This window comes from Bubalus kerabau, chromosome 4 (assembly GCF_029407905.1).
Source record: "Bubalus kerabau isolate K-KA32 ecotype Philippines breed swamp buffalo chromosome 4, PCC_UOA_SB_1v2, whole genome shotgun sequence".
Classification (NCBI taxonomy): domain Eukaryota; kingdom Metazoa; phylum Chordata; class Mammalia; order Artiodactyla; family Bovidae; genus Bubalus; species Bubalus kerabau.
In genome coordinates, this window is record NC_073627.1 from 78,813,960 (window position 1) to 78,886,048 (window position 72,089).

The 72,089-nt window shown below is 36.8% G+C and overlaps 2 protein-coding genes across 2 annotated transcripts; one reads left to right on the forward strand and one right to left on the reverse strand.

Annotated features, from left to right (window-relative positions):
• Positions 1 to 12,600: 12,600 nt before the first annotated feature.
• On the reverse strand, positions 12,601 to 17,934 carry LOC129650913 (transforming acidic coiled-coil-containing protein 3-like). The gene is given in 3 exon segments (XM_055579694.1): positions 12,601 to 12,642; positions 16,053 to 17,293; positions 17,296 to 17,934. Coding segments are annotated over 3 exon segments (1,881 nt in total). The 5' UTR covers positions 17,894 to 17,934.
• A 34,141-nt stretch (positions 17,935 to 52,075) lies between these two features.
• Positions 52,076 to 52,929, forward strand: LOC129649875 (calcium-binding protein 1-like). The gene is given in 2 exon segments (XM_055577819.1): positions 52,076 to 52,181; positions 52,184 to 52,929. Coding segments are annotated over 2 exon segments (717 nt in total). The 3' UTR covers positions 52,795 to 52,929.
• The last annotated feature ends 19,160 nt before the right edge of the window (positions 52,930 to 72,089 follow it).

Here is a 72,089-nt window from a genome sequence, read left to right on the forward strand (position 1 = left end):
AAAGTTGTTCCCAGATGGATGTCTGTACTGTATGTAGCCAGTGGATCCTACATGGGCAATGGGTAAAGTCTTGCAGACGCTGTAGTTTCTCGTACAAATCCCACCCAAGGACAGAGGCACTTCTTCCAGCTAAAAAGGTATGTGTATATGCTTCACAACTGACTCCTTATCCTAGAGCTGACCTTCACAGCCTCACCCAAAGTAAATCCCCTCCCCAAGAACAGCTGCGCTCAACAACTGATCACCTCTCTCACTCTCTCATAAGTCTTATGGCCAGAGCATTCTAAGTAAACTTCCTTCAGGCACACTTCTGTCTGAGTGTTTCCTAGGAATACAAACTATGGCAATCTGCTTTCTAAAAAAGAAAAATGCTTGCAGTACATATTCATATTTAGTATATATTCACTTTGAAGTTCAAAATAATTATCTTCTGCACACATAACTAAAAATGAAGTATACTATCTTCATAATTAGACTCTAATAATATCAATAAAACTCTCTTTAAATAGTTATAACCTCATTCTATAACTGAGGACGTGAATATGCCATATGCTCAGTTGTGTTCAACTCTTTTATGACCCCACAGACCGTAGCCAGCCAGGCTCCTCTGTCCATTGCATTTCCTGGCTAGAATCCTGGAGTGGGTTGTCGTTTTCTCCTTAAGGCGATCTTCCTTAAGGGGATCAAACTTGTATCTCCTTTGTCTCCTGCATTGGCAGGTGGAGTCTTTACCATTGAGCCATCTTGGAATCCCTGAATATGCCATACTGTTTCCTATATCTGCACCCTTATATGTAGTTTTATCTGTCTTCTTCTACCTACCCTTTAATGGTTTAGCTAACTTACACTTGTCTATTAAATATCAGTTTCAGTGTCTCCTCTTTAAAGTATTTCCCTAACTTTTATTCTGACTTATATATGTTGTATGAATTGGAAATTACTGTAAATGCTTTTGTAACAGTATTTTAAACATTACAGTATTAACAGATACAGTGGTTATCCTAGTGTGTTGTACATTCCTTGAGGCAAAGACCAAATTAGAGAGGGCAAAAAAGTAATTATATGCTTGTGGGCTCTGGAATCGAAATGTCTTTAATCCTTTTGGAGGAATAAGAGATTTAACAGTGTAACTCTATAGTCACATGAAATAAATCTGTACTTCTAGGACCTAGCTCAGTGCCTCCCAAGCAAATGATTATCATTGAATAAATAAATAGATGAATAACTAAATGAATGATTGGCTGATTAAAGAAAGACTAAAAACAAAAGGGTGAATAAATGATATTTCCAATTATGAGCATATTCCATAAGACTGATATGTTTATAAAATCATTTTACTTTAAGCTTTATATTAGATGTTTTGGTTAGGTATTATTATTGTCATTTACTAGTTGAGAAAAATAAATTTCATGGATTAAACTAGTTTTCCAAAAGTTACAGCTATTAAAGGATAACTAAGTCAGACACGACTGACTGAACTGAAGTCCTAAATAATATTTCAAATCTAGTTATTTTATAGATAGATAAATGTGTGTGTGTGTATTTTTTTAAATGGCATTGAATGTATTGTGGTATGCATGATAAGAGATGCAAGTGACATGGATCTTGGTGTGGCAAAGGAAATAGAAAGAATGAGATGACTCTAGATTTTGAAGGAAGACTCAGTCAGCAAGATCTCTTAGCTAGTTAGCTAAGCAGAGAGAAAGCTATGGGACTAATCAATGACTTTTCAGCCTGGGTGAATTGGAGAATGGTGGTTCAATTCTCAGAACTATAAGAACCAAGGTTTGGAGTTAGAGGGGAAATAAAAAATTACTTGTAGAGTGCTGATGTGAGGCCTTTTCAGGACTTTTCAATGGAAGTTCACTGCAGAAGTTCTGGGGAGATGACAAGAAAAATAACATTGATATTATTAATATATTAATGTTAGAAGTTTAGAAATGCATATTTGGGGAGTTTTATTGACCATTTTAATTTAGAAGGCTTCAAATTTATAAGGAAGACTTTGTGTTGGTTTCAAATCAAATACAGTCAATGCAATGAAAGAAAATCAGGTTGGAGCCATAATTATGACTGTGGGTTCTTTAACAATAGGAAACACATGTGCCGTGCATCTGTACTTCAAAAACCTATAATGTATGAGTGAATTTTAGTGTAAATATTTTTGTAATCTAACAAAAGAATAAGTTGTTTTTATCATCTATTACCTTTTGGTATTCTCCAGAATCATTCTTCATTTGACCTGGATCAAAACCCTTATTATGTTGGAATTGCAACATATAAAGCAAAAACAACTTTTCAAAGAAGAAAAACATACTATTCACAAAATAAATAAGAATAATTTGCATTTTTCTTTTCCCTCTTGGCTTCCTCATAAATTTATATTCTAATACTAATAAAGCATAGAATCAGGATATTCTGCTTTCCTTTTTGAAAAGATTACCTTGTTAAAGTTCACTTCAGCCTTGGGGTTCACTGTTACAGTAAATGTAACAATGCTATACTCACAGTACATGTAACTAACAAGGTATAGTTCATTTCATTCACATGAATTCTTTATACACAAACTATACATAGGAATAGAATTTGTCAGCTCTTCAATGTGTATAGCCACGTGACAGGCTCTGGAAGGAAAAAGTTAATAAAACTTGTTTCCCACAAAAATAACATAACTGTCCAAATGTAAACATTTTGAAATACAGTTGTTTTTCAGCAAGTAACAGCAGTTCATTTCTACCACATAATGACCTGAAATTATATTTACTAGTAAGGTTGATTACAGATGGCTTCAAGAATTCCAAGCATGATCAACAGCAGAATCCAGTGATGACTGATGGTAGTCATGCCCATGACCATCATATGCAACCCTTCCACGCCTACTGAGCTTTGCCAGTGGGGCCAGGGTGTTTTATAGGAATCATACCTGACTCTTCTGATTATATTTTAGTTGGTTACATTTTTCTCTACATTCTTACACATAGGCAGATTTATTGAGATAGTATTGCTTATAGATGAAGAAAACATGTTGGTTTCCAACAGACCCAGGTTTTCCATTCATCAGCTTCAGAACTTTGGACTCCTTTACCTTTATCAGTGCAAATTTCCTAATAATAAAATAGTAGTTGTAAATTATCTGCCTTACAGGGTTGTGATGATTAGATGTAATTTCCCCTAGAAAGCATTTAACTCATGTCTTGGCTCATAGCAGGGGACAAACAAATGTTAATTATTTTTTATTAATGCAATTACAATTACTATTAGAAAGTGTGTTTTATTCAAGTAAAAATTATACTTTTTAAAACTCAAATGAAAATTTATGAAAAAATACAAATGAAAATCCCAAAGTTTTTGTTTTTTTTTAAATAAGCTTTCTTGATGTTTGAAAAATTAAAATATCTAATAATCCAAAAATTACTTTGTTATATTGCCAGTTTGAAATAAGTTCTGTGGCTAATAGAGTATATTAAAATACTTAAAATATAATTCCATGAAATATAAATCATATTTAAACACTCAAAAATAATTTATTTCTTTAAGCTTTTAAGAAATCTACCTTCATTTACAATGCTTCATTGCTTTGCATTGTTCATTATAATAATTTTACTGCACAAATGAATATTAATTGAGGAGGCCTATTAAAAATATTCAACATTTCTCTAAAGTAATGACTTACTAGGGTAAATGTTACATCTATTGTTTTGTTATTTTTATATTTACTTCGTTGACAAAAAATATAATTATCTTTCTTTGATAGCACTGCAGATACAAGGCCTTTTTTTTTTTATCTGAACATTAGGCTGTCTTTGAAAAAATATCTCTACTAAATAAAATAAATTTTGCTTCTAAAACTTGTGTATTTGTGACATAGGATTCTAAAAGGCAAAAATAACTGTGAGGGTTATTCATGCCTGGAGAATCCCAGGGATGGGGGAGCCTGATGGGCTGCCGTCTATGGGGCCCCATAGAGTCGAACACTACTGAAGTGACTTAGCAGCAGCAGCAGCATAGCATATCAACATACAAGTATCTTTTCATTTTTACTTCTTAACCATCTTAGAAAAAACACAGAGTAATTATAAAAATATTAAAGGCATTGACCATAACAGAAATAGTAGATTGTACATTTAAGGAAGAACAAGGCATATTAAGTTTTTGGCTAAGAGGTATTCTAGGGCTTCCCTGGTGGCTCAGCTGTAAAGAATCTGCCTGCCAATGAAGGAGACCAGGGTTCATCCTAGGTCAGGAAGATCTTCTGGAAAAGGAAATGGCAACACAGTCCAGTATTCTTGCCTGGAGAATCCCATGGACAGAGGAGCCTCCTGGGCTACAATCCATGGGCCACAGAGTCAGATACAACTTAGCAACTAAACATGAACATCAAAGGGGAATTCCAGCACATTTGCCCATTTATTAGCTGCAAACACTCGGTCCTGAGCTTTGTGTGGCAGAGAATAGTTAAGAAAGCAGAGAGTAAGTTTAAAAAAAGAGACTGAGTTTAAGATCAGCTAGCAATCTAAGGGCCATAACACAGAGTGATTGAGTAAGCGTTAGCTGATGGTACAGTACGAGCTATTAAAATACCTGTGGCGGATTCATTTTGATATTTGGCAAAACCATACAATTGTGTAAAGTTTAAAAATAAAATAAAATAAAAAAAAATAGAACTTAAAAAAATAAAAATAAATAAAATTAATGTTTCAGCATACGTGCCTACTGCTACTCTTAAAACAAAGTGAACTTTTTATTGATCATCCAAACACATACAAGTTTGGGATTATTTTTAGAGTAGTCACATATTGCTGGGATAATCCTATTTTTTTTCTCCTTAGATATTTTTAATTTTATTATCCAGAAAGTTCTGAGTTAACTGATTTTGGATATCTTTGAGATAATTTTAAGGTATTGTGCTGCTGAAGTTATCAGATTTCCATGATGTTCCTTTATAGGCATTACCTTTCCTGCTTCACCAGTCCTTTTGGAATCACTACCATGATAGGGATTTGGTTTAACGGTATTACCTTATGGTATCATGATGTCCCTCTGAAGGTATACTTACATTAATTTAGCAAGCCAAGTGAGTGCTGTTAGACAAAATAGTAAACTTGATTTTACTAAAGAGATGCATATTATATCACTCCTAGGATTTGTCAGCATCCATCTTGGGTGACTCCATATTTGATTACATGCAAAATATACCCATGGGTTCGCAAAGAGTACAACAGCACTGAGCGACTGAACAAAAACAACAAAAATATCCCCAATTTTAAGGTCCTTATTGTTGTCTTTGGCCTTCTTGCTTTTGTTGCCCTTATTATACTCTCATTCACTCTCACATTATGAACCAGTTATCTTCTGGAACTTGGCCATCTCATTGACCCAAACAATCTTGACTCAGGTTCTTTTTTTTTTTTTTTTTTGCTTTTTCTAGTGTTTTGTCCGATCTTTCTATTTAATCTTCAAAAACTTCATGATGATCTTTGCAGATACCACACTTCCATAGTTGTTTTTTTTTTCATCTTATAGGATCTTATCTTTTTTTTTTTTTTTTCCATCTTATAAGGAGTAAAGAGGAGGATTTATTTGCACTATGGTGGTTTTCATGTTTTGTTTCCGCAGAGGTCTGATAACTTTGTCAGACATAATAAATTATCCACTGATTTCTGGTGATCATATTTCTCCTTGATTCTTCTCCCTTGACCAAAAGTTTCAAATTTCCTCTAGCTAGTTCTAGAGATTACCAGTGTGGGTTTTTAGGCATCAGTTGTTTCAGTCAGACATAGATTCTTTCCTTCTGTTGTCTTGATAACAGCAAACTGATTTTTTCACTCTATTTCCCTTGCTATAACATCTGATTGCTCAACACTTGCACACTCTTTATTGTACCTCAGAAGCTCCACCTGCTTGGCCAATAGTCAAATTGCAATAACTGGTCCTGACTAATTGTGTATATCTGCAAGGAAAATATTCTTAAACTCTGTAGCAAGCCGGAGGTCTTGCTGGAGTCCTAGAGGTCATACAACCGGTTTGTCCTTCATTTCAAACTCCTCCACCGAGGTCTCTGCTCTCTCTTAGTAGGTTTTTCCTGGTACTACTATCTCTGCAGCTACCTCCAATAAGCTCGCCTTTTTTTGATGAGCTACACCTGAGCAAGACTTGGTGCTGCAGAATTGCCAGGTGAATTTCCCAGCTTGCCCTGCGGCTCCCCAAGGCTGTTAGTTCCGCCCAGCCCGCGCGCCTCACAGCATTGAAAGGCCGAGCGTGCAGGTCTGGCTGGTTTGTGGTTCAAATAGACCACTCTGAGAAACCAATGAAAACAAGCGATTTGTTTGATTTTGTTTTGTTTTTCTTGCTATGTTTTGGGAAGACACATCAGCCTAAATTGCAAGAGTGGAAAGGGGAAGCGAACTGAGAGTCCTGAGATTGGAGTCCTGCTCTCTAATTTAGGTAAGGTCGCACGTAATAAAACAGAAGTTTCACACGTTATGACAGTGAGGATCGCTAACCTTTTAATTGGGGGTGGGGGGGCAGGTATTGATTTATATGACTGGATGTTTTTCAGTATAACTGTTTAACTATATATATATATACACACACACACAAAAAAAAAACATATATATATATATATGTGTGTGTGTGTGTTTTAAAAATTCCTTGTATACCTTGTGCAAAATCATAGGTTTCTGAAAACATTGATATTTTGTCAAGTATAACAGTGCAGTTCTTGTGTTAAATTAAAATTGGTCATTTTTCATGGTTTGTGATAGTGATCTGTTTTCCAGTGTTAAAACAGACTCTGAAGACATTGCCTATCCAAAACTAAAGTAATGCTGAGTGACAGTTTGATTAGTCTTACTTATGTTGGAAAAGAAGAAAGGAATATTATTTGGGGCAGGAGTAATTAAGCTTCACTTAGTGTTCCTGTTCAATGTCTGTGAACAAGTTTTAGTGTTATTAGAAGAACAAAAGAAGGGTACTAGGTAGAGTAATGCCACCTCTCATTTTGTGACTGTTGTAGATGGAAAAACATAGCTTGAGCCTCAAATTCTGGAGACTATTCCTATATGTGTTTAGCGTTCTATTGGAATGAAACACATCTCAGTGACCCACATCTGGGAAGAATTTCATAACCTACACTTTGATGCTGGGATAGGTTTAAGTCTGGTCCACAGTCAAACAGTAATGTTCTTACTCTGTGCATTTTCCAAATCAGCTCACTTTCTTTACTTATATTTTCCCAACTTTATCCATTTTGTTTTTTTAATATATGTCTGTTTTTAATGATAAATGACAGATGTTGTCAGATGATAATTTTTTTGAAAGATCTATATAATGTATCCTTTCTCCAGTAAGTACATAGAGTGAGAGTTTATTAAGATCCTTCATGTTTTTCAAAAGAAATAAACAATCTTAAGCATTAAATAACATAAATATGTATTGCTATCCAAGTGGCAATTTAATACATATATTTTATTCATTAACACAAAAGCTAACAGTTGTAACTTCTGTACCTCCTAAATGATTATGTAGCTTACCTTTTTTTTTTTTGCAAAGGGTTAGTTTCTAATTACATATAAATAGAATAAACCCACATTTTATTGTTCAACCTGGAATCAAAATTTTAGACTAAAAAAGGGGGAGAAATTCCTACAGTTTCAGATATCTGGAAAACTAGCATAACCCTACATATTAAAAAGGTCTATATAGATATTTGTGTTCAAGTACAGTATATCCTCATTATACTAAGGATTTTCCATGATTGTCTTATATAAAATAACATTTCCCAAAGCTTCACACTATTTTCCTTTATGCTTTTTATTCCATTTATTTGTCATATTGCAGTACAGCTGACCCACAAAGCTCTATTCTAAGTGTTTTACATGTATCAATTTATTTAATATGCTCTACAACATTGGGCTATTATTATCGGTGATTTGTATCTATGTTATTTCCACACATTGTGTCTTGAAAATACCATGTTCTTGACTTCAGCGTCTGGAGCCTTCTCTTAGTGAGTCCCTGTAGAGCAAAATATGAATCTAAATAATCCCATAAATAGCATAAAATTGAAGGTAAAATCACATGGAAAATCCAGAGTGACTCTAAAGAGAATCCATTCATGATAAAGCAGGAAGGAAATAAGTGCAAGAAAGCTTAAAAATGTATTTATAAGAAACAGGCAGAGAAACCCCTGAGACTTCTGTTGTGCTAGTCTTCTATGTGTATTGTATGCATTTTTTTTTTTTTTTTTTTTTAATTTTATTTTATTTTTAAACTTTACATAACTGTATTAGATTTGCCAAATATCAAAATGAATCCGCCACAGGTATACATGTGTTCCCCATCCTGAACCCTCCTCCCTCCTCCCTCCCCATTCCATCCCTCTGGGTCGTCCCAGTGCACCAGCCCCAAGCATCCAGTATCGTGCATCGAACCTGGACTGGCAACTCATTTCATACATGATGTTACACATGTTTCAATGCCATTCTCCCAAATCTTCCCACCCTCTCCCTCTCCCACAGAGTCCATAAGACTGTTCTATACATCAGTGTCTCTTTTGCTGTCTCGTACACAGGGTTATTGTTACCATCTTTCTAAATTCCATATATATGCGTTAGTATACTGTATTGGTGTTTTTCTTTCTGGCTTACTTCACTCTGTATAATAGGCTCCAGTTTCATCCACCTCATTAGAACTGATTCAAATGTATTCTTTTTAATGGCTGAATAATACTCCATTGTGTATATGTACCACAGCTTTCTTATCCATTCATCTGCTGATGGACATCTAGGTTGCTTCCATGTCCTGGCTATTATAAACAGTGCTGCGATGAACATTGGGGTACTCGTGTCTCTTTCCCTTCTGGTTTTCTCAGTGTGTATGCCCAGCAGTGGGATTGCTGGATCATAAGGCATGTCTATTTCCAGTTTTTTAAGGAATCTCCACACTGTTCTCCATAGTGGCTGCACTAGTTTGCATTCCCACCAACAGTGTAAGAGGGTTCCCTTTTCTCCACACCCTCTCCAGCATTTATTACTTGTAGACTTTTGGATCGCAGCCATTCTGACTGGTGTGAAATGGTACCTCATAGTGCTTTTGATTTGCATTTCTCTGATAATGAGTGATATTGTATGCATTTTTTAGCAGAGACAAAGGGATGAGTAGGGAGGGGTTCTGGAATAAATCATAATTTTTATTTTATCTGTCATAAGTTCTGCTTTTGTAAGATTTGAATGTATATAATAGAATCCTGCATGTGCAATTCATAAATTAATGTGGCCTATCAAGGCAGGGTATGTTTAAAATCTAGCAATTAGGTGACAAGACAAAGTAGTTTTGAGGCCGTTAGCAAGGAAGTCATTGTAAAACATGGCCATGTCTGGGTATTCTCTCATAATTCAGTCAGTAACCTTTCTCTCTATGGCTTTCACAGATCTATTCCAGTGAGGCCATAGTTTTGTGCAACGGTATTTTCTATCCTGGATCTTAGAAGGCTTGAAGCAGCTGAAATTCTGGGGCCTATGTCCACGAACCCTTATACCACCACAGCCTAACCATCATCTGTGGTGTCTGGGCATTTGAGGTTAGAAGAAGGAGAGAGGTATCTATAGAGCAAGAGGAAGAGGTCATGGGCAGCGCTACTATCAACATGGCCATCAGATGCAGCTTTCCAAATAGTCTAGCTCTCAGATCCTCTTTCCTAATAACTTGCCCATATATTGTTGGTGGTCAGAAATGACTTTAAAAACAGGCCACTCTCAGAATCATAGAAAAAAGGCTAAAACTCCATCTTCTCTGAGAAATACACTGCCAAGAGTGAATTTTAATAGAAGAATGTCTCTCAAATCCCTTTCTGTTTTAATGTTACATGATTGGCTTGTGGTTATGCATGGATCCTGACATAGTATGTGATGGTTGCTAGTAAGGGAGTGTGAAGGAAAGGAAGCATCCAAGAAGAAAAGTTTCCTTATTTTGCAATGTTGAACTTGGTCTTAGCAGATCTTTGTGATAGTGGATAGAAAGAACAAGTGAAGACTTCCGTAGCTGGTCGTGAATCTTAGGTGAATTAATCTTAAACTGTCTGAGCCTTAGTTTTCCCATTTGTAAAATAGGACTAATAATAACGACACTTACCTTCTAAGGTTGCTTGAAGATTAAAAAATAAAGTATTTTTAAGATGCCTATAATATTACCCTGTAATTAAACATTGAAACAATATTATTATTATTAATAGTAGCATATTATCTCAAAAGTAGAGTCAGTTTTGATACTATAATATGGTTATGGTATTCTACACATAAATTAACACTTGATACCATGATGAATTAGATAATTCTCAAAATAAGTTTTTATATAATGAATCTTACTTTTTTCATCAATGGCAGATGCTACCTCATTAAAAGCCTAAAGTTATTTTATTTCTGATAATTTGAAACAGAACACTGTTATGAGCAGCTGTCCTTTTAAGTTTTTCTTATAACATTTCTAAAAAAGTGTTATTTTATATAAAGAATTTCAAAATATTAATCAGTTATAAGATTTTAGCTATTCTTTTTGTGTTCTTTGTGGCCCAGTTTCCAGGTATGTAGTATGAAGTTCATGCATCATTTACAATTTATTGGACATATTTGTTGTTAAAAATTTGAAAATATATATTTCCTTTTAAAAATCATATGCTGGGTATGTTTTAACTGTTTATGTGGTTATGTAAGTTTGTAACCCTTTTTAATATCATCTTTAAGCTTTATCCTTGTGACAGAAATAACAATTCTTATTCTCAATCTGCAAATTTAGTCCACAAAGCTGGAATAGACTATTGGGTATTTGTTGCCATAACAAAATAACATAACTTAGACATTGAAAAACAACAACTACTATCCTTAAATTTCTTGGAGCAAACACAGAAGAATGTGATGAAGCATTCACATGATCAGTTTACTCTTTCTTCTGATGCAACTGAGAAGAGTCATTATTGTTGTTATAATTTGAGTGTATTGTGCTTCCTCTGAGATACTCTACTAGTGCGAAGAACTTGGCTATGTCCCAGTATTTGACTGGCTACTGCCTTAACTATCTTCAGTATCTCCTGCAAAGGACCAAGGGAACACAGGACTGTATCTTAGTTCAACAGGTTACAGAATATCTGTAAAAACATCTTTTGATTCAAAGTATGATCCAACATGGTAGATTATTACACATATTGTTTTCTAAAATCATAATTCAAAAAAAAATCTCTTTGGATTCCTCTGGATAAGATTAAATAGATGGACTTCCATAAATCATCACAGGAACGATCTAACCAACTACTGTACAGCTGGTAAAAATAAATATCTGCTTATTAGCAGGTCAAAACTAAATCTCCAAAATTTGGCTGTAATATCTCACAAATATTACTGTACTGAATGTCAGAACCAGTGTTATACTAAGTCCTCTCATCTTAGGATAAACATATCCTTTCTACCAAGTTCTGTCCCTATTGTCCAATCTACCAGAAATGGTTCTAGTAATGAAAATGAAGTAGAAATCATGTCTGCTAATATTTTCTTTAATTGAAAATTGTTGGTCAATCAACAGAACACTTTTCTTCTCCTTTGTAGGTGGAATTCATTACAGGAAAATCTCCATATCCAAATAACGAGTGTAATACCAATGCTGTATAGGTATTATCATATTTTCTCATATGTGTACATGGGAAATGTTTTGATCATGAAATAACACCATTATCTAGGCATCTCCTGGAAGAGTTTATTTTAAATGTTATAATTCAACTTTTGAGATTTTTAATGTAATATTTTATTTAAATGAGTATCAGCCATTATAATAACTGTAGTACATTTAAAGATTTTTTTTCTAGTTACCACCAAATAAAATGCAGAAGACAACAATTGCATGGAATATATTAATAACTTAAGGAAGTTTTTTATTTTTGTTGTCTTATTTATTTACTCTTTTCTTTATAACTGCTGTAAGATACATATGAAATTTACCACCGTAACCATTTTAAACAATTCTATGGCATTAAGTAAATTCACATTGCTATATAAACATCACCAACATCTATCTCCACAAGCTTCCCTCAGCAGCAACTCTGTAACCTGGTGAATAGTAATGTCCCAGCCCTTGACAACCACCATTCTGTATTGTCTGTAAGTCTGACTGCTCCCAGAATCTCATATTAAAGGAATCATACATTATTTGTACTTTAGTGATTGTCTTATTTCACTTAGAATAATGTCTTCACAGGTCATCAGTGTTGTAGCATGTGTCAAAATCCTCTTCCTTTTTAAGACTAAATAATTTTATGTGCATACAGATTTGTTTATCTAGTCCATTAGATATTAGAGTCATTGTGTGTTTCTGGTAGGAATGTAAAAGGGAAGCTTTTCTATTTAAAAAAAGGAAAAAACAAAAAACAACCTTAAGTTGTGATCTAGAGTGGGACTTAAGTTCATATTGTGCATTTCAATACGCATTGGTTTTCTATTGCTAAGTGACAAATTATTATAAGTTTAGTAGCTTATTGCAATATAAGTTTATTATTTCATGTTTCTCTGTGTCAGGAATCTAAGCACAACTTAGCTTCATGTCTTAAAAAGGCTGAAATCAACATCTGAGTGAAGGTCCTCTTCCAAGTTCACTGGTTTCCTTTAAAATAAAACCATATAAAAAACTTATATAAAGAAACTGTACTCACAGAAGATATTGCTGATCTCAGGATATACAAGATGTACCAGTGTCTCAAAAATCAAACAGGAAAAGGCTTTTATTTTATACAGAAGGAAAAAAATAGGACTAGCCAGAACTTTGTGGGAGAGGGAGAGAGGTTATGGCAAAAACAGGATGATTTAACAGAAAATGCTTCTCCCAGAAGTTGGTTCAATTAAAGACAGAAGAATGTAGTAAAAGGTTAAGGTGATTTGTAATGAAAGTGGTATGTGGAAGCGAGTAATATTTTGTGAAGTTTAATTTATTAATTTATTTTTTTAATTTTATTTTATTTTTAAACTTTACATAACTGTATTAGTTTTGCCAAATATCAAAATGAATCTGCCACAGGTATACATGTGTTCCCCATCCTGAACCCTCCTCCCTCCTCCCTCCCCATTCCATCCCTCTGGCTCGTCCCAGTGCACCAGCCCCAAGCATCCAGTATCGTGCATCGAACCTGGACTGGCAACTCATTTCATACATGATATTTTACATGTTTCAATGCCATTCTCCCAAATCTTCCCACCCTCTCCCTCTCCCACAGAGTCCATAAGACTGTTCTATACATCAGTGTCTCTTTTGCTGTCTTGTATTCAGGGTCATTGTTACCATCTTTCTAAATTCCATATATATGCGTTAGTATACTGTATTGGTGTTTTTCTTTCCGGCTTACTTCACTCTGTATAATAGGCTCCAGTTTCATCCACCTCATTAGAACTGATTCAAATGTATTCTTTTTAATGGCTGAGTAATACTCCATTGTGTATATGTACCACTTCTTTCTTATCCGTTCATCTGCTGATGGACATCTAGGTTGCTTCCATGTCCTGGCTATTATAAACAGTGCTGCGATGAACATTGGGGTACACGTGTCTCTTTCCCTTCTGGTTTCCTCAGTGTGTATGCCCAGCAGTGGGATTGCTGGATCATAAGGCAGTTCTATTTCCAGTTTTTTAAGGAATCGCCACACTGTTCTCCATAGTGGCTGTACTAGTTTGCATTCCCACCAACAGTGTAAGAGGGTTCCCTTTTCTCCACACCCTCTCCAGCATTTATAACTTGTAGACTTTTGGATCGCAGCCATTCTGACTGGTGTGAAAGGGTACCTCATAGTGGTTTTGATTTGCATTTCTCTGATAATGAGTGATGTTGAGCATCTTTTCATGTGTTTGTTAGCCATCTGTATGTCTTCTTTGGAGAAATGTCTATTTAGTTCTTTGGCCCATTTTTTGATTGGGTCATTTATTTTTCTGGAGTTGAGCTGTAGGCGTTGCTTGTATATTCTCGAGATTAGTTGTTTGTCAGTTGCTTCATTTGCTATTATCTTCTCCCATTCTGAAGGCTGTATTTTCACCTTGCTAATAGTTTCCTTTGATGTGCAGAAGCTTTTAAGGTTAATTAGGTCCCATTTGTTTATTTTTGCTTTTATTTCCAATATTCTGGGAGGTGGGTCATAGAGGATCCTGCTGTGATGTATGTCAGAGAGTGTTTTGCCTATGTTCTCCTCTAGGAGTTTTATAGTTTCTGGTCTTACGTTGAGATCTTTAATCCATTTTGAGTTTATTTTTGTGTATGGTGTTAGAAAGTGTTCTAGTTTCATTCTTTTACAAGTGGTTGACCAGATTTCCCAGCACCACTTGTTAAAGAGATTGTCTTTAATCCATTGTATATTCTTGCCTCCTTTGTCAAAGATAAGGTGTCCATATGTGCGTGGATTTATCTCTGGGCTTTCTATTTTGTTCCATTGATCTATATTTCTGTCTTTGTGCCAGTACCATACTGTCTTGATAACTGTGGCTTTGTAGTAGAGCCTGAAGTCAGGTAGGTTGATTCCTCCAGTTCCATTCTTCTTTCTCAAGATCACTTTGGCTATTCGAGGTTTTTTGTTTTTCCATACAAATTGTGAAATTATTTGTTCTAGCTCTGTGAAGAATGCTGTTGGTAACTTGATAGGGATTGCATTGAATCTATAGATTGCTTTGGGTAGTATACTCATTTTCACTATATTGATTCTTCCAATCCATGAACATGGTATATTTCTCCATCTGTTAGTGTCCTCTTTGATTTCTTTCACCAGTGTTTTATAGTTTTCTATATATAGGTCTTTAGTTTCTTTAGGTAGATATATTCCTAAGTATTTTATTCTTTCCATTGCAATGGTGAATGGAATTGTTTCCTTAATTTCTCTTTCTGTTTTCTCATTATTAGTGTATAGGAATGCAAGGGATTTCTGTGTGTTGATTTTATATCCTGCAACTTTACTATAGTCATTGATTAGTTCTAGTAATTTTCTGGTGGAGTCTTTAGGGTTTTCTATGTAGAGGATCATGTCATCTGCACACAGTGAGAACTTTACTTCTTCTTTTCCAATTTGGATTCCTTTTATTTCTTTTTCTGTTCTGATTGCTGTGGCCAAAACTTCCAAAACTATGTTGAATAGTAATGATGAAAGTGGGCAGCCTTGTCTTGTTCCTGACTTTAGAGGAAATGCTTTCAATTTTTCACCATTGAGGATAATGTTTGCTGTGGGTTTGTCATATATAGCTTTTATTATGTTGAGGTATGTTCCTTCTATTCCTGCTTTCTGGAGAGTTTTTATCATAAATGGATGTTGAATTTTGTCAAAGGCTTTCTCTGCATCTATTGAGATAATCATATGGTTTTTATTTTTCAATTTGTTACTGTGGTGTATTACATTGATTGATTTGCGGATATTGAAGAATCCTTGCATCCCTGGGATAAAGCCCACTTGGTCATGGTGTATGATCTTTTTAATGTGTTGTTAGATTCTGATTGCTAGAATTTTGTTAAGGATTTTTGCATCTATGTTCATCAGTGATATTGGCCTGTAGTTTTCTTTTTTGTGGGATCTTTGTCAGGTTTTGGTATTAGGGTGATGGTGGCCTCATAGAATGAGTTTGGAAGTTTACCATCCTCTGCAATTTTCTGGAAGAGTTTGAGCAGGATAGGTGTTAGCTCTTCTCTAAATTTTTGGTAGAATTCAGCTGTGAAGCCGTCTGGACCTGGGCTTTTGTTTGCTGGAAGATTTTTGATTACAGTTTCAATTTCCGTGCTTGTGATGGGTCTGTTAAGATTTTCTATTTCTTCCTTGTCGAGTTTTGGAAAGTTGTACTTTTCTAAGAATTTGTCCATTTCTTCCTCGTTGTCCATTTTATTGGCATATAATTGTTGATAGTAGTCTCTTATGATCCTTTGTATTTCTGTGTTGTCTGTTGTGATCTCTCCATTTTCATTTCTAATTTTATTGATTTGATTTTTCTCCCTTTGTTTCTTGATGAGTCTGGCTAATGGTTTGTCAATTTTATTTATCCTTTCAAAGAACCAGCTTTTGGTTTTGTTGATTTTTCGTCCACGATCCGCTCCACAGGCAGCAGTGCAGCCCCGGGCCCGAGGTCACACAGAGCCGGGCCAGGTATAGGAATGCCCGGGGCTCCAGGGAAGTCCAGGTCAAGCAGCTGGGCCTCCGGGGGGCTTCCAGAGGAAGGCCCGTCCACACTGCGAGCATGGAGACCGAGAGAGAAGCCACCTGCAGTCTGCATGAGCCCGGGGCTCTCCTCGGAGGCCAGAGGGCCCGCACTCGGGACAGGTAGGCCCCGGGGCCTGCCGCTGCTACTGGGTGCCAGCCCCTGGGGACTGTCCTGCAGGAGCGGGTCGAAGTTGAGGTACAGCGACTGCTTCCTCAGGGCTGACTCTTTAAACGAGGATGCCCCAAACTGCTCCAGGTAGTCCTCCTCTGCCCCTGTGCCTAGGACCTCCGCGGAGTCCCGGAACTGCTCCCCATTCAGGTCCAGGGTGGGCTCCGGCGCCCTCTCGGTGGAGGGCGTGAGGTTGATGGGTGCAGTCGGTGGCTCGCTGCTTGGGCTGCTGAGGGGCGCCGACCCCCCCAAAGAGCCTGTGGTTCACCCCTCGCCCGCCGCTCCTGGGGTCCTCGCTGGGGCCTTCGTCCCGGGTGTGTCATCTGAGCATGCCTGCCGGCTCAGAGACAAGGCCTCTGTGGCCTGGCCGCTCTGCGGGTGCTCCGGGGGCCAGGCCTCGCCACTGTCTGCGGCCGGGTTACAGTCTGGGTTGTCTGGCTTGTCCCAGCTCGGGCCGTCGGACTCATGCAGAGCGAGCTCGCAACCCTTGCCCGCCTCCAGGGTGGCCTTTCCGGGCCTTGCCTCTGGTCTCCTTGAGGGGGGCTTGAGACCCAGGGCCTTCCCTCGCTTCTGCAGTGGGGGCGACCTTTTGCTGGTGGCATCAGAGAAGTCGAACTCCAGCTGGACAGGCCTGCTCCTCAGAGAGCCGGTGGCCTGGCCACAGGCCTCCTCCCCCTGAGCACCGGGGTGTGTGGCCCCTGCAGCCTCTCCAGGGCCGGTCAGGGCCGTGTCCTCGTGGCCGGTGGCATCCATGGAGCCCACTAGGGCCACTCCAGGCAGGTCCACGAGGGGTTTTTCTCCAGGGGGGGCACCACAGGGCGAGGCGGGCCTGGCGGGGGGACCAGGGACCCCCTCCGAGTCCCCTCCCGTAGCGCTGAGTGGGTCCTCTGCTGTGTCCTGGGACGCCACCCCAGGGGGCTGTTCTGGAGCTACGGGCCAAGGGGCATGCTCTCCTCTGAGGGCCAAGGGTGGACGTGCTCTTCCCGGGTGTACTCAGGGCTGCCGGGCGCTGGTCCTCGGGAGGCCTCCGGGTTTTCAACACTCTCTGGTATCTGGGAAGAGCTTGAGGGACCCAGGCTGACCAGAGGAGCTGAGGGGGGCCCACCAGGAGGCTGGTCTTCAGAGACTGGTCTCATGTCCTCTAAGGGGGGCTCGGTGTTGACTGGTACTGGCTTCTGGAGAATTCCATGGGTCGTTTTGGTGTCTGTTTCCTTGGTGAACTGTTGATTCTCTTTCTGGGTACAGACTTGATGGCAGTTTTCTAATTCAATGGGGTCACCCAGAACAAAACAGGCTTCGAGCTTGCTGCCCACGCTGGGACTTAAGATCCTGTATGTCTGTGGGTCCCGTAGAGGTGTCTGAAGAGTCACCTTCACAGTTTTGGCTGTGCTCTTCGGTGACACATTCTCTTTCTGTGACAGACGGAGAACGGACGATCTTCCGGTAAGTGCCGGTGGTGAAAGCAGGAAGTCGCAATTTTCTGTACTTTTGTCACCAGTGACACTTTTGTCACTGAAGATATGCAGACTCATTCTGTCGACCGCCGCGCGGAGCCCAGGGTGGGAGGTGCCGAGCTCCATATTTTGTGAAGTTTATAATATTTCCTGCAGAATAGTGTTTGTGAAGTAAGGAAAATATTTAAGAATCTGGGACCAAACCTTAACATATGAGTATGAAACTTTTAAGTATAATAATAAAGTACTATAACTAGTGTAATTTCACTAGAGGATAGAAACTATAAACATAAAGAAAATACATGAAATCTTTTAGGTACTGGACAGTAACTAACTTTGAATATAGACTGGCATTTGGGCTTTACAACACACCAATCATTATAATGATTTGGACTCTAATCTTCTGTAAGAACACAATGATCTATTTTAGGTCATTCTCTTTAAAAATTGTACAGGGATAAATGAGTCACTTTTGTGGTACTCAGATATCATTTGTATTTTTCCAGTAGTCATGTATGGATATGACTTTTCCAGTAGTCATGTATGGATGTGAGAGTTGGACTATAAAGAAAGCTGAGTGCCAAAGCATTGATGCTTTTGAACTGTGGTGTTCGAGAAGACCCTTGAGAGTCCCTTGGACTCAAGGAGATCAAACCAGTCAATCCTAAAGGAGATCAGTCCTGAATATTCATTGAAAGGACTGATGCTGAAGTTGAAGCTCCAATACTTTGGCCATGTGATGTGAAGAGACGACTCACTGGAAAAAAGACCCTGATGCTGGGAAAGATTTAAGGCAGGAGGAGAAGGGGAGTACAGAGGATGATATGGTTGGATGGCATCACTGACTCGATGGACATAAGTTTGAGCAATCTCCAGGAGTTGGTGATGGGCAAGGAGGCCTGGTGTGCTGCAGTCCATGTGGTTGCAAAGAGTAGGACATGACTGAACGACTGAACTGGACTCAAATGAGTCAATGATTTTGCAAGTTTCCCATGATATAATCTAAGTTTCTTCATCTCTTCCCCACACATAATTAGATATGGGTTAATTTTAGAAATAACTATGAAGTGGTAAATACTTTCATTGGAACACTATCTGATTAACTTGCTTTTTCAGCAACACTTAATAATAAAGTACATTAATTAAGGTTCTGTTATCTGTATTCTCAATACACATGTAAATGGTAACATTTTGTTATATTATTTTTACAATATGGCATTTATCAAACATGTACACTCTAATTTCTTCACAAATTAAAATTGACACATCCTGCATGTGTTTATTAGATAATTTTAGTACACTGTTTTTTTCATCATGGTGAAACAAAAATATTTCTTATTTTGATGTTTGAAGCCAAAATGGGAAATTATTATTTCTAGAATTTAAGAGGCTTCTCTTAGTGCTAAAACAATGAGGAGTTCTTTAATGTCATCAATGAAAATGTTTCAGATAACAGAAGTCATGAAATTATAGGCAACCATCTGAATCATGTATTTTCACATGCTCTTGAATGTTAAAGTTTTAATGTACCTCTGAAAAGCAGAGGTATTGTCTTGATAAGGGCTATGATATGGTAGGATTTACTTCTGAACCAAATTGTGGCAGTTTGGAAAGGAGATAATCCTATTCTAATTTGCTTCATATAGTTATTTTCCTTAGGCTAGCATGTTGAATTCTGAAAAGATAAACATTTCTCAGCAGATGTAAATGGGAAAGATATTGTACAGGTTCGCTTGGAATATGATTTCAAATTGTAAACTTTTAGAATGAAGAAAATGGATATAACTTTGTGTTGGGAAACCAAGAGACATAATCTTTAGAGTTCATCACAAGCAAAAGGAAAACACTTCCTTGATGCCCAAACCTTTTGAATTCCAATTTTGTTCAATACCAATGTAGCCTTCAGGGAAGATAGTTTATTACCTGATATTTTATTCTTTAGGGATAGGGTCATTATTCGACCTACTTAAGGCAGAAAGCAAAGAGGAACTAAAGAGCCTTTTGATGAAGGTAAACGAGGAGAGTGAAAAAGCTGGCTTAAAACTCAACATTCAAAAAACTAAAATCATGGCATCCAGTCCCATCATTTACTGGCAAATTGTTAGGGACACAATGGAAACAGTGTCAGACTTTATTTTCTTGGGCTCCAAAATCACTGCAGATGGTGACTGCAGCCATGAAATTAAAAGATGTGTGGTCCTTGGAAGAAAAGCTATGACAAACCTAGACAGCATATTAAAAAGCAAAGATATTACTTTACCAACAAAGGTCTGTCTAGTCAAAGCTATGGTTTTTCCAGTAGTCATGTATAGATGTGAGATTTAGACCATAAAGAAAAATTGATGCTTTGAAAAATTGATGCTTTTGAACTGTGGAGATGAAGACTCTTGAGAGTCCCTTGGACTGCAAGGAGATCAAACCAGTCAATGCTGAAGGAATCAGTCTTGAATATTCATTGGAAGGACTGATGCTGAAGCTGAAGTTCCAATACTTTGGTCTCTTGATGCAAAGAGCCACCTCATTAGAAAAGACCCCGATGTTGGAAAAGATTGAAGGCAGGAGGAGAAAGACAAAGGATGAGATGGTTGGATGGCATCACTGACTCAATGGACATGAGTTTGAGCATGCTCCAGGAGTTAGTGAAAGACAGGCAAGCCTGGTGTGCTGCAGTCCATGGAGTCACAAAGAGTCAGACATGATTGAGCAACTGAACAACAACAACAACTCATGGCCAATGAAACACAAAGGGAAATCTAATAGGACACTTTGAAGATATCCTTTGCCAAACTCTGACACAGACAGATGTTGGATAATTCTTCACTGGCATCATTCCTTTTCCTTTATTCTACCTTGTAGCTGATAAGTTGTCTGGAATCAAAACAAATATCTTGTGATCATGAGTTGAAAATCTTAATGATGAAAAAGATCAACAGCTATTATGGTTGAGTTGGAATCTGAAGAGAGCCTAGTTTCTTCACAGGCCTATTGTGATTAACTTGGAGACAATCAACCTTTAGACCTCTTCCTAAATAATATTTATATTGGTTATGCTTCTATTGACTAGGCTTCTATTGCTTGCAGTTGAAACTGTCTTACTGGTACAAAAGTTCAAGGAAAACTAGGAAGAAATCATAACAACAGGTTGACAAATAGATACAAGGGCTTTTACCAATGGACATGTCAATATTGAAGAGTACTTAGATTTGGGGAAAGAAGGTGGAAGGCTGGGTCACAGAAGAGGTGAGTTAAAATGAGAAGTGTGTTTGGGAGATTGAGTGTATCAGATACAGGAGATCCAGCCCTGAGTCAGACTTAAGTTTATAAAATCTATCCAATCATTGCTGTCTTTTTAGTAGCTGAGAAATTATAAAAATATACATTTCACCTGTGAACATTTTCAGTCCTGATTTCCTGTGACTGAAATTAACTTGGCTCATGGAATAATTTTGCTAGTTCATGGTAAACTCAGGCATGCCTAGTTTATACTCACTCTTTCTTTTGTCCCTATTAAATGATTCAGCATTCACATGTTTCTACAATTCATTTCCCTTCTATAAGGTGATATATGGATTGCCAGAAGACTGACAATGCGCCATGGTGTGAGGGGTGATCTACATGCCATTCCATGGTTCTGTTCTTCCCTTGCTATTCCCCACTCAGATCTAAGTCATCTTGAAATGCATGGGTGGGTCTTTTCTGTCCTTATGGTGTTAGATACCTGTAGTATCTATTCCTAGATAACATCTAGTGGTTCAGAAAACTCTACCCTTTTGTGATTTTTGAAAGCCCTTTCTTTTTCCACTTCTTTCAGCTATTCACACACTCCCTTTTAAAGGCTGAGATTTTCAGTTTTCCTTACACTTCTTATGCAAATGGTTCTAACAATTGAAATATTTTGTAATTTTTAAGATTTCATTCTAACAGTTTTCAGAATGTTAATTGTGGGATCTGAAAGTAAATGCATTTAACCTTTTAATATCCTTTTATTAAAGCTGATGGTTATGTATTTGCTACTGGTTTAATTCTGTTGACAAGGGAGGGATAACATAAACTGCAAAAACAAATGAGTTAAAATCAACTAGCTTGGCCCATGTACCATGTACCAGGTACTTTGTTACAGGGAGATAAGATGCAGTATCTGACACTAACTTCCTTACAATCTATTGAGACACTCAAAATACTATAAATAATATAAAGTGAAGAGTGGTTAGAAACATATTTTGTTTGTGATGTTCTTAGCATCAAATATTCTTAAAATGTATTAAAGTGTTGTAGTATAGCATGTTTATTATTAATTTAAGGAACTTTTGTCTTGGCACGTAGTATCCAAATTGATGATTATCAGTAGTTAGAGATTATCATAGGAATTGGAGAAAACTCAGTCCATTGCCTCTCTTGCTTTTTTTCATATTTATTTTGTTCTCTATTTAAAATTGTTGACGATTGACACTTATTGCCACATATTAATGAAAGTTAATGGAGATCTTTGAAAGGAAAACTGACTCTATGGAAAAGCTCACAGGTAAGGGAAACAGAATGTGAATCAAAGGAGATGTAAATGTTAGGAAAAGTAGGAACACATTAAAATTAAACTTAAATAGAAAGTAAAGTAAAATTGAGAGAAAAAATAAAACTGTAGAAATAAGAATGACTGAAAAAGAAACTTTGAACACTTGGCTATTCAGGTATTTAAAAACAATATTCTTGAAGAGAAGGTAAGTTATGGCTGGAAGACTAATTGCCATTGAGACTGGAATATGGATCCTGAGCAGTTACGGCTTTTCAGAAAGAGGTGTATTCCCCACAGTTTATTCATCTATGAAAACCAAGCCATGTCCCTGCTTCTCTACAGTGTCTGTCCACCCCTTTTCCATCTGGTTAAGAATATCTTCTGTGTAGTCCGATAGTACCCGCACTGATCCTAGACAAATGGGAAGAGAAGCTCCATGTATTGAGCGGTCCCCTCTCTGGTTTTCCTTTGAGGCAACGGAGTCTGAAGTTAAAGAGACTTGCCCTGACTTTTAGACTAGTCTCTGAGCAAACCCGGAGAAGGCAATAGCAACCCACTCCAGTACTCATGCCTGGAAAATCCCATGGATGGAGGGGCCTGGTGGGCTGCAGTCCATGGGGTCTCTAGGAGTTGGACACGACTGAGCTACTTCACTTTCACTTTTCACTTTCATGCATTGGGGAAGGAATTGGCAACCCACTCCAGTGTTCTTGCCTGGAGAATCCCAGGGACGGGGGAGCCTGGTGGGCTGCCGTCTATGGGGTTGCACAGAGTCGGACATGACTGAAGCGACTTAGCAGCAGCAGCAGCTGAGCAAAGCATTAGAAAGTGAAAGTATCTCAGTCATGTCCAACTCTTTGTGACCCCATGAACTGTATCCTGCTGGGCTCCTCTGTCCATGGAATTCTCCAGGCCAGAATACTGGAATGGGTAGCCATTCCCAGATGCCCTAACCTAATAGCCCCCAGCCTGTTTTTAAGAGTTGTGGAGCCCACTTTCCACTGTGCCATTTTTATCAGAGAGTAGATCATTTCAGAGCTAAATGAGCACAACATCTCTACCTGAGGGATAAGGAATAGTTACTTGCACAGGTATGAAGAGAGGCACTGAATTTTGTGTAATGGGTCTGACATGGGAAACGAGGAGAACCTGGAAAGTGCTCTTTAAATATTACCATATTCCCTGCAGAAGTGCAGAGGAGTTAAGTAATTCTGATTTTTTTTAAATAATTTTATTTATTTGTTTTTGGCTCCTGGGTCTTCATTGTTTGCATGGGCTTTTCTCTAGTTGCTGAGAGCAAGGGCTACTGTCCAGTTCCTGTACTTGGGCTTCTTGTTGCAGCCGCTCCTCTTGTTGCAGAGCTTCTTTAGAGCATGTGGGTTTTGGTAGTTGTTGCTCCCAGGCTCTTGAGTGCTGGCTCAATGGTTGTGGCACGCGGACTTAATTATTTGTGGCATCTGGGATCTTCCCAGATTGAACTCATGTCTTTGATTTGTGGGATCAAACTAATGTCTCCTGCATTGGCAAGCAGATTCTTTACCACTGAACCAGTAGCGAAGCCCAGTAATTCTCAATTTGAATTTGATCTTGAAGTTCAGATTCTTTGCATCAGTTTCCAACCTTTCTGGCACAAGGGACAGGTTTAGTGGAAGACAGTTTTTCCATGGCTGAGTGGGAGAGAATGGTTTGGGGATAACTCAGTTGCATTACATTTGTTGTGCACTTTATTTCTAATCTGATGTTGCCAATTATCTGACACAAGGTACCGGTCCATGGCCCGGAGGTTGGGGACCCCTGCTTAAAGAATGATGCTAGTAAGGATCAGAGATTGTGGCATCATTCAGGCAGAAATTGTTCAGCCTGGATTGGGTGGGGCAATTTAGAAAATACATATGAGTCTCTCCAGAGATTGGAGGAGGAGTTGAAAGCAAGGACAGACTAGTCAGCAAGCAGAGAAATACTTTCCCCTCTTCTCTTACAACTTCAGCCTAACAACTGCAGCTTCTCTGAGGAATGGGTCATAGTTTTTGCAAAAGAGGAAAAAAATTAATTAATTTTGAAATTGTGCTGGACTATATCCCATTATTTTGGTATGAACTGCTGCTTTTTAACATAACTTTTAAATGAATCGCTCTCCTTCTACATTTTTTCCCATTTCTTCTTCGACTGAACATTGCAATAAAAGGAACAGTGTTTTGGACTCGGATAGAAGCACATGTTGAGGATGACAAAATTATGCTGTGAGCCTTGGAATCCCCTCCAACCTTTGGATTACTGTTTATGGAAAAAATAAGTATTTCCTTAATTTTGGGCCAGTGTTCTCTATGATTTCTTTGTTGTAGCATCTTATTCTGTTCCCAGTTACCTTCTGACTGTCACAACATGGCTATATCAAGGACATGACCAAACATATTGATGTCTGAGGAAATTCCAGGCTGCATACTATATTATGCAAAGTAGAGTTTTGTGAAATGGAATGATGTTTGCACAAGTTTGAAAACTAAATAACCCTTAATTGGCCCACTAAAATTACATATCCCTTTGTAGTTCAGTAAACTTTGCATTGTTACCTAGAAAACCTGTGGAAAAAATAATTATTCTCATCTATTAAACATAGGTATAATAGTTTGCTACTGCTAAGTCACTTCAGTCGTGTCCGACTCTGTGCAACCCCATGGACTGCAGCCTACCAGGCTTCTCCGTCCTTGGGATTCTCCAGGCAAGAACACTGGAGTGGGTTGCCATTTCCTTCTCCAATATTAGTTTAGACATGCAAAAAAGGAAACCTCTTCTGAGATTTTATTGTAAGAAAATAAGCTGCAGAGCACATTCTGCATTGTTGTTGGGTGGTTTGGCTCTTTTTTGATCATCGGTGTGTTCAGTGGGGAGCAATGATTAATTCAATAAAAGAAAAAAAAAAACAGTATTTTTGTGTTACCTCTCAGAAATTCTTATAATATTTTTATATTTTTTCATCTAGTGAAAAACTTTTAACAATTTCCTGCAGTAAAAGTTTACAAACTACTGTAAATTTTAGAGTGAAGAGAGTTTCTTGGAAAAATCAAACTATCATAGTACTAATGTATTCTGATTCACCTAAAAACAATGTATGGGGCATTCAGCTTATCTGTTTTAGATGTATGTTGTTTGGGGGAGGAAATCATTGTGATTAATTCCTTTGAGGTGAGAGTGATGCTGTTATTATTGTTGTTGTACACAAATATTACACCATATGGGAACAAGAATTAGGGAGTTCCTTTTTAACAACAATCTTTATGTTTTTTCTTCCAGCCCCTCAAATGTCAATACATAAAAAGAAATAACACTTTATGCAGTAGGTATTTCATCCAAAGTTAAGCAATGTATCATTAACAGATTTATAATATCCCAAATTTCACTGTAATTCAAATTGATTACATTTATTTATCATATGCCTAAACAGATTAAAGAAAACTCTATTCCATAATTTAGACTGCTTTAATTAATTCCTATAAAACAGTTGCTTTTGTTGCAAAAAGGTTATTTTGTCATACTAACATGTACATATTTATGTCAGATTAAAGTTTTCATTTGTCACATAAAAATTTTAAGGTAAGTACCTTATTTTAATCTAAAAACCATACTTTTTGTGGCTTTTGTGTTCATATTTATCAAACACTCAGAGAAAGAACATAAAGAACTATTAATAATAAAACAGAAGAGAAACAAAGTTCCTCAAAGCTCCCCAGATATTTCTTTTTGGTCTTTAAGATCATATCAGATTTAATGAACTGTAAGTACTGTGTCTTCTCAGTTAAGGTTGGTTTAGCAGTTCTTAATCAATTTTTATTAGAATCTCATTTTCTCATTCACATATTTTTCATACAAAAATGGAACTCAAATTGAGGCTTTCCTCATTTATTTAGGATTCATATCTGTGATGAAAGGCGATATAAACAGTCAAACAGTTTAAGAGATCAGAAATAGTTAAAATTAGATTGTCACTTGTAACTGACTTATCTAATTCTTCATATTCAGTAACATCTGACATGTGATATATTTTCCTATTTGTGGGCTTCTTATTTCACTTTTTACAATGCTGTTTCCCTCCCCCCTCCATTGATAGCAACACAATAACAGCAACCGAGATAACAAAAGTGGTTCTTAGAGAGCAAACATATCACAGCTGGCTGTGAAATCTACTGATTATCTGCTGTGTGGCTGCTCCTTGATTATCCACTGCTGATTATTAGCTGTAGGCAGTTGATTATGAAATTAAACCACTTTTACTAGTAGCTTATTCTCAATATTCCCCTTTCTTCAGTCTATTATAAAATTACTGCCATATAGGTTCTTCTCCCATCATTCTACTTGATGCTCCATACTAAGTCAGGCAGTAGACTTTTTTAATATCATGTGGAAAGAATTTCATTTGTTCTTTACCATCATGTTAAATTATTTTACTGTTCCCACCTTCTTAGAATTCTAAATCTGTTTCCCCTTACATGTATGTCATCATTTCTTCTTCTTATGTTTTTCCTTCTTCTTCCTCAGCTTCTTCCCTTCACTCTACCCTCCTTCCTTCTACTCCTCCTCCTTTTGCCTTGGCCCCTTTTTTCCACTTTTGCTTATATCATTACTCTTTAATATTTTATATTCCAGTATGGGCTTTTCACACCTGATTTCATCTCTGCATGTTAGTTACCATGTTTTGCTGTTTACCTCTTTAGAATATTATTTCCAACATCGTTCTTCATAGATTTATGAATGTGGTTACCAATAGTAAAGGAGGGGGTGGGGGAAGGGACAAATTAAGAGGCTGAGATTAACATGCTGCCAATGGCACCCCACTCCAGTACTTTTGCCTGGAAAATCCCATGGATGGAGGAGCCTGGTGGGCTGCAGTCCATGGGGTCGAGAAGAGTCGGACATGGCTGAGCGACTTCACTTTCACTTTTCACTTTCATGCATTGGAGAAGGAAATGGCAACCCACTCCAGTGTTCTTGGCTGGAGAATCCCAGGGACGGGGGAGCCTGGGGTTACACAGAGTCGGACACGACTGAAGTGACTTAGCATAGCATAGCATAGCTGCTAAGACACTTCCATCATGTCCGACTCTGTGCGACCCCATAGACGGCAGCCCACCAGGCTCTCCCGTCCTTGGTATTCTCCAGGCAAGAACACTGGAGTGGGTTGTCATTTCCTTCTCCAATGCATGAAAGTGAAAAGTGAAAGTGACCTTGCTCAGTAATGTCCGACTCTTCATGACTCCATGGATTGCAGCCCATGCAGGCTCCTCTGTCCATGGGATTTTCCAGGCAAGAGTACTGGAGTGGGTCGCCATTTCCTTCACCGATGTAAATGCTACTATGTATAAAATAGATAACCTACAAGGACCTACTGTATAACACAGGGAACTATACTCAATATTATGTAAAACCCTATAAGGGAAAAGAATCTAAAAAAAGAATTATATATATCTATGTGCATCACTTCATGGGAAATAGATGGGGAAACAGTGGAAACAGTGTCAGACTTTATTTTTCTGGGCTCCAAAATCACTGCAGATGGTGATTGCAGCCATGAAATTAAAAGACGCTTACTCCTTGGAAGGAAAGTTATGACCAACATAGATAGCATATTAAAAAGAAGAGACATTACTTTGCCAACAAAGGTCCGTCTAGTCAAGGCTATGGTTTTTCTAGTGGTCATGTATGGATGTGAGAGTTGGACTGTGAAGAAGGCTGAGTGCCAAAGAATTGATGCTTTTGAACTGTGGTGTTGGAGAAGACTCTCTGAGAGTCCCTTGGACTTCAAGGAGGTCAAACCAATCCATACTAAAAGAGATCAGTCCTGGGTGTTCATTGGAGGAACTGATGCTGAAGCTGAAACTCCAATACTTTAGCCACCTCATGCAAAGAGTTGACTCATTGGAAAAGACCCTGATGCTGGGAGGGATTGGGGGCAGGAGGTGAAGGGGATGACAGAGGATGAGATGGCTGGATGGCATCACAGTCTCGATGGACATGAGTTTGAGTGAACTCCAGGAGTTGGTGATGGACAGGGAGGCCTGGCGTGCTGGGATTCATGGGGTTAAAACGAGGCGGACACAACTGAGCAACTGAACTGAACTGATGTGCTGTATACCAGAAACTTTCATTATATTATAAATCGAATATACTTGATTAATGCATTTTTAAAAATTGTATTTCCAAATTTCTGTTATACATTTTACTTTGATGGACATTTTAAAAAGCATGTATTTGTTTATTTGGCTGTGGGTCTTAGTTGTGGCATGGGGGCAGGACCTTCAATCTTCATTTTGACATACGTGATATGTTTAGTTCTGGGCATGTAGGATCTACTTCCCTGACCAGGGATTGAACCAGGGCCCTTGCATCGGGAGCACGGAGTCTTGGCCACTGGGTGACCAAAGAAATCCAAACAAGCATTTTAAACTCAACATATCTGAAATGTAATGTATCATCTTGCTCTATCCTTTTCTAAACCAGTGTGTTTTCCTTGTCCCCCAAGCTTGAAACATCAGATACTCTTTTTTTTTCCTCATCCATTCATACTGATTAATCATAAAGCTCAAATGTCTTTATACTCTTCATGTAAGAAGAAATATCTCTTCCTCTCCATGTTTTTTATATACTTGGGTCATGATTCAAGTCCCCACCATTACTTATGTGGAGTTCTGTGTCACTCACCCAAATCATCTTTCTGATATCAGTTATGTCACTCTCAAATCTATCCTCCGAAATCTTACTGAATGTTTTTCTAATGCAAATGACACCAAATGCATGTGATTTCCATCAGCTGAAGTTTAGATGTAAAAATCTGTTATATTTTTGCTTCTAATTTGATTTTTTAGAAACTATTCTTACCTTACACTGTTTACTTTGAAGGGCTTGAGGTTTCTCATATATACCATGTTGTCAGTCTCCTCTTTTTTGGATGATTTTTATTCTAAAGCCTCTTGACATAGATAATTACTCATAGTTTAATATAAAGCTTAGGAATTATTTCCCCTAGAAAAATGTTTCTGATCAGAAGCCTCTACCTCATCAACTTAGAACAGATTAATTAACTCTCCTTCATACTCTTCAATAAAATAATGTGATCCAGGAATAAAGGCAGTCTTTATTCTCTTCCATGTTCCATTTTATTAATATTTATTTTCCTTAACTTACTGCACTTCCTAGGTCCTCCAGTACAATATTAAAAAAAAATGGTGAATATGAACGCTTGACTTTTTTCCTGATCTTAAGGATAAGGTATTTTGTGTCTTATCATTAAGTATGATATGAGCTTTAGTTTTTCTATATACCTTGTGTTTTCATATTTCTATTCCTGGGTTATTGAGGATTTTATCATAAATCAGTGTTAGATTTTGTCAAATGTATTTTCTGATGAGATCTTTATTATTATTCTTTCCATGGCATTCTTAGGCATTGATTTTCCATAATCATCTCCACATAATGTCAGCTCCTTAAGCAGGACCATGGAGCTGGGGTGAGGTAAATTGAGATGGGAGTTGAATTTGAGTGAAAATGGCTTTTCACTAGGATTGAGTAGATTTAGTTGAATAAATTCTTCTAAATGTGTTCCTTGTCTTTAGCAAAGGTGATTTAAAAGGCTATTCAAGACAGTTTTGTCAACACTCTTGTTTTGGGGAAACGAGAACTTGTCAAGTTCTTCATACAGCCATTCTGAGAGTCTTTCAGATAGCTAGTTCTTGTGAAATAAAAGGATAGTGTCACTATGTATATCTTTTGATGAAAATTTTATTTTGAATTTTTAAATATTCATAATAAATTTCCCAAATCATATATAATAGTTCCAGTTACTGTAGTTATATTGTAGATAATAAAGTATATAACATGAAATTGTACCCCCTACATACTTGCATTATAATTAAATGGTCTTATGTTATATACTGCCTTGATAGTTAGTAGCTGTGTAGTATAGTCCATATCTTTTAAACTTCTTCAACTAAAGTATCATCTATAAATATGAAATAATAGTATCCAATTTATAGAAAATGTTGAGGCTTCGATGAGATAATATGCATATAATGTCTGGTTTAATGGTTTATATTAAACACTCAGTTACTGCTGCTGCTAAGTCACTTCAGTCATGTTCGACTCTGTGCGACCCCAGAGATGGCAGCCCACCAGGCTCCCCCGTCCATGGGACTCTCCAGACAAGAACACTGGAGTGGGTTGCCATTTCCTTCTCCAATACATGAAAGTGAAAAGTGAAAGTGAAGTCGCTCAGTCGTGTCCGACTCTTAGCGACCCCATGGACTGCAGCCTACCAGGCTCCTCCATCCATGGGATTTTCCAGGCAAGAGTACTGGAGTGGGATGCCATTGCCTTCTCCAAACACTCAGTTAATGTTCATTAAATTATTTTTTGTTTATATTTATTCTGGTTTATTTTGGGGATATCGTTGACAGATAACATTGTAAAAATCCAAAGTGTACAACCTGATTTTACACATTCATATATTGCAATATGATGATCACCAGAGCATTGGCTAACATCTCCATCACGTCACATACTTATTATGTGTTTTCTTGTGGTGAGAATATTTAAGATCTAGTCTCTTACCAACTTTAAATGATATAATGCTGTAATGTTAAGTATAACCACAATGCTGATCATTAGATCTCTAGGATTTATTCATCATATAATTGCAAGTGTGCACCCTTTGACTAACATTTTCCCAATTCTCCCATTCCTCAACCACTGGTAACTACCATTCCACTTTCCATTTGCGAATTCAGCTTTTATAGATTCCACAAATAAGTGATGCCATGCAATATTTATCTTTTTCTGTGTAACATTTCACTTAGCATAATACTCTCAGGATCCATCAATATTCTTGCCACTGGCAGGATTTCCTTCTTTCTCATGACGGCCTAATCAATTGTGTTGAATATACCACATCATTTTTATTCTTTCATCCTTTGATGGACACTTAGGTTGTTTCCATATCTTGGCTATTTTGAATAATGCTCCAGTAAACATAAAGTGCAGGTACATATTTTTTTAATATTCCATTTTCATTTCCATCAGATATATATTCAGAAATATGATTTCTGGGTAATATGATAGTTCCATTTTTAATTTTTTAAGGAGTCTTCATTCCATCCTCTGTAATGGTTGAACCACCATACATTCCCTCCAGCAATACAGAAGGATTCTCTTTACTCCACATCTTTGCCCCAGATTATCCCTAGTGTTCTGATGATAACCATTCTAACAGTTGGAGGTGACAACCCATTGTGGTTTTGATTAGTGTTTTCCTGATGATTAGTGGTGAGAAACTTTTCTTGCATCTGATGGCAATGTTCCTATCTTCTTTGGAAAAATATCTAAGTTCCTCTGCCCATTTTAAAAATTGATTAGTTTGTTTGATCTTTTATTATTATTGAGTTTTTAAAAATTCTTTACGTATCTTGCATATTAACCTTTTATCTGTTATGTGGTTTGCAAATTCTTTTTTCCTATTCTGTATTTTGCCACCTAATTTTGTTGATTGTTTCTTTGATTATGCAGAACTTTTGAGTTTGATACAGTTCCATTTATTTATTTTTTTTATGTGTTGGTTTTGGTGTCATAACCAGAAAATCTTTGCCAGAGCAATATTAAGAAGATTTCTCCCAATGTTTTATATAGGAGTTTCACATTTTCATGTCTTACGTTTAAGTCTTCAATCCATTTCAATTTGAAATTTTTCAGTACTGTGAGATAGGAGTTTAATTTCATTTTTCTGTTGTGGTTATCAGTTTTTCCTTAGCCCATTTTTTGAAGAGATTCTCCATTCATCATGGAATATTTTGGCTCTCTTATCAAATACTGATTGACGGCATATACAGGGGTTTAATCCTGGAATTTCTGTTTTGTTCCACTGGTCTAGATATGCATTTTTATGTCAATACCATAGTTTTTTTTTATTACTATAGATTTATAGCATGTTTAGAAATCAGAAAGTATGATGCCCCCAGCTTTGTTCTTCTTTGTAAGGATTGCTTTGTCTATGTAGGATCCGTTGTGGTTCTATACAAATTTAGGATTCTTTTTTTTTTCCTGTTTATCTGAAAATGCCATTAGAATTTTGATAGAGATTACATTGAATCTGTAGATGACTTTGTGTGGTATGGGCTTTTCACCATATTAATTCCTTTGATCCATGAACACAGGATGTCTTTCCATTGTTTATGTCTTCTTCAGTTTGTTTCATCAAAGTCTTCTCACTCTATAGATTATTCATTTCCTTGGTTCAATTATTCCTTCATTGTTTCTAATGCTATTTTGTTGCTATTTTAATACTTGTCTTTTATAATGCTATTGTGAATGGAATCATTTTATTTATTTTTAAAATATTTCATCGATAGGATATAGCAGTAGCAACTGATTTATCTATGTTTATTTTACATCCTGCAACTTTACTGGATTTACTGATTAATTCTAAAAGTTTTTTGGTAAAATTTTCAGGATTTTCTATATATAAGATCATATCATCTTCAAATAAAGACAGTTTTACTTCTTCCTTTAGCATGCCTTTTCTTTTATCTTTTAATCATGCCTGATAACTCTTAACTAGAATTTCCAGTACTATGTTGAATATGTGCACTCTGATTTTTTTCCATTTAGAGTAAGAGATTTTAAACTTTCATCACTGAGAATAATGTTCCCTGTAGGTTTGTTGTAAATGACCTTCACTATGTTGAAGTTTGTTGCTTTGTTTCCCAATTTGTTGAGGATTCTTGTCATGAAAAGATATTGTATTTTTCAAATACTTTTTTTTTCTCTACTGAGATGACTAAATGATTTTTATCTTCCATTCTATTCAGGTAGTATAATATTTAAATTAATATGTTTGTGTTGAAGTTTGTTACTACTTTTTCCAGTTTGTTGAAGTTTCTTGCCATGAAAAGATACTGTATTTTTCAAAATACCTTTTTTTCCCTCTACTGAGATGACAGAATGATTTTTATCTTTTATTTTATTCATGTATTAAGAGTACAACACTTACTAGCATTATTATATTGAATTATCCTTGTATCCATGAAATAAAGCACATTTGATCATGGTGTATGATCCTTCCAACATTCTGTTGAATTTGGTATACTGATACTTTGTTGAATATTTTTGCATCTGTTATTAATCAAGGATATCAGTCTATAGTTTTCTTGTCATGTCCTCATCTGTCTTTAGATATTAGAGTAATTCTGGCCTGGTAAATTGTGTTTAGAAGTGTTTCCTCTGCTTCCTTTTTCTGGAAGAATTTGAAAAGAATTGATGTTGATCTTCTTTAAATATTTGGTAGAATTCACCAATGGATCCATCTAGTCCTGGAATTTTCTGTGTTGAAAATTTTTCATTACTGATTCATTCACCTTATTCTTTGTTGTTTCTTCATGATTCAGTCTTAATAAATTGTATGTTTCCAGAAATTTATCCATTTTTTTCTAGGTTATCCAAATCTTGGCATATTATTGTTTATAGTATATGCTTATGATTCTATGTTTTTCTATTATATCAGTTGTAATATCTCTCCTTTCATTTCTGATTTGTTTGCTTTCATTTTTCTTAGTCTAGATAAAGATTTTTCATTTTTTAAATTTTTTCCAAAAAAGCAGTTCTTACTCTTGCTATATTTTTTCTGTTGTTTGTCTGGTGTCTGTTTCATGGTTTCCTTTATGACTTTTATTATTTTCTTCTTTCCTTCCTAACCTTGGGCATAGTTTGCTCCTCTTTGTAGTACTTTAAGATGGAAAGTTCACTTATTTATTTGATATTTTCTTTTTTCTTAATACATGCATTTATCAGTATAAACTTCCCTTCTAAGAACTGCTTTTGAAGCATCTCATAGGTTTTGTTCTGTTGCGCTTCCATTTTTGTTTGTTTGGAGATTGTGAATATTGCTGCGGTGAACATGGAGCTGCAGTATCATTTTCAGGTGCTGCTTTCATTTCCTTTGTTTGAAATTGCTGTATCATTGGTAGTTTTGTTTTTAACTTTTTGAGGACTCACTATATTCTTTCCCATAATGACTGTACCAGTTAGTATTCCAGTGAAATTGTTTCATTTGGGTTCTTTTAATTAGTTGGAATCTTGTTAATGATTATAAGTCATGTGCTCATATAGGGCAACAAATAATCATTCCTTCAGAATTTTCAAAATTCTGGAACATAAAAGACTACTATTCTGACTCTCTTTGTAGTGGTATTATTTTATATAATGTTTTTCTTGTGTTCTTTTTTGAATATTCTAAACATCTTAATTTATCGGCATGTGATTCATTTTTTTCCCTCTGCTTTCTATCACTTATTATTTCAACCATAGATTTAAAAATACATAGAAGATCAAATGCTTATTAGATAATATTTAATATACCTTAGCATTTTTCTGTGGCTTTTTTCAGATTTGGAAAATCTTTTAAAATAAAGTTCAGTGCGTATGACTGAGGGCCATCCTTTGTTCTCTCTGACTACTTCCCTCCACTCTTTTTGTAACACTGTCCTGAAGTTTATATACTCCATGCATTTGTATAATATGTATGTGTTTATATGGGCTTTCCTGGTGGCTCAGCTGGTAAAGAATCCGCATGCAGTGCAGGAGACCTGGGTTCAATCCCTGGGTTGAGAAGATCCCCTGGAGAAGGGAAAGGCTACCCACTCCAGTATTCTGGCCTGGAGAATCCCATGGACTGTGTAGTTCATGGGATCGCAACAAGTTGGACACAACTGAGCAACTTCACTATGTTTATTTATATATGTATGACTGTTCTCACTCATATATGTTATCATACATGTTTGTTTTAGGGAGTTTTAAATGCTGTATATTTTAGGGTGTCTCATGCTATGAGGGTCTTGCCCCATAAGTAAACCTGTTAAGTGAAGTCGCTCAGTCGTGTCCGACTCTTTGTGACCCCATGGACACCAGGCTCCTCCATCCATGGGATTTTCTAGGCACAAGTACTAGAGTGGGTTGCCATTTCCTTCTCCAGGGAATCTTCCCGACCCAGGGATCGAACCCAGGTCTCCCACATTGTAGACAGACAAACCTGTTAAAGCATTGCTCAAATCGGTCTCATTGTGTGCAACTGGCTCTTCAAGGTCATATCTTTTTAAAAATTTAGATTAGCCTCAAATCCTCTTATATCACCATAGCAAATAATTTAATTGTGACCAATAAGGCAGGAGAATTTTGGGGTGATTGCCTAGAAAATATTTTTATCTACTAAGAAAAACATGAAAACAGTCTCTTCTAGATTTTGCCAAATCTGGCACCTTTCATGGAATTTACATAATCAAACTGCTTAACTTCCTTTAAATTTAAAGAAAGGATTTTTTAATTATTGTTATGATTTGGGGAATCTTTATCTATGGACAGAATAACTACTAAGAGATTATACAATTTTATTCATTCAATATCTCTATAGTATTTATATTATAAATGTTTTCATACCCATCTATCTGTTTATCTATCCATCCATCCATGGCATTGATTTAAGTGATTGTAAAGAAGGCAGGTTCAAAATTGGTGGAGTGATCATGCAGGCTAAAAACTCAGGATTTGGAATAAAGACAGTCTGTAGACCTGAGGCTGAATCTTTTCTTTGGGAAACCTCAGTTTTTGTTCTAAAGGCCTTTCAAGTGATTGTATGAAGCCCACCTGCTTTATCAAGGAGACCCTACTTAAATTCAACTGACTGTGGATATTAACCACAGCTACAAAATTTATTCACAGAAGCACTGAGATTAGTGTTCACATGTAAAACTAACAATCACATTTTGCATAAAAGCTATGGCATGGGAACAGTTTAGGATTTAAAGAGTGTTGTATTAACAATTTCAGAATGTACTCACTCACCTTTGAAATCAGTGTACTATAATTACTGTGAAATACAGTCTTAAAAACACAGTGAGGGATATAGGGCCCCACATTACCTTAGAAATACCTAAATTATCTACCTTCCTGAGCCCAATCTAGCGAATGAAAAAACATAAAAAGGTTATATATGTATAACTTTAATTCTCTTTAAGAAATAATAAAATTTTAAAACAGAGAGTATCAAGGGTCACATAAAAATATTGTTTGCATAGTAAATGCAAGATATCTTCTGGAGTTAAAAATTACAGTACTAGTTTCTCACAGCTGACTATCAGGTTATTATAGTAAGATATGAGTAAATAATTACACAATTATGAGGATAGTAATAAAACAAAAAGAAAAAAAGTATATAACAGCCTTGTGCATCAATTGAAACTGCCAAGATAAGGCGAATCTGGAAAAATGCTTTCCTTGGTAAGCAATGTTGATGCAAAAAATAAACAGTCAATAATGGGATTAGAAAAGAGCTTTGTTTGAGCTACCCTGAGGCCTATAGGCTGGGGGAAACAGATTCAAGAAGCACTTGAATTGTATCCCACTGGGCTACAGAATGGGAGAGACTTATATAGGCAGAAACCACCTAGTTACATAAATTGTTTGTCAAGAATTAGGGTTGGAGCTGGTAAGAAGTAGGGGTGCTCATTAAGAAAGGTTTGGTTGATGATCAAAATGGTTGTATAGTTACAGTGGGAGACCTTGAGACCATAAAGTTGTGAAGTTAGCAGCTGTTAGCAGATCTTGTTTTGAAAATGGCTGGTATTGTCCTTAAGTTTGTTACAGTTCAGAAAGGTCAGGTTCTTACTGATGCAGGAACATGTCTGAAACTGCATATGCAGTGGCCACTGAACTCTATTTTGGATCCTTGAAACAGTTACTCCATTTTAATTTTTTAAGTGCATTATTTTCTTTAATAGTCAAAGCAGATGTACAATGCATGTTTGGCAGGCCACGAGAAAGGCTGTTCTAGTTAGCATAAAGTTCAAGTCAAACTAATCCAGGACAACTTGCTCATATCTCAGTATGTGAAAATTTTTTAGATCAGCAGCATGTGTAAGGGTGGTAGCATTGTAATTACAGAGAAATACTTATGGATTATTTGGATGTATTGAGAAAACACAGGAAACATAATACCTTGATGGAAGGCGATCATGTTAATAATATTTGCTAGAATTGGTGATGCTCTCACAAATTAATGAGAGGTGAGTCCCCCTTGAGGTCAATAGAGTCTGAAAATCACTAACTCCAAGATTCTGCTTTAAGTCATGTATACAACTGGTGTAAATCTCCACTTGTGTAACAGAACATTTGTAAGAAATAGTATTTTTGTACTCTGCTGCTCCTGTCTTGTTCTTATAGGTACAGTGGATTCTTTCTTCACTAGGACAGACGTGCTGTTAAAGATTTTATTTGCATTTAATGCTTGGCCAGAAATAGTCTAAGCTCTGCATTTCGTGTAGGAGGCAGGATTATCAAGTCTTGGTCAGTGTTGTGCTGGTATGAAAAAGAAAATAAAGAAGAAAAAAGCAACAAAGGAGAAAAAAAAAGAGATGGTAAAAAAATGGGTTTAGAGTAAGGAGGGAATGAGAGAAACAGAGCTGAGGTGGGGGAGGGATATACATTAATATAAAGAAGTAATAATTTATGAAAGAGCTTTTCATCTTTAATTCTGATCATTTGTCTCTATTTTATCAATAGAAATTCAGTCTTAAATATTTAGCAGTTAAATGCATTGCCTGATAATAATGTAGCAAATAAATCTAAGAGCTGGATAAATTTCAAAAGCTATACTTATCACCATTTATAGACTCAACTCTGCAAAAAGTTTAAAAACACTTCCAACTCTTTACTGATATTATGTTTGGTGGTGTCGTTGTAGGTTTGCCTTATTATTGTTACTTTGAGTGAAGGTTATACTTTCCAGGATTTTATAAAGTTCCTAATTTGAGCATCAGTTTTTAGTTCAGTTCTGTTGCTCAGTTGTTATTTTAAAATTAGGGCATGTTGAAGTAGCAAAAGGATTTCTATCAGAATTAACATTAATGCTGTTTAAATATCAATTCCTAAACAAATTATGATTTAACTTAAATATACTTGTATTTTATTTCTTTTTGATTTATAAGAATCTAACAGTTTATCATTTCTCTTTAGATCCATGTTTCATTCCTCCTGTAATATATACAAAGAAATGACCGTACTGACCATATTGGAGTCAGAATGTCTTTGCTTTCTTTCCTTATTCCAGCATTGTCACAATGGAAACATAGGAACAAAGTGGAGACAGGAATTAACAGATATATGTAAACTAACTTACTGATATTTTGTATTTGAATACTATAAATATGTATTTTTTACAACTGGCTGGACAAAAAGAATTTGCTAGGTAACCAGAAAGAGTCAAGCATTCAATAACTTGTTAGGGTGATACAATATAGAAAATATAAGACCTGATTTGTTCGATAGAGTAGAGCAATGTAAATCTGCTGTACCCTAACTTGCTTGTGTACCTTTAGGTGGTCAATTCACTGTAATACATGATCCACCCAGACCACCCTACTGTCATTCTATAGAGAACAATGAGTTGAACATGGAATTCAAGTGAAACATAGTCTTTCCTATCCCTGCAGTTCAATTTGATGAAGACATACATTTTCCTAATGGCTCACCAAACAAAACTCTACAACAGTAAAATGACATATTACAGAAAATTTTGTGAAATATTAATGTGGGAAAGAGTGAAATTCATTCTGACTGCTAGCCCTAGAAAGATGCAACAGAGAAGTTAGCATTTGAGTAATTCTTAAAAACAACTAAAATTTGTATGTTTATCTTACTCTTTAAGATCAGAATAGTAATACAGTCTTTCACCAAATGATGTGTTGTTTATGTTTCAGATAAAACAAACACAATAGCACAAAATGTTTCTATTACACCATATACAGAAGAATGAAGGGGAGGTAGAGGTGGGTAATGGAAGTACAGCCCACAGCAAATTCACATCAACCACCACACATGACATTAGAATCAGAGAAATCTTCAGACTTTGACAAGGCTTCAGTGGTCCACTCATAATTTAAAAATTATTTTGATGGCTTTTGGAAAACTATTAAATATATAAATTTGAATTTCACTGTTAAACTAACAAAAGAAATTGTGCAGATTTACTAACCCTGGGCATATTAAGTCCAACCCAGTTGAGTTGTATCTGTACAGTTCTAAGATATTTACATGTACATCTTACAAGCTGCTGTACAAGCAACAATTGAATACTTTATTACACCTCCCCAATGAGTTGTTCCCTTTACTGCTTCATTAATATAATTGGAACCAGGACTTGTTTAGCTCTAGCCATGAGATTTCAAAGGGACTGATTATCCTGTGACCCCCTTGGAACAGCACTTAAAAGCAGAAAAGGGATGTGCTTGAAGAACACAACTACTGACGCAGTTGAAATTCCTCACAAATGAGAAAATTAAAATTTGACACTAATAAGGTGATTGCTGAAGCCCTACTTTTTAAAATTAGTATCCCATTCTTTTCCTGCTTTGTTTCTTTTAATTCAATCCAAAAAGTTACGGGAAGTAGACCTAGTGGATAAAGCATGGCATAATATGTAAAGTGGGAGAAGGATATTTTATTAAAAGTGTGTACTTCATTTTTTTTTTAATTTTATTTTATTTTTAAACTTTACATAATTGTATTAGTTTTGCCAAATATCAAAATGAATCCGCCACAGGTATACATGTGTTCCCCATCCTGAACCCTCCTCCCTCCTCCCTCCCCATTCCATCCCTCTGGCTCATCCCAGTGCACCAGCCCCAAGCATCCAGTATCGTGCATCGAACCTGGAGTGTGTACTTCAAATCAAATTTCTATATATAAATATATTGACTATAAATATATCAACCTTGGTTTGAAGTCTGACTTGTTTTAAATAAGTGTTTAATAGATAATGCTTAACAGTCAGTAGGTGATTCTGGAAAGTGATACAAAATAGTATGTTAATTCAAATCCTTTACTGTTCATCATCATTATTTTAAATTTTAAAAATATTTGTTGATGGCATTGGGCAAGGAGCCATAGCAGCAGCTTCAATCTCTGTTTGTTTCTTTCATATTTCTCTATTTTGTGTTCCTCTAAAATATCTTTAAAGGTATGTGTACATATTATGCATATATATATATGTATATAAAAGAATATTAATTGCAGATTTCACAAAGTTATGAATACTATAGTAAGCAAATAAACTCAATGGGTATGATCTCTGTTAATGGCTTTTTTCCACTATTATTTTAGCAGTTTGGCAGTATTCTATGCCACCAATAGTATCATTATTTTAAATATATATAAAGTTCTTTGAACTTTGAGTTTTTCAATGTGTTAATATTGGAAATTACAGAGATAAGAGTCTCATTGTGTCTTACCTTCTTTATAGTATTCCTTTACACACACACACACGTGCTCTTGTTTATTTCATCAGTTTTCCATCAATGGACATTTCAGATGTTTCCAATCTTTGGCTCTTAGTATTAGAATCAGTATTACTTAAATGTGTCATATCAAGCTAGTGTATAAGGACGATAATTTCATAGTTTTCACTTTGTTAAACTTCCAACATGTTGTCCTGGGTCTTTACTCTCCACGGATTATCTCATTGCAGAGAATAAGTAAAGAAGTTCTTTAGACTGGGCAAAGGAAAGGAAATAAAAATGGCTTTAAAGTACAACAAAATAAAAATATATAATTATATTCATAAGAGAAAAAAAATTACTAAATTTGTCAATTTAAGGGTGTATATCCCCAAACATTCTGCCTTTGCTTCTGTGAATCTCACTGTGGGGCTGAATTCTGCCCCGCCCCCAAGTTCATATGTGGAAATCCTAACCCCCAGTATTAACAGTGTTTAGAGATGGAAATTTTGGGAGACAATTTGGTTCAGATGAAATCATGAGGGTGGAGTCCTCATGATGGGACTGGAGCTTTTATAAGAAGAGATACAAGTGACCAACCACCCTTCCTCTTTCCCTCCCTTTGTCTCTCCATCTGTCCTCTCTGTCCCTTCTTCCTCCTCTAAACCTCTCTTTTTCTTGGCCTCTCTCTATCATGTAAAGCACAGTGAGGAGGTGGCTATCTGCTAGCTAGGAAGAGAACTCTCACCAGAAACTAACCATGCATGTGGCATTCTGATCTCAGGCTTCCAGCCACCAGAACTATAAGAATATGAGCTTCTGCTGTTGACTTACCCAGCCTGCAGTATTTTGTTGTGGCAGCCGAAGCTGACTAGGACAGAAGACTGCCTCCCCTACTTTCCCTGCAAATCCCATCTTCTTTTCTCAGTCAGGCACTCAGCTATGATCATAGACCTGGTTCTTTTTGTAACATTAATTTTCCTTCTCTGCTGGATCATTCTAGTCAGAACACAAATTTAGAAAAGCACTCATTGACATCAAACCACTTTTTGATTCTCTGCCTCTGCCCCATTCTCTGCTATTATCTCCATATACTGAAAGCAAAACTCACTGAAAGACTAATATGTATTTGCCAGTTCCACCTCCATTTTCAGCTCAGCCCACTCTAATCAGGAATTTATCTCTGTCTCTAGACTGGAATAGATCATGACAAGTCAGCAGTAACCCCCACAACTGAAATGGACTGATCTTTTTCAACTCCTCCTATAATGTGGAGAGACAGTTGATCACTCCCTGTGTTAAAACAAAGAGACAAAATCTTTTCTTACCTCGGCTATTAGGATATCATATTCTCATGTTTGTTCCTCAACTTTTGGCACTCCTCAATCTCTTTTTCTGGATTCTATTATTTCCTTTCCTTCAAAATGTTGGAGAGTCCCAAACATCTTCCCATGAGATTTTTCTCCTTTTAGGTATGCGTCTTCACTGGATGTTCCCATCTAGTTCTACTACTTTAAATATTTCACCCTTAAATGAATGAAATATTCATATATCAAGACATTTATTATACATCATCATGTGGATCTATAATAAGCATTTAAAGTTACCATGCATAAAATTGAACTCTTGGTTCTCCCTATGAAACCCATTCAGTAAGTGGACCCACAAATTTTTCTAGAAAGATTATTGGTACTATTTTAATTCCTCTCCTACTCTCATAAACTGTATCAGCTATTATCATATTAGTTCTGCAGAGCATTAATAATATATTCCAAAACCTAACAACCCTCACCTCTTACTACTATCCCATCCTAAAGCAAAATGTCTGTTATTCTTGAATAAATCAAAAACCTTCTTCTTGCCTTCCCTCGCAGCTTCCTTTGATCTGTTCTCTACAGGTTGGAGAGGGTCCACTTAAAATCACTATCAAAGTCATCCAAAATGTTTTTGTTGTGTTAAAAATGCAATACTTACCATGGCCTCTTACATTACTAGTCCCAATATGGCCTAATCCATGGGTAATATGTCTAATTGCATCTCCTATTGTTGATGGACATTTATGATGTCCAGCACACTGAACTGCTTGTTCATTTTTGAATAAGTCTAGTTTATTCCATCTCCATGGCATTCCGTTCCCTTCAAACTAGAAATTAACTCCTTCCTGACTTCAGTATTCTGGCCTGGAGAATTCCATGGACCGTATATAGTCCGTGGGGTCACAAACAGTCTGACAAGACTGAGTGACTTTTACTTTCACCTTCAACTTTTGACTTCATTTGTATAACTGCTTGAAAATCTTCTCAAAAAGTATTTTTTTCTCTCATCATTTTATCTTAAGCAGTACTTTCAGGCTTTTTAATGATCTTATCTTGCTTTTCAACTCTTCATATAACTACATATTATAGTTTTGTATATATAAAATACTTCCTTCCACCTCTTTCTCATGCATCTCCAACATTTAACTAAGATTCATAAGACCATGACTTTTATTAGTTATTTTACTCATAAACAAAGGTTTACATATTATATACTTTGATAAATATTGCAGAATTTCTTTATTTACAGGTTAAAGCCATTTTATTTCCTATGTATGTAAGACTAAGCCTCATGTTATGGATTATTTGTTCTTTGTAGATTTATGTGTCTCAATCTACCTAGTCTCTGTCTCCTGCTGTGTGTGGTCACTGATGTCACTGTTCAGTTTGTTGTTGCTTTTGGTGTTAAACTTGTTTTAAATTTGGAATCCTAGGAGTGGCCTCTTAGCCTAAATTGCTTAGTGGTCCATCAGCAAGTGATCAGAGTTAATGGTCCAGCAGTTTGAGCAAATTAGTGTTTATGCTTTTCTGTGGCATCTGTGTATGAATGGGGAGATCATTGATTTAGGGCAGTTTTTGGGTCCTTAGTTAGCTAGAGTTGTGCAGACATTTTGAAGTGTCTCTGAGTATATGTAGACAGTACCATAGACATACAGAGGGCTTATCAGCATGGGACAGGATGTTTTATTAATAAGTGTGTCTCTATTCTCTCATTCTTTGCTGAAGACTTGACTAGATATAGATGGGCAATGGGCATGTGTTCCTCAACATAAAGAAGTGCAATTCCATGAATCACCACATGGAGAAGAGTCAGTCAGTAACAGGAATTGGTATATGACTGAGAGAAAGCTCTGTATTTGTTTACTCTCTTGTGTTTTTTGCTTCACTTGTACCATGACCTAGCCTTTTCTAATACATTTGCAATATGATTTTGGCAAGTTTTTAATATTTCCAACCTGAAAGGAAAATAAAGACAATATTTTCCACTGTATTAGAATTGATATATCATGCTTTCTATTATGTATTTATGTTGTATGTGGAGATATTTTTACATATATATATTAATTTTCAGAAACAATGTAGCTAGAAAAGTTAAACCAGCAATGTTCTCATGTAAGATTATTACAATTGTAATTAAATATAATCCCCATGTTCTGTATAAGGATGTTAAACTTGGCTACAGAACTATGTCTTACTTATTCAGAAATATCTGGGACTGATTGATTTATTTTTTAAATTTTTGTAGAAGTATAGTTGACTTGGGGCTTCCCAGATGGCACTAGTGGTAAAGAACCCACCTGCCAATGCAGGAGATATAGGAGACAAAAGAGACTTGGGTTTGATACCTGGGTCAGGAAGATCCTCTGGAGGAGGGCATGACAACCCAGTCCAGTACTCTTGCCTGGAGAATCTCATGGACAGAGGTGCCTAATAGGCTACAGTTCATGGGGGTCACAAAGAATCAGATGCAACTGAATCAACTTAGTATGCACACACAATAGTTGACTTAGGATATTTTGTGTTTCATTTGTACCACATAGTGAATCAGTACTTTTATAGATTATATTCCATTTCAGTTTATTACAAGGTAATGACTCTACTTCCTTGTGTTCTAAAAATATACTGTGACTTATCTATTTTATACATAGTAATGTGTATTACTTCATCCTATACCCTTGTCTTGCCCTGTCTCCTTTTTTGACCCACTGGTGACTACTAGTGTCTTACCAATATCTGAGTCTGTTTCCATTTTGGTGTGTATACACACACACACACACACACACACACACACACACACACACACACATATGTGTGGAGAGTTCTGAAAAAATGTGGTCCACTGAAAAAGGGAATGGCAAACCACTTCAGTATTCGTGTCTTGAGAACCCCATGAACAGTATGGAAAGGCAAAAAGTAGGACACTGAAAGATAAACTTCTCAGGTTGGTAGGTGCCCAATATGTTACTGGAGATCAGAGAAGAAATAACTTCAGAAAGAATGAAGAGATGGAGCCAAAGCAACAGCAACACCCAGTTGTGGATGTGACTGGTGATAGAAGCAAAGTCTGATGAAATAAAGAGCAATATTGCATAGGAACCTGAAATGTTAGGTCCGTGAATCAAGGCAAATTGAAAGTGGTCAAACAAGAAATGGCTAGAGTGAACATTGACATTTTAGGGATCAGTGAACTAAAATGGACTGGAATGGGTGAATTTAACTCAGATGACCATTATATCTACTACTGTGGGCAGGAATCCCTCAGAAGAAATGGAGTAGCCATCATGGTCAACAAGAGTCTGAAATGCAGTATTTGGATGCAATCTCAAAAACAACAGAATGATCTCTGTTTGTTTCCAAGGCAAACCATTCAACATCACAGTAATCCAAGTCTATGCCCCAACCACTAATGCTAAAGAAGCTGAAGTTGAATGGTTCTATGAAGACCTACAAGATCTTCTAGAACTAACACCCATAAAAGATGTCCTTTTCATTATAGGGGACTGGAATGCAAAAGTAGGAAGTCAAGAAACACCTGGAGTAACAGGCAAATTTTGCCTTGGAATACAGAATGAAGCAGGGCAAAGACTAATAGAGTTTCACCAAGAGCAAACACCCTCTTCCAACAACACAAGAGAAGACTCTACACATGGATATCACCAGATGGTCAATACCAAAATCAGATTGATTATATTCTTTTCAGCCAAAGATGGAGAAGCTCTATACAGTCAGCAAAAACAAGACCAGGAGCTGACTCTGGCTTAGATCATGAACTCCTTATTGCCAAATTCAGACTTAAATTGAAGAAAAGGTAAAAACCACTACCATTCAGGTATGGCCTAAATCAAACCCATTATGATTATACAGTGGAAGTGACAAATAGATTCAAGGGATTAGATCTGATAGACAGAGTGTCTGATGAACAATGGATGGAGGTTTGTGAGATTGTACAGGAGACAGGAATCAAGACCATCTCCATGGAAAAGAAATGCAAAAAAGCAAAATGGCTGTATGGGGAGGCCTTACAAATAGCTGTGAAAAGAAGAGACATGAAAGGCAAAAGAGAAAAGGAAAGATATACTCATTTGAATGCAGAATTCCAAAGAAGAGCAAGGAGAGATAAGAAAGCCTTCCTTAGTGATCAGTGCAAAGAAATTGCACAATTGCCCTCATCTCACATGCTAATAAGGTAATGTTCAAAATTCTCCAAGTCAGGCTTCAACAGTACGTGAACAATGAACTTCTAGATTTCAAGATGGTTTTAGAAAAGGCAGAGGAACTAGATATCAAATTGCCAACATCTGTTGCTGCTGCTGCTGCTGCTAAGTCGCTTCAGTCATGTCCGACTCTGTGCAGCCCCATAGACGGCAGCCCGCCAGGCTCCTTGCCATTTCCTTCTCCAATTCATGAAAGTGAAAAGTGAAAGTGAATTTGCTCAGTCGTGTCCAACTCTTCGTGACCCCATGGACTGCAGCCTACCAGGCTCCTCCGTCCATGGGATTTTCCAGGAAAGAGTACTGGAGTGGGGTGCCATTGCCTTCTCCGGCCAATATCTGTTGGATCATCGAAAAAGCAACAAAGACAGAAAAACATCTACTTCTGCTTTATTGACTGTGCCAAAGCCTTTGACTGTGTGGATCACCACAAACTGTGGAAATTTCTTAAAGAGATAGGAATACCAGACCACCTGAACTGCCTCTTGAGAAATCTCTATGCAGGTCAGGAGACAAAGTTAGAACTGGACATGGAACAACAGGCTGGTTCCAAATTGGGAAAGGAGTACGTGAAGGCTGTATATTGTCACCCTGCTTATTTAACTTATATGCAGAGTATATCATGAGAAACACTGGACTGGATAAAGCATAAGCTAGAATCAAGATTTCCAGGAGAAATATCAATAACCTCAGATATGCAGATGATACCACCCTTATGGCAGAAAGTGAAGAGGAACTAAAAAGCCTCTTGATGAAAGTGAAAGAGAAGAGTGAAAAAGTTGGCTTAAAGCTCAACATTCAGAAAACTAAGATCATGGCACCTGGTCCTATCACTTCATGGCAAATAGATGGGGAAATAGTAGAAGCAGTGAAAGACTTTATCTTTTGGGCTCCAAAATCACTGCAGATATGTGAATGCAGCCATGAAATTAAAATATGCTTACTCCTTGGTAGAAAAGTTATGACCACCCTAAACAGCATATTACACAGCAGAGGCATTACTTTGCCAACAAAGGTCTGTCTAGTCAAGGCTATGGTTTTTCCAGTAGTCATACATGGATGTGAGGGTTGAACTATAAAGAAAGCTGAGCGCTGAAAAATTGATGCTTTTGAACTGTGGTGTTGGAGAAGACTCTTGAGAGTCCTTTGAACTGCATGGAGATCTAACTGGTCCGTCCTAAAGGAAATCAGTCCTGAATATTCATTGGAAGGACTGATGCTGAAGCTGAAACTCTAATACTTTGCCACTGGATGTGAAGAACTGACTTATTTGAAAAGACCCTGATGCTGGGAAAGATTGTAGGTGGGAGGAGAAGGGGACGACAGAGGATGAGATGGTTGAATGGCATCACTGACTCAGTGGACATGAGTTTGAGTAAACTCTGGAAGTTGGTGATGGACAGGGAGGCCTGGTGTGCTGCAATTGGGGTCTGAGCCCATGTTTTTGGACCAGAAACACAGGGTCAGCTCTGACCTGCCTCAGTTTTCTTTAAGTGTGTACTTTCTCCTTCTCTCAGCACCAGGACCTTTACCCCAGAGGGGAGAAGTGCTGAAGCTAGAAGGTCCTGTTAAGGCTATTGGATCATGGTGGGACATGACCTGCAGTGGATTGGCTGCAGATAGAAGTCTGAGCTCCTTCTGATGCACTGCCTTTATAGGTGTCAGCAGTTGTTGCTCTCATCTTGCTCAGAATTAACCTTGGGTCCAAATCCCCTTTATGCCTCACAACTGATTACTGCCACCAGCCTCTGTTGCCCCAGCCCTGTTGTAGAGCCACACTGCAAGGCAGGCAAGGCCCATATTGACTCTTTCCATGTTTTTGAGTATGGACTGTGGTGGACTAGACACCATCATTATCCTGGGCTCCTTCTGTTGTGCTGCCTCAGTATGTACCAGCAGTGGCCGACGATGACCCACCCAGGCCTGCCTCTCTGGCCCAGAATCCTACTCTCTCACTAGTTGTGGCAGCCCTAGATCCAGTGTGACATGGAGTAAATACAGTTGGAGTATTTGCTTGTCTAGGCTGGGTCATGGTATTGATGGTCATGGAAAACCAGACAGCCCCTGGAGCAGTCCTCAGTCTCCCACCTCCACACTGCCTTGGGTGCAAGTCAGCATGTATGTGCTCCTCAGGAGCAGAGTCCAGGATTTCCATAGCCCTCTTGTCACTCCTACCAGCCCCCCATCCAGTCAAGCAGGTTCATCTTCCCTTTGTAAGCCCTAGAACAGGGGCATTCACTATGTCAATCGAACCACTCACTCCACAGAGTGGCCTGCTGCTTCTTTAATCTCTCTTCCCCTCTGAGTCCCCTTCCTGGGGACACTGATCCCAACCTGATGGCTTATTTTCTCTTTCTACCCAATTCTGTGTCTGTCTTTGTGTAAAGCCTTGGCTGTACAAGTCTTTCTGCAACTTTCCAGGTAGTTTTCAGTGAGGATTTTCCCACACATGGATGTATTTTTGACGTGTTCATGAAGTGAGGTGAGTTTCATGTTCTTTTTCTCTGCCATCTTGATTGATCTCTCCAGTTCATAACTGTTTGCAAGCAATTTGTATTATAAATAGACATCCTACAATGTTGGTGCTTCCAGTTGATAAAATAGAGTAACAAAAGTATAGGAAATATAACACAACTTTCAATTAGCATTTCTTATATCCCTGTTAAAATATAAAATAAATATAGGCTCAATGAATTATACATTTACAATATTTAATTATTACTGTGAAATCTTTTAAATGTGCTTCAAACTATGTCTTGTGCCTACGTACATGCTCAGTTGTGACTGACTGTGACCCAGTGGACTGTAGCCCACCTCTCTGTTGTGCTGAAACCAAATATAAACACATAAAATGTGCTAAGTCCGTTGCTAATAACACTGCATAATTATAATGAATGTTGCAATAGTCATTCTTTTACAAAAAGTTTTCCGACCTAAGCTTTGTTAAAAATAATATAATCACACATTTTATACTTGTAAATAACCAAATATATCCTGAAATACGATTGTTATTTGGTATTTTAATGTGTCCACTTGCTCTCATAAATAACATTCATGTTATCAATTCTAATAAAAAGTCACTAGAGACACTTCAGCTTTTTATTTACTGTATTCAGTTTCAGCATAATAAAAACTGCCCAAGATGTCTTTGAATAGAAAATAAATCACCTTATGCATAACAGATCAATAAAATATCAGACTTTTTCCCTTGGATTTTGTAGCCGATAGCATGTGGCTCTATTTCTGGGCTTAGTTTTCTAAATAAAAATAGATATGGAGGATTACATTTTCATTTTATTTTATACTTTCTCTGTTACTGGCAGTTGACTGATGATGATTTTATAATTGCCTTGAGATCATAGATAATATTGTCAGTGTTATATAGCCTACATCCAATAAAATTAAGTAAATAGGTAGCTTTTATTTTTACTTTACTTTTAAAATTAATAGCTCATATTTAATTATTCATTTTTTCTCTCTTTATACTCAAAGATTAATTGAGGATGCAGACTATTTAAGCTTATGGTGCAAGTCTTACCTGACAAGTTATATGTGCCTTTGCTTCCAAGGTTCTGTAGGTGCTTCACAATGTTGCCACTAACTCTGTAGTAAGGCATGCTGTTATTTTCCCTTTACCTTTAAATAACAGCTACCCTAAAAGAAAAAGATAGGGAATACTGAAGTTTTACCATTTCTAGGGGTCTTCTATACATACTTTCCAAATTTTAGTCAGTAACCAAGACCATATTTCAATGAAGAATTTTGTTTTAAGGACTAATTTTAATAGCAAAAAAATTGATGGTATTAACCCACTAGAGACACATGTTTAATTTGTAAGATAAATCTCATAGTTGATTGGGGACACTGCTCTACAGGACATGTTCATTAATAGTCTTTACATCTATGCACATAGGAACATCTCACTATCTCTTCTGAGAACATGGTTTCACACATAAGAATATCCAGCTATTTAGGTAATAGCTGTCTCCTAGATAACTGTATCCTAAAAAATGAGCCACTCTTAGACATAAATCTTGACAGCAATTATTCTTTGACTTTATATAATTTGCTTGATCAAAATCTCTACCAGTTTTACATCTTTTGGTACATTTGGTGGGAAAACCTCTAGTTATCTATTTAAAACAAAAGTACAGTTATGTAAAGTCTAAAAATAAAATAAAATTAAAAAAAAATAAAACAAAAGCAAAATAACTTTCCCTAAATATATATTTTATACAATTTTATTGACCCTATATAGCTATAATTTTGGAATAAATGTAAACTTTAGATTACAAGCATTTTCAAGGATTAAAGTTCAATCTTGGATTATCTCAGTAATCAAGATTGTGGTGAAAGAAAATGTAAGAAAAAATATATGTTGATAGCAGAAAGATACATCAAAATGTGTGAAACACAAAACAAAACAAAAGAAACCCAAAACATGGACAGCCACATGCAAACAAACAAACAAAAAAATGTGACAGAGACTTTACCCCCTTAAAAAAAAAAAACAAAAACAAAAACTAAAAATTTTATTACACACCTAAATGTAAAGCACAAAACTTAAAGACAACATAGGAGTTAACCTAGATGACCTTAGATATAGTGATGGCTTTATATATTTAACAGTAAAGGTATGATCATGAAAGAAATAGCAGATATGCTAGTCCAGTTCAGTCTCTCAGTCATGTCCGAATATTTGCGGCCCCATGAATCACAGCCATTGCCAGCTCCCGGAGTTCACTCAAACTCACGTCCATTGAGTCGGTGACACCATCCAGCCATCTCATCCTCTGGCGTCCCCTTCTCATCCTGCCTCCAATCCCTCCCAGCATCAGGGTCTTTTCCAATCAGTCAACCCTTTGCATGAGGTGGCCAAAGTATTGGAGTTTCAGCTTTAGCATCAGTCCTCCCAAAGAACACCCAGGACTAATCTTTAGAATGGACTTGTTGGACATCCTTGCAGTCCAAGGGACTCTCAAGAGTCTTCTCCAGCACCACAGTTCAAAAGCATCAATTCTTTGGTGCTCAGCTTTCTTCACAGTCCAACTCTCACATCCATACATGACCACTGGAAAAACCATAGCCTTGACTAGATGGACCTTTGTTGGCAAAGTAATGTCTCTGCTTTACAATATGCTGTCTAGGTTGGTCATAACTTTCCTTCCAAGGAGTAAGTGTCTTAATTTCATGGCTGCAATCACCATCTGCAGTGATTTTTGAGCCCCCCAAAAATGAAGTCTGACACTGTTTCTACTGTTTCCCCATCTATTTCCCATGAAGTGATGGGACCAGATGCCATGATCTTCGTTTTCTGAATGTTGAGCTTTAAGCCAACTTTTTCACTCTCCTCTTTCACTTTCATCAAGAGGCTTTTTAGTTCCTCTTCACTTTCTGCCATTAGGGTGGTGTCATCTGCATATCTAGACGTCATTAAAATTAAAAAAAAAAAAAAAGCCGCCAAGTAAAAGACAATGTGATGAGAATTAGAAGCCATGCCATATACTGGGAGAAAATATTTCTGAAAGACATATACATCTAAAAGACGCATTCAGCTGAGTAGATGATCCCACAGCCTTCTCCAGCTCAGCTGCCCTCTGCCATCAGCTCTCCAGGCGATTTTCTCTGTGCCTGCACTCTCCCCTCCTGCCTTCATCTCCTTAAGAAAGTGTCCGGAAAATTAAACCCATACACAGGAACACATACACAATCCATCAAAAAAAAAAAAAAAAAAATCAGGGAGCTGGAGCAGGCAGAAGAGTAAGAGAGCACAGGCACAGGAGAGAGGACTCAGCCATTCTTGGAGGAAAAACGGTACAGGCAGAGGGAGGCTGGGGTTGGTGGGAACCCGGACTCAGGTCTCATAGCCCCCAGGAGCCTCCTTCATAGACCAGGGATCCTGAAAGGGGCTACCTCAGCTTAGGATGGGCAACTGTGTTAAGTGTCCACTGGTCTGTCTCTCAAGGAAGATGTGCCAAGAGGAGACCAGCTACACAGTGGTGCAGATGAGTGAGGAGGGGCTGGCAGCCAGCGTGAGCTTCGCAGGCCCCTCCTGATGCTGGCTCAGAACTGCGTGGTCATGCACAACCTGCTGGGCCCAGGCTTCATCTTCCTGCAAAAGGGCTTTGCAGAGAACAGGCAGCCTGACAGATCTCTGTGGCCAGAGGAGACTGAAGAGCTCAGGGAGGCCATCAGAAAATTTGACAAGGACGAAGATGGCTACATCAACTGCCGGGACCTGGGTAACTGCATGCTCACCGTGGGTTACATGCCCACCGAGATGGAGCTCATTGAGCTGTCCCAGCAGATCAATATGAACCGGGGTGACCACGTGGATTTTGATGACTTTGTGGAGCTAATGGGACCTAAACTCCTGGCGGAGACAGTAGATATAATTGGAGTAAAGGAACTGCGAGATGCCTTCCGAGAGTTTGACACCAATGGTGATGGCGAGATAAGCACCAGTGAGTTACCAGAGGCCATGAGGAAACTCCTGGGTCATCAGGTGGGACACCGAGACATAGAGCAAATTATCCAAGTTGTGGACCTCAATGAGGGTGTGGAGCAATTGGAGTTCTCATTGATTCCTAGAGGGGATGCAGAAAGGTACAGCCACCTTTGGAAGACAGTTTGCAGTTTCTAATAAGACTAAACGAGCTATTTTCATATAATCCAGCAATTGTTTGATATTTACCCAAAGGGCTTGAAAATGTTATATCCATGCAAAAGTTTGCACATGGGTGTTTTATCACTATTTTCAAGCCCTCCCCACAATAAAAAAGATAATAAAGAAATTTATGTCAAAATGTGTGAAAATCCAGGAAAAAATAGATTTCTTTGAGTAATAAAACTTTGGTAAGTTTTAGATTACCAAAACTGAGAAGAAGAAATAAAAAGTATGGGTAATTTCTTACCTGTTGAATTTTTAGTTTAAAAGTCTCCCATTCATAAAAACTACAAACATTAAATGAAGATATAATACAAATATTAGTTAAGATTTAAAAACAGTATAACTCTGATACTAACTTGAGGATATTCTACTTATAGGAACATTAAAGGAAAATAAACCCCATGAACTTAGATACAAAGACTCATGAACAAAACTTTAGCAAATTGAATTGTTATAATAAATATATCTGATTTATTCCAAGAATACAAGCTTTATTATTCAAAACAATGTGATTACCTATTACAAAGAGAATACGGAATAGAAAATGTATGGTTATCTCAAAAAAGAATAAAATTCATTTGAATAAATTATCATTTTTTTTAAAGACACTCAGCACACTAGTCTGGCAAATTTGGCCTTGGAATACAGAATGAAGCAGGGCAAAGACTAATAAGAGTTTTGCCAAGAAAATGCACTGGTCATAGCAAACACCCTCTTTCAACAACACAAGAGAAGACTGTACACATGGACATCACCAGATGGTCAACACCGAAATCAGATTATGTTCTTTGCAGCCAAAGATGGAGAAGCTCTATACAGTCAACAAAAACAAGACTGGAAGCTGACTGTGGCTCAGATCATGAACTCCTTATTACCAAATTCAGACTTAAATTGAAGAAAGTAGGGAAAATCACTAGACCATTCAGGTATGACCTAAATCAAATACCTTATGATTATACAGTGGAAGTGAGAAATAGATTTAAGGGCCTAGATCTGATAGATAGAGTGCCTGATGAACTATGGAATGAGGTTTGTGACATTGTACAGGAGACAGGGATCAAGACCATCCTCATGGAAAAGAAATGCAGAAAAGCAAAATGGCTGTCTGGGGAGGCCTTACAAATAGCTGTGAAAAGAAGAGAAGTGAAAAGCAAAGGAGAAAAGGAAAAATATAAGCATCTGAATGCAGAGTTCCAAAGAACAGCAAGAAGAGATAAGAAAGCCTTCCTCAGTGATCAATGCAAAGAAATAGAGGAAAACAACAGAATGGGAAAGACTAGAGATCTCTTCAAGAAAATTAGAGATACCAAGGGAACATTTCATGCAAAGATGGACTCGATAAAGGACAGAAATGGTATGGACCTAACAGAAGCAGAAGATATTAAGAAGAGGTGGCAAGAATACACAGAAGAACTGTACAAAAGAGATCTTCATGACCCAGATAATCACGATGGTGTGATCACTGACCTAGAACCAGATATCCTGGAATGTGAAGTCAAGTGGGCCTTAGAAAGCATCACTATGAACAAAGCTAGTGGAGGTGATGGAATTCCAGTTGAGCTATTCCAAATCCTGAAAGATGATGCTGTGAAAGTGCTGCACTCAATATGCCAGCAACTTTGGAAAACTCAGCAGTGGCCACAGGACTGGAAAAGGTCAGTTTTCATTGCAATTCCAAAGAAAGGCAAAGCCAAAAAATGCTCAAACTACCTCACAATTGCACTCATCTCCCAAGCTAGTAAAGTAATGCTCAAGATTCTCCAAGCCAGGCTTCAGCAATACATGAACCATGAACTTCCAGATGTTCAAGCTGGTTTTAGAAAAGGCAGAGGAACTAAAGATCAAATTGCAAACATCCACTGGATCATGGAAAAAGCAAGAGAGTTCCAGAAAAACATCTATTTCTGCTTTATTGACTATGCCAAAGCCTTTGATTATGTGGATAACAATAAACTGTGGAGAATTCTGAAAGAGATAGGAATACCAGACCACCTGATCTACCTCTTGAAAAATCTGTATGCAGGTCAGGAAGCAACAATTAGAACTGAACATGGAACAACAGACTGGTTCCAAACAGGAAAAGGAGTATGCAAGGCTGTATATTGTCACTCTGCTTATTTAACTTATATGCAGAGTACATCATGAGAAACGCTGGACTAGAAGAAGCACAAACTGGAATCAAGACTGCCAGGAGAAATATCAATCACCTCAGATATGCAGATGACACCACCCTTATGGCAGAAAGTGAAGAGGAACTAAAAAGCCTCTTGATGAAAGTGAAAGTGGAGAGTGAAAAAGTTGGCTTAAAACTCAACATTCAGAAAATGAAGATCATGGCATCTGGTCCCATCACTTCATGGGAAATAGATGGGGAAACAGTGGAAACAGTGTCAGACTTTATTTTTCTGGGCTCCAAAATCACTGCAGATGGTGACTGCAGCCATGAAATTAAAAGACGCTTCCTCCTTGGAAGGAAAGTTATGACCAACCTAGATAGCATATTCAAAAGCAGAGACATCGTCTTGTCAAGGCTATGTTTTTTCCTGTGGTCATGTATGGATGTGAGAGTTGGACTGTGAGGAAGGCTGAGCGCCGAAGAATTAATGCTTTGAACTGTGGTGTTGGAGAAGACTCTTGAGAGTCCCTTGGACGGCAGGGAGATCCAACCAGTCCATTTTGAAGGAGATCAGCCCTGGGATTTCTTTGGAAGGAATGATGCTAAAGCTGAAACTCCAGTAATTTGGCGAGCTCATGCGAAGAGTGGACTCATTGAAAAAGACTCTGATGCTGGGAAGGATTGGGGGCAGGAGGAGAAGGGGACGATAGAGGATGAGATGGCTGGATGACATCACTGACTTTATGACTTGACTCTGGGTGAACTCCTGGAGTTGGTGATGGACAGGGAGGCCTGGCGTCCTGCGATTCATGGGGTTGCAAAGAGTCGGACGTGACTGAGCCACTGAACTGAACTGAACAGCACACTAGATATGGAAGCATTCTTAGTCTTTAAGTTATATCTACAAAACACCTACATCACACTCAATGTTGAAATATTATTTACTTGCCTTGTGAGGTATACCTAGTATATAAATATTTTATCATGGTAGCAAACTCTATTGTGACTTATGAAATAAATTATTTATTATGGGAATTAGAGCTTCAAAGCTGTAGGAAGATCTGTACATGTAGAATTGGAAGTTTAAATGTGTCAACAACCTATGATTCTGAGAGAATCAGAAAATGCAATTGCAGAAGTAGAGCCACACGGGGAACTGAAAGAATTGCGTGGAGGAAGCTGTTGTCTCTGAGATCCACAGCTAAATGATCTGTGATAAACAAGAGAACACTCTTTATCAGTGGGCTTAGTCATCAAGAAGATCTATACACATGGTGGGGATCAAAGATAAGCTTTAATCTGTTAGTCATTTCTGCATCTATTCTTTAATGAATATAGGAATGTCAGCCATCAGTACCCTACTCATGCCCTTGAGCTTTCTGTTTATCTTTGTCTCTCTCTTTGCCTGTGGCCTCTTTTTATCAGGAGGACTCACTTAAATCAAAATACCTTCTTTCACATACTCAATTACCCAACTTTATTGTCTCACCTATGACTTCCTTGTTGCCACTTACATAGAAATATTTTAATCTTTTATCTATATTTAATATTTTAAGCTCTTGATCACTTGTTTCCTCAAATGATTATTTTGATTTTCAAAACAGCAACAACAACAAAAGTCCTGATTTTTCTGGATTTCCGATGATTAGGGTAAACTGTATAGTATTTGAGAGAGGAGGCCCTGGGGCCAGAAGAACAAAGTTGGATCCTATCTCCGTCATTTACAAGCTGGGGTTGTATGATTTTAGGAAATGTACTTTGTTGTTGTTCTTCAGTTGCCTCAGCTACATAATAGAGATAATATTTGTTTCAGCCTGATAGATTAAAGTTCAATGAGTTAATAGATGCAAAGTGATTTGATCATTTACACTATAAATGTTCAGGCTTTTTGCTCTATATTTGTGGCTTCTAGAATATGTGGGCAGTGCAGGGTAACAGAGATACTATTTAGCTTGCTGAATGTGTGTAGGAAAGACAGGATAAGATATTTTACAGGTATCAAATTTGAGGTTCTTTCTTTGTCCTTTTATATTCCAAATAGGCCAAAATATGACTGCAGTTCACCATATTCCAAACATTAAATGTCCTTAATTTTATATAAGTAGGTAGGTATGTAAGTACATAGATAGATAGATAGATAGATAGAGATAGGTTAAATTATTTTTCCTTGCTTGTAATGCTAAGCACTTCTTTGGAGTAAGGCTGTAAATACCTACACATTTATGATCATATTTGCTTAATAACTAAAAATGTTTTCTGAGACAAAAGGGATCAAAGCAGTCATCATCCAGTCAAGTGATTGAAATTTATCTATCTTTAATTTCAGAATTTCTGAATTATTATGTCTAATTCTATTTTAACATTAGAATTTTGATTGATTATTGGTGTTCAAACTCAATAGTCTAATTAGTCTGACTGTAGCTTCCTGATAATGTCTCTGAGCTTTTCTTTCTTTCAAATCTGCTTATATCTTTAGTATCAGTTTTACTTTTCTCTGTGTTGTATGTTTTCTCTTGACAGTCTATTCACTCTTTGTGAGTTGTTATGTTCTTACTAAAGGAACACCAGTTATTATCTGGGGCCTAGGGAGTTGATAGCCTCCCAAATTTGCTGCCCAATAAAAGACTCAATTCTTCAGACTCATTACAGTATTTCAGGTCCTGCAGTTAGCTTGGTAAAATAGATAGGCAGAAGGCTAGCATACAGATTTCAGGATATATCCTTAAAAAAATGTCCATAGTTCTACCTCCTCTTGAAGCCCTGGCGTGCTGCAGTCCATGGGGTCATAAAGAATCAGACAGAACTTGGTGGCTGAACAACAACAACCTGTTTCAAGTTATTTAATTTTTTGGCATACAATTACTCAAAATAGTTTCATATAATCATTTTTATTTCTGAAAGGTCAATAATAATTTCTATTGTTTCAGTCACTTGAGTATTTTTTTCCTCTCTCTTTTACATGATCAGTCTAGCTAAAATTATGTCACTCTTGTTGATATTACAAATGATCAATTTTTATTTCCTTGATTTTCCCTAGTGTTTTTCTATCCTCAGTTTGCTTCATTTTCACTTTAGTATTTATAATTACTTCCCTTTTATTGCTTTAAATTTAGTTGAGTTTTTTTTTTTCTAATTTCTTAACTTACAAAGTTAGGTTATTGACTTGGTTTTTTTTTTTTGTTTGCTTGTTTCGTTTTTTTTTTTTTTAATATAAGCAATCAGGGCCACAAAGCACTGTCTTAGGTGAATCTGATAAATTTGTGCATATTATATATTAAGTTTTTCATCTGAATGTATTTTTAATTTGTTATGAATTAATCTTTAACCTATTCATTATTTAGAATAAGTTTTTAAAAAAATTTTTCCACATATTTGAAAATTCCAATTTTTCTACTGTTACTTATTTCTAATTTCACTTAATAATGTTCAGAAAACAAACTTGCATCATTTCAATTTAAATTTAATTGAAATAATATATCACTTGTTACATACAATATTCTCTGTGATCTTAAGAAGAATGTGTAGTCTGCTGTTGTCAAGTATAATATTCTGTGGTGGTTTGTTAGATCTAGTTGTTTTTATGATGTTCTTAAAGTGTTCTGTTTTCTATTTTAATGTCTAATTGTTTTTTATATCCATTATTTAAAGAGAAGTATTATGACTGAGTTGAATTATTTCTCCCTCAGTGATACCAGTTTTTGCTTTTTACATTCTGAGTTGTTGTTAGGAAAATGTATATGTATAATCTTTTAGATATATTATCATATCATTTAGAAATGAATCCCTAATCTCTAATAGCATTTTTGATTTTAAAGTCTGTTTTGTCATATATTAGCATAATGACTTTAGCGTCCATATGTTTGCTGTTTGCATATTATCTCTTTTCCCATTCTTTTAATTTCAGCCAATTTGTAGCATTGCATTTGAAGTCTGTCTCCAATAGACAACATAGAGATATGTCTTGTTTTTAATCCTCTCTTACAAATTCTACATTTTGCCTGCACTGTTTAAACCATTCACATTCAATAATCTTATTGATGTTAGAGTTATGTCTGCCATTTTACAAACGCCTAATGTTTATCCCTTTCTGTTCTTCCTTAAATGTTAGTTGCTTAGTCATGTCCAACTCTTTGTGAGCTCATGGACTGTAGATTGCCAGACTCCTCTGTCCATGAAGCCCTCCATGAATACGGGAGTGAGTAGCTATTCCCTTCTTCAAGGAATCGTCCCGACCCAGGGATGATAAATAGTTTATTTACTGTCTGAGTCACCAGAGAAGCCCCAGTTCTTCCTTAACTCCTTCCCTTTCCACTAAGTGAAGATTTTCTAGTATAGTATTTAACTTTGTTAAGGTTTTTTCCACTATATTTTTATTGGTAATTTCATTATCTTTAGCTTATTTTTTAATTGGAGGAAAATTGCTTCACAGTGTTATGATAGTTCCTGCCATAAAACAACGCAAATCAGTCATAACTGTACACATATGTCCATATATGTGCAAGAGGGAGGCTCTCCTCCCTCTTGAGCCTCTCTCCTGAGCTTCCCCCATCCAACCTCACTAGATAATCTCAGAGTGCCTGGCTGGGCTCCCTGTGTACTATAGCAACTTCTCACTAGCTATTTATTTTACACATGGTAGTTTATAATATGCATGTCTATGCTACTTTATCCATTCATTCCATCTCTCTTTCCCCCACTGTGTCCACAAGTCAGTTCTCTATGTCTGGGTCTCTATACCTTCCCTGCAAATAGGTTCATCAATACCATTTTTTCTAGATTCCATATATATGCATTGATATACGATATTTCTTTTTCTCTTTCTGATCTACTTTACTCAATATAACTCACTCTAGGTTCATCCACCTCACTAGAACAGACTCATATTCATTATTTTTTATGGCTGAATAGTGTTCCATTAGTGAAGAGGAACTAAAGAGCTTCTTAATGAGGGTGAAGGAGAAGAGTGAAAGAGCCAGCTAAGACTAACTATTAAAAAAAAAAAAAAAAAAAAAAAAAAACTAAGATCATGGCATCTGGCCCCATTATTCCATGGCAAATAGAAGGGGAAAAGGGGAAAATAGTGACAGATTTCCTCTTCTTGGGTTCTGACATCACTACAGATGGTGACTGCAGCCATGAAATCAGAAGATGATCGCTTCTTGGTAGGAAAGCTATGACAAACCTAGACAGTGTGTTGAAAAGCAGAGGCATTATTCTGCCAACAAGGTCTGTGTGGTCCAGGGTATTGTCTTCCCATTGGTCACATGGGGTTGTGAGAGCTGGACTTTAAAGAAGGCAGAGCGCCAAAGAATTGATGCCTTCCAACTGTGGTGCTGGAGAGACTCCTGAACGTCCCTTGGACAGCAAGGAAATGAAACCAGTCCATCTTAAGGGAAATCACCTCTGAATATTGACTGGAAGGACTGATGCTGAAGCTGAAGCTCCAGTATTTTAGTCATCTGATGCAAACTAGACAACTCATTGGAAAAGTCCCTGATGCTGAGGAAAATCTTTGTAATGAGTGTTTTATATTTACAACCCATTTACTTTGAATACTAGACATTCAGTTGGGCTTCTCAGGTGGCACTAATGGTAAAGAATCCACCTGCAGTGCAGGAGACAAAGAGATGCATGTTCTGTCCCTGGGTTGGGAAGATGCTCTGGAAAAGGAAATGGCAACCTGCTCCAGTATTCTTGCCTGGAAAATTCCATGGACAGAGGAGCCTGATAGGCCACAGTCAGTGGGACTGCAAAGAGTCAGACATGCCTGAGCACAACATAAACATTCAATAGAAATATTGGTTCTGTATTTAGATGTCATAATATTTACATTTGAAAAAAATGATTCATATACTCAAGTTGTTTCAGACATGAATTTTTCAGTGACTGAATTAAGTATGTGGCATCATTCTTTGAAATTTTCATTCACTTTCATAAAAAGTAGATTTTCATTTTTAGAACAGTAGATTAAACTTTGAAGCAAAATCAGACCTATTTCAAAATTATATCTAAGTTAAGTGAATTCCCCAACTCTTGTTTCAACTTAATATTAACAACATTAAAAATAATAATATATGACTTGAAAACAAATCTAAATGTATGAATATCAACAAAGCATTCTCCATTTTTTTTGTTGTTAGACATATAGCCAATTTTCATTATTTTCTTTATTACAATGAATATTTCTGCAGTTTAATAATGTATAAGGGCTTTATTCTTGATTTTTATTATAAAAAGTTTTAATGTTATACTTTTCTAGCTTGTTCACAAATTAGATTTTCTTTTCCTTGTAGATTCAAATTTAACTTCTCATAAGCAGTGTGATAGTAGTCAGAAATATGAACTTAATTACCATTAACTTATTTTCTTTGATTATTAAATATTTCCAAACATTCTTTTGATTTCAATAAAATCTGAAGTTGCAGTTAACAGTTCAATAAAACTTACAAAACTCTTCCACAGCTCATTTTAAAATTAAATATTTTAAATTGTTTCAAAATTAAATATTTAAAAGTATTTTACATTTTTATTTATTTCTTTCTACAGTTTGATTTACTGGGGATTATTTCTTGTAATTATTCCAATAATTATATTCTTATAATTATTTATTGTATTATTTCCGTACACGTTATCCAACAATTAAAACAACAAGGACTTCCCTGGTAGCTCAGGGATGCAGAATCTGCCTGCCAATGCAGGAGCCACAGGTTGCATCCCTGGGTCAGTAAGGAAATGGTAACCCAGCTCAGTATTCTTACCTGGGTAATCCCGAGGACATAAGAGCCTGGCAGGCTATAGTCCATGGGTTCGCAGAGAGTCAGACATGACTTAGCCACTAAACAACAACATCCATGTCTATGCTGCTGCTGCTAAGTTGCTTCAGTCATGTCCGACTCTGTGTGACCCCATAGACAGCAGCCCACCAGACACCCCCATTCCTGGGATTCTCCAGGCAAGAACATTGGAGTGGGTTGCCAATGCATGAAAGTGAAAAGTGGAAGTGAAGTCGTTCAGTCATGTCTGACCCTTAGCGACCCCATGGACTGCAGCCCACTAGGCTCCTCTGTCCATGGGATAGAATGATTCAAAAAAGAAAAAGTGAATACAAATATATTTTAGTTTTTAGTATCTAGTAGATAGCTCAGTTGGTAAAGAATCTGTCTGCAATGCAGGAAACCCCAGTTTGATTCCTGTGCTGGGAAGATCCCCTGGCAAAGGGAATGGCAAGCCACTCCAGTATACTTGGGCTTCCCTTGTGGCTCAGCTGGTAAAGAATTTGCCTGCAATGGAGACCTGGGTTTGATTCCTGAAAAGGGAAGATACCCTGGAGAAGGGAAAGGCTACCCACTCCAATGTTCTGGCCTGGAGAATTCCATGGATGGTATAGTCCGTGAGGTCACAAAGAGTCGGATATGACTGAGCGACTTTCACTTTCACTTTTTCACGCAATAGAACATCAGTTCAGTTCAGTTCAGTCGCTCAGTCGTGTCCGACTCTTTGCGACCCCATGAATTGCAGCATGCCAGTCCTCCCCGTCCATCACCAATTCCTGGAGTTCACTCAAACTCAAGTCCATCGAGTCGGTGATGCCATCCAGCCATCTCATCCTCTGTCGTCCCTTTGTCCTCCTGCCCCCAATCCCTCCCAGCATCAGAGTCTTTTCCAATGAATCAACTCTTCGCATGAGAACATAGCAGTATAGAAAACATCAGTCTCTTGTTTATAAATCCCAGTATATATAAATTTTCTATCTAATATAGCTGAAGCACTGTCTATTGTAATAGATTTTTTTCACATGAGTTTAAAATTATTTATAACAGATTAAAGAAAAAAAACCTCTGAGACCATTTCAATTTCAAAATTAATGACATATTAAACTAAATTTGAAATTTCTTTAAGACAAAATATATCCAAAAGATTGAGAAGGCAATGAAGGAGGCATATCACAAAACTCATTTAAATATAAAGCAAAACCTGGATTTTTCATAGTATAAATTTGTTAGATTTTGAAGCTATTAGAAAACTCTTCTGTGAAAAATAGTTTAGTGGCTTATTGAAAACATTTACTTTTTAAAAAGATTCTTATAGTTTTTTTTAACAGAATTTTTCATAACTGAAATTATATATATGTATATATTAATTTTTACCACGTCTGTGATGATGTTTCTTATGCCAGGTTGGCTAGGCTGTTTCTAATTATTCAATCAAACATTAATGTACTTGTTGTTGTGAAGGTATTTTACAGGTATAATTGACGTAAGTTTAACTAAGGGAGATTTTTCTGGTTAATCTTGCTGGACCTGAATAAGTCAAAAGGCCTTACAATATCGCTGAGATTTAAAGAAACAGAATTTTTACCTATGGACAGCAGCTTTCACCTGTGCTTATCATTGTCTGTAAATTCCATGCTGCTTATGATTACCCTCCTTTTTTGATTGCCCTTGACCTTTGAATTGGACTTGTTTAGCCAACTCGCTTTATAACATAATGAAATGCCTCCTCTCCCCGCTTTCTCTCTGCTTCTGTTTCTCTGTCTCTATCCATCTATATAGATCTGCACACACACACACATACACACACTATATATTTATATATAGTTTATGTTTACACAATACATATCCTATTGCTTTTCTTTCTAGTTGATCAGTGATTGATATACCATCTAGGAATACTTTATGCCAGAATTCATATAATTTTTTCTGTCTCTACCTCTGTTTTTTTCATTGTATTTTTGTTTCTACAGTTTCATGCTGCTGCTGCTGCTAAGTTGCTTCAGTCATGTCCAACTCTGTGCGACCCCAGAGACGGCAGCCCGCCAGGCTCCCCCGTCCCTGGGATTCTCCAGGCAAGAACACTGGAGTGGGTTGCCATTGCCTTCTCCAATGCATGAAAGTGAAAAGTGAAAGTGAAGTCGCTCAGTCATGTCCAACTCCTAGCGAGCGCATGGGCTGCAGCCTACCAGGATCCTCCATCCATGGGATTTTCCAGGCAAGAGTACTGGAGTGGGGTGCCATTGCCTTCTCCATTACAGTTTTATAGCTTTGGCTAAAAGTTTCATTCAGGTTTCTCGAACTTTCTGGCCAACTCTATGGCTTAAACACCCTGCCATTGGCCTAAGTTGTTAAACTAGAAAATAGCAAACACAGTTTAGCTAAATTAATTATTTCAATTTAATTACCAACTGTAATTTGCATAGGTAATACTGTACTGAGGTACCTGTAGAGAAGTAAGTATTCAGGGTATTAGAGATAGAGAACTCAGAAGAAGTTTGAAATGGGGATATATATTATGACTTGTGTCATTCTATAAAAGGCTTGTTTACAAAAAATAGATATGGTTTCAATTGGCTAAGCAAAGTATTATACTTAGAATAAGAGAAAAAGAAGACCTAGACATGAATCATTAAAATAACCAAAAGTAAATAAACATGATAAGATTAAAATAAATAAAGAAATAACTGCAAAGAAGACATATTGAAATAGAATCTTTTAATCTCTTGAAGTCAAATAAAGAGAACATTTCAAGGGAAAGACAAAACAAGCTTTGTTAGCATCAGGTGAAATAATGAATATATATGCTATAATTATGTAGAAAGCAATCAGATTTAGGTACATGTATTTCAGTGTGATGGTGTTGAGTTTGATGTGTGTTAAGAAGTGAGAGTATGAGAAATAATGAAACTAGCAGTAAAGTCTCAATAGTTAGATTTTAACTCTTGAGAGAGACTTCATAAAAGATAAGTTCTTAAAAGGGAGACTTTTTAAAAAGATAAGTTCATGTTAGTATAATTCCTCTGAGCCTCATCTTTGAAGTTTTTTTTTGTTTTTGTTTTTGTTTTTAATAGCAGAGGAGGAATTAAGGAGGGGGGAAGAATGGAAGGGATGAAGGCAGGAAAGGAATAATTTTAATATTTTAACAGAAAAGTAGTTGTCATCCAAAATCAGTGTTATTCATCTGTGCCATATACTGGAGTAGAAGGAGCAAAATAAAACAGAAACTGAGATAGGACAAATACTGCTTCACATCTTAAACAGTAAAGCCAATTATTATACAATTAAATGTTAACCATCAAAATATAATATTTCAAAATCAAAGGAGATTTTTAGCCAACCAAATATATATCTGAAGATCAGTGATTAAAATAGATCAAAGAGCTTGGACAAGACTCAGTGCAGGGAGTTCTACATGAATACATTACTGGGAAACTAGGTAGTACCATGTTTCATAATCTCTTCCTCAGGTTTTTAGGCTTTCTCAAAATGAATAAAGGAGAGAGAAGGCAGCAATGGCCATATGATGATATCAAGTTGACATGTATCATTCTATGCACATTAAATAACTGAATAGTAAAAATGGAGTGAAGATGTGCTCCTAAGGCAAAGTAAATAAGATTTGGCAAGAAGCTGTTGGATATAACAATGTGAATTGAAGTTGTGATTTATCCTCCCACACTTCATCATGATAGTTTTGAGGAAAATTGCCCTCATTCAAAAAAATGAACAGTATTGACAAAAGAACTTTCAAGACTTATGTAATGATATAAAAAAAAAAGGCAGGAATAAACACTTGCAAATGGAAGATGAAAAGATATTTTTCTCATTATGATTTTCAGTGAAATAGAAGCAGAGTTCAGGGAAAACATCTCTAGAATTTGAAAGAAATGCTAGGCTTAATTTTTCTTTTCAAATAAGAGTTACATGGCCTCAGAAATGAGATTCTTAGAAAATGGAGATTCAAAGAAGTAAAGGTGAAAATAGAAATATTTATATAAAAATTAAAATGTTAAGTAGGGCTGAATGATAAACTGGGAGCAGTAAAGCACATATGATGTTAAATACAGTCAAGAATATTGTGGAAAGGACAGAGGAAATTACAAGACTTTAAATGGTAGAGGAGCAACCTATACAATAATCAAGGGTAGATAATAAGCGTAGAAAAATACAAATGTAAAAAAATGTGAAACTGATGTTCCAAAGAAAATGAAACTAAAAATACAGATATTCAAAGATGTAAAAGAGAGATGGGAATGTTCCACTGGGAATGGTGGAAGGACTTCCAGAAAACTTATCTGTAAAAAAAAAAAAAACAGTGAAAGTATGGCAAAAATTGTCATCATCAACTTTTTCAGTACTTGGGAAATTAACCACAATGTGCAACAATCTTCGGAGCATTTCTTCAAAAAATGGTTAAGTCTAGGTAAGAATAGTGAGCTTTGTAATTTTGTAATAGTGGTATTGCAAATATTTTTGTTCCAATTTCTGCCCCCTCAGCTCTGGGATAGCCTTGAACACCCGCAGCCTGAAATGGCTATGAAAACCCAGAGCTTATAAGCCAGTGGATGGAACACAACAGAATTGGAGCTCCCCCAAAGTCCTATATCCACAAAGAGGTCATTACTGGACCTGTGTAATGATTTTCTGTAAAACACCACTCACCAGACTCTTCTTTATTTGACCTTACTGAGAGACATTGCAAAGATAACAATAGCCTTCCTCCATTTTTGTTGTTTGTTTGTTTGTTTGTTTTTTTTTAAAAAAAAACAATTTGTAGCAACTGGTTACCAGTGCAGCTGCCTGAGATGGTGCTGACTTTTGAGGATGATGTAAGGTGGTGATTATTTAAAATGAAATAAATAAATAAATAAATAAAACCTATGGAAGGAGATACCCAAAGGGGATTTGGAAAAGTTTCAACATATTCCTAGGAATTAAGAAGGTCACATGTATGTGTAAGACTGTGCATCTCCAGAGGTATGTGTTTGCTGAGGAAAGAGCTAAGGGCATCCTTAGCTCTCCTTTCTGGCTGATCTTAAGTATCTATGTAGGCAAAAAGTGAAATCTAGCCAGAGCCATAAACTTCCTGTCTGAGCATTGAGGATATGCCCTAAACTGCACACAGAGTCCCTCAGCAAATGCTAGAATTATTTGTTTGAGGCATTTAAGATAATCTTGCTCCAGTCATTATCTGATCATTAAACTAAGCTGAGACTTCAGTTGCTATGGCTGGCAAATATAGACTTTAAGCTATTAATTCAGGAAAGCACCTAAATAAGTAAACAGCCGTAACAACAAATCCCAGGAGTGGGGGGTGGAGAATCTTTGTTCCAGAGTTGTTATATGTTATTTAAAATTTCACTTTTTTTCAATAAATGAAAATTATATTAAATAAAAGAAACAAGGGATCATGACCCATACATAGGTAATAAAAAATCATTAGAAACTGTCCTGGAGGAAGCACAAATATTAGATTTTACTAAACAAAAAACAGAAATTGGCTGTTTTAAATATGTTAAGAGAATTAAAGTAAAAAAGTCTGAAGAATTGACAAGTATAAGGTTATCTCATTAATTAGAGAATATTGGTAAAGATACAGAAATCATAAAATAGAGCCAACTGGAAATTATCATGTTGGAAAGTACAAAAACTAATATTAAAAATGTACTAGGGTGTCAATAGCAGATTTGCGATCACAACGCATGACCTTGAAAATAGGTCAGTTTCTAATATCCAGTCTTAGAAACTGAGAGAGCACTAGTATAGAAGAACAGAGCTTCAGAGACCCATGGGCAACAGTGGGCATGTAAACTTAGGCACAGTGAAGTCTCAGAGGAAGACAAAAGGAAAAACAGCAGAAAGAAATAAGTGAAAATTGCTACATTTATTTGAAAGTAAAAGAGTGGAAGATCCTATAGGATGCAAATTGTTGTTGTTCAGTCACCAAATCATGTCCCTCTCTTTATCAGTCACCAAATCATGTCCATCTCTTTATGACCCTATGGACTGTAGTACTCTATAGGCTTTGCTGTCCTTCACTGTCTCCCGGAGTTTGCTCAGACTCATGTCCATTGAGTTAGTGATGGACCATCTACCCATCTCATCCTTTGTCATTGCCTACTCTTCCTCCCCTCAATCTTTCCCAGCAGTAGGATCTTTGCCAATGAGTTGACTCTTCATATCAGGTGGCCAAAGTATTGGAGCTTCAGCTTCATTATCAGTCCTTCCAGTGAATATTCTGGTTTGATTTCCTTTAGGATGCAAACAGTAATTGGAAAAAAAAACAAAAACAAAAACAAAAAACCTGTAGTGACAATAGTTAAATAGAAGAAATTTTAAGACAAAGTTAGAAGACATTTTGAAATGATGAAAGTGTCATTCAAGAAAATATAACATTAATAAACTTTGTAAATGTATACAATAACAAAGTACCAAAACATATAAATCAAAATTTGAGAATTGAGACAAATATAAAATTGAGGAGAATGATAAACCACCTTTGATAGCAAATAGCATAAAATGCAGATCAACAGCAAACTAGAAGAACTGAGCACACAGCACTGTAACACAGTGTTATTATTAGACCTAATAGACACATACAGAACGTTCCACACAAGGTACAGGGTATGCATTTTTTTCAAATATATATTGAACTTTCTTCAAGAAAGACTGTATGTTAGGTCATAAAACATTTTATAAATATAAGATCAAAATCATACAATAGATATTCTCAGACCATAGTGTAAGTTCAGCTCAGTTCAGTTGCTCAGTCGTGTCCGACTCTTTGTGACCCCATGAATCGCAGCACACCAGGCCTCCCTGTCCATCACCAACTCCCAGAGTTCACTCAAACTCATGTCCGTTGAGTTGGTGATGCCATTCAGCCATCTCATCCTCTTTCGTCCCCTTTTCTTCCTGCCCTCAATCCCTCCCAGCATCAGAGTCTTTTCCAATGAGTCAACCCTTCACATGAGGTGGCCAAAGTACTGGAGTTTCAGCTTTAGCATCATTCCTTCCAAAAATCAACCAGGACTGATCTCCTTTAGAATGGACTGGTTGGACATCCTTGCAGTCCAAGGGACTCTCAAGAGTCTTCTCCAACATCACAGCTCAAAAGCATCAATTCTTCGGCACTCAGCTTTCTTCACAGTCCAACTCTCACATCCATACATGACTACTGGAAAAACCATAGCCTTGACTAGACGGACCTTTGTTGGCAAAGTAATGCCTCTGCTTTTCAATATGCTATCTAGGTTGGCCATAACTTTCCTTCCAAGGAGGAAGCGTCTTTAAATTTCATGGCTGCAGTCACCATCTGCAGTGATTTTGGAGCCCCCCAAAATAAAGTCTGACACTCTTTCCACTGTTTCCCCATCTATTTGCCATGAAGTGATGGGACCAGATGCCATGATCTTCATCTTCTGAATGTTGAGCTTTAGGCCAACTTTTTCACTCCCCTCTTTCACTTTCATCAAAAGGCTTTTTAGTTCTTTTTCACTTTCTGCCATAAGGGTAGTGTCATTTGCATATCTGAGGTGATTGATATTTCTCCCGGCAATCTTGATTCCAGCTTGTGCTTCTTCCAGCCCAGCGTTTCTCATGATGTACTCTGCATAGAAGTTAAATAAGCAGAGTGACAATATACAGCCTTGACGTACTCCTTTTCCTATTTGGAACCAGTATGTTGTTCCATGTCCAGTTCTAACTCTTGCTTTTTGACCTGCACATCTAGTGTAAGGAAATTAGAAAATAGCAGATGGAAATTAGGGAAATTTATAGCCATGTGGACATTAAATATAACAGGACATTAAATATAAGTTATATAAAAAACAGTGAATCAAAGAGGAAGTCACAACAGAAATGAGAAAATACCTTGAGATGATTGGAAACACACACACACACACACACACACATACACACACACACAACATACCAAAATGTTATTGAATGCATGTTAAATTAGTAATAATAAGGACATTTTTCTATAACTGACTGTGTTAAAGAAAATATATAAATCACCGATCAATAAGGCCATGTTAAATAAATGGATTAGAAAAATAAGACTACATGCAAAATAAGTAGAAGAAGGGAAATACTAAATATCAAAACAAAAAAAAAATAAATCAGGAATAGAAACACAATAAAGAGAGGAAGAAAGAAAAATTTACATAGAAAAGTTAATGAAGGTTACAAACTTTTAGTTAATAACACTTCTGTGTTTAAATAAATGGGATAATTTGCAGAGGTAGGCCCATCTGCATGTTTGGGGATTGAGGGGTTTATGTCTCACAACTCCAGGAATCTGTATGAAACACAATGTTAAGTAATCCAGTGCCAGTAAGTGAGACATATCATGTGGGGATCAGGATGATACAAGGAAATTTGAAGAGAGTGACTAATTGTAGTGGCCACTGCATTTTATAATTCAGGGACCACAAAGGTGCAATAGAATTTATAGGCAGGTAGGTTGATGATCATGAATATGTAGCTTCTACTCATCTCTTGTGTTGTGGGATTTTACCAATCAGTAAAAAAAACACCCTAGTTTTAGCACAGAAAAATCAGGTATTTGGTGTTTGTTGTTGTTGTTGTTGTTTTTAATCCAAATTTCTGTTTCATTAAAAATGTACTTAATTATTTTTGGTCAGACATGATGATCTGAAAGGAGTGGTAGAGTACTGCTATTGAGAAACTAAGACTCAAGGATATTAATTTTTAGAAGAACATAGCTAATAAGTGATAGAGCTGAAATGTGAATATGGAAAAAAAGAAAAGCATAGGGACATCTTTCTACTCTTTCTCCCATAAGAAACCTGACATGGATTAATATGGCAGCTGCTGCTCAGATTCCATCATCATGTTTCTTTCTCTGTTTAAGAACACAGTGCGGTGATTGTTTTGATAGGATCTTTCACCCTGAATATAGAAAACACTTATCTTTATGATGATGCCAATACAGCGATTCACCCATGCTTATCCAAGGCCACTTGTGGTGTGTCATGATGCAGAACCATAATGCATAAAAGTAATTTTTTGAGCAGCAAAGCAGAAACATATGAATAAATATACAGTATAAGATGTCAGAAGATCAGGGACTGAACATATGCTCAATAGACTGTTGAAACTACCTTTGGAGTCCTATAGTGGAATGTAGCAGATGCAGTGTGTATGTGTGTGTGTGTGTGTGTTTTAATTGAATATCATGAAGAAAATAAACCCTACCCCAGTCTTCCAATAGAGCAGTTATAAATACATTTGTATCTCCCATTATTTTATGCAGTAGTATCACAACATAAAAATCATAAGCAAAGTCATAGGCTTTAGTTCTTGAATAGTCATTTTATAATGCCTAAATGAAATCCTTAGTTTATTCAGTTTTGTGTTAATAATAATCAGTTAATAATAGGCCCAGTAAGCTGTTTTGACATAGTATTAATAGTAGGTACAATGTAAGGATAAATCAATTTTGCAAATTTTACTAAAATAAGACTGAGGGGTAAAGGTTTATACCTTGCCAGTGTAGTTATTGATGGGTGGTTTGTTTATGTCCTAGAAGAAAAGAAAAATCTCTCAGCAGACATCTGGACCAATTACTATTTTTATCCTCCTGTTTGAAACATGGCCTTGGGCATCTTTTGGTCCTGGTATTTTTATTAAAAAAAATACTGACATGAATATTCTCTTAAAGAGACAAAAGTGAAAGTGAAGGTGTTCAGTTGTGTCCGACTCTGCGACCCCATGGACTGTAGCCTACCAGGCTCCTCCCTCCATGGGATTCTCCAGGCAAGAGCACTGGAGTGGGTTGCCATTTTCCTTCTCCAGGGGATCTTCCCCACCCAGGGATCGAACCTGGGTCTCCCGCATTCCAGGTGGATGCTTTAACCTCTAAAGCCACCAGGGAAGCCCAAAGAGATAATTAGATGTACAAATAGTCAATATGGTACAAAATTCCCCATGCTTTTATATATATGCTCACTTTATGTGTTATATTTCATTATTTGTAGGATGCACAGTAATTATAGGATACAGAACTATTGTATATTGGAGTGAGTTAATAGGATATCAACAACAAAAAAAGTGAAGGCAATAAAGCAATGGGTACCGGGTGTGTACTCCAAATATTCTAATCCCATCAGTAAGGTAATGTGTGAATTGTATTATAAATATCAAATCTCAATATATCATATTTGAGGGAGATTGCTATGGTGTAATTGTTGTTTCTACTGTTTTTATATTATTAGCATAGCAAAGTAGCACTAATATTTGTCCAAGTTTATTGAGCTAAAATTCACATGTTTTATTAAAGTCTTATGATGTACAGCATACTGCTTTGATATTGCGAAATGAGTACCAGAGTACCATTAGCTAATATTGCCATC